Source organism: Solanum verrucosum, unplaced genomic scaffold (genome assembly GCF_900185275.1).
Source record: "Solanum verrucosum unplaced genomic scaffold, falcon-dt-bn FXZP01000214.1, whole genome shotgun sequence".
Taxonomy (NCBI): domain Eukaryota; kingdom Viridiplantae; phylum Streptophyta; class Magnoliopsida; order Solanales; family Solanaceae; genus Solanum; species Solanum verrucosum.
In genome coordinates, this window is record NW_026020059.1 from 3,695,643 (window position 1) to 3,767,731 (window position 72,089).

The 72,089-nt window shown below is 30.3% G+C and overlaps 2 protein-coding genes and 1 pseudogene across 2 annotated transcripts; all 3 read left to right on the top strand.

The window, feature by feature from the left end:
- The first annotated feature begins 14,074 nt into the window (after window positions 1-14,074).
- On the top strand, window positions 14,075-17,780 carry LOC125823338 (uncharacterized; annotated as a pseudogene).
- A 20,738-nt stretch (window positions 17,781-38,518) lies between these two features.
- LOC125823251 (organ-specific protein P4-like) lies at window positions 38,519-41,471 on the top strand. Its single transcript, XM_049502649.1, has 2 exons — window positions 38,519-38,671; window positions 40,721-41,471. The coding sequence occupies exons 1-2, from the start codon at window positions 38,603-38,605 to the stop codon at window positions 41,150-41,152; spliced, it is 501 nt and encodes a 166-aa protein (XP_049358606.1). The 5' UTR covers window positions 38,519-38,602; the 3' UTR covers window positions 41,153-41,471.
- Window positions 41,472-49,470: 7,999 nt separating this feature from the next.
- Window positions 49,471-58,657, top strand: LOC125823258 (proteasome subunit beta type-6-like). The gene is made up of 8 exons (XM_049502654.1): window positions 49,471-49,725; window positions 50,141-50,217; window positions 53,038-53,093; window positions 53,510-53,582; window positions 55,605-55,716; window positions 56,555-56,628; window positions 57,320-57,394; window positions 58,331-58,657. Exons 1-8 carry the CDS (start codon window positions 49,614-49,616, stop codon window positions 58,460-58,462), a joined length of 711 nt encoding a protein of 236 aa, XP_049358611.1. The 5' UTR covers window positions 49,471-49,613; the 3' UTR covers window positions 58,463-58,657.
- Window positions 58,658-72,089: the final 13,432 nt, after the last annotated feature.

Genomic DNA, 72,089 nt, shown 5'->3' on the forward strand with positions numbered 1-72,089 from the left:
TTTTTATATAAAATGCGTAACTGAGTTGTGTGTTTTTGTATTTATAATTTATATTGGTACTGTAGATATAAGTTTGTTTTACTAACTATAGTTATAAATTTTGTTATATTATATATTACTTAATTTTAGTGGGACACGTCAATAAAAAGATTATAATGAAGATCTTTTTATTTCTTAAAAATTTAGCTTAAAATGAAATTTTCAAGTCAACAAAAATTAATGAAAAAATTCTTTAAATTGGTTGGGTGACGTTTTATGTAGAATACCAATAGTTGATCGACTTTCTAAGATAATTATTCATAGTTGAGTGACTTTCTAAGATAACTACACATAGTTGAGTGACTTTTGTGTTATAAAACAAAGTTGAGCGACTTTCTGAGAAAACTACTCATAGTTGAGTGAATTTTTGAGAAAGTTATTCATAATTGAGCGACCATTTGAGATATTATCTCCTAATCCTACTTCCTCTTTTTGTTTAGTTACTTCCTTCAATCATTCCTATGTTGAATTATTTATTTTATTGAATTATTTTCTTGTTTCTCTAGTTCTCGTTGCTAGTTAAATATTGTGCTCTATTTTTAAATAATCAAAAAGAAAATTTGCTTCTTTCTTACTTTAATATTTTCATCACCTATTCGAAACTAACGTTTTTTTTATCTTTCCTTGTCTTCTATAATAACTGTCTTCTCCTAATTAATTGACAAATTATTTAGTCAAAGTTAGACTTTTAAATTAAAATGATATGCACTAACAAATTAAAGAGATTTAAGTACAATAAGTGGTACTTAACAATGAGTAATTGGAAAAAAATGAGTAACGCATATTGAGGAGAAATATTTTAATTAGTGACCTTTGATTATTATTTTTTGATTTTAATAACAAAAACAGATTAAGAAAATAGGAGAATGGTTAAAAAAAATAAAAAAATATGGTTGTTGATTATAGAGTTGTAACATCACCTTGTTTATGTCCAACTTTATATAAATATATATAGATATAGATTTTAAATTACAAGCTCCCATATATTTTGATAAATTAAAAAATTGTGATGATAATTCAACTTAAGTTTTTGATTTGTTAAACTATTTATAATAACTTACATTCAAATTACTCATGTAAAATACAAATTCAACACTTACTAAAATGAGATTATTCTAATTTGAAAAACACAATTCACTCTTTTTTTTTAGTTGGAACTAAATTTTGAAACTTTAAATATGTCAAAATTAAGTTTGATTTCATTTCTCAACCAATAAAGTTTGTCCAGAAGAAAATATAATTTTATTGGCATTATTTTTTAAAACTAAGATTAAGCATGCCTTCTGTTATTTAAATGGTTAGAAATATATCAATGAAAGCAATAATCAACTAAAGTGTATATGGCGAGAAAATTTCCTTTCAGCATTCATAATTTCTTATTCATGAACAATTTATCATTTTCGTAACCACCTACGAAAACACACAAAGAAAAAAAAATATTTTACATAAAATAATGAACAAAAAAGAAAATAAATCAATAAATTTAAAAAAAAAACAAAACATATACATGATGTTTATTAAGTAAAATTGAACCTTCTAGATATTTAAATATAATAATATTTACAATCATAATCAAAAAGATATATTTGAGATACTCATAATAAATAGTTTGATATACCAAATCTCATTCATGCAGTGATAAACCTTGGTTTAATATCTCTTTTATACTTTGAATAGTTGTTGTAGTCAGTTGACACACGTTTCTTTTCACTTTCTGTAATTGATTGAACAAACCTGCGTATAGAAAAAAATGATTATAAATAATTAAAGAAAAGATATATAATTATTATGATAAAATGATATAAAACAAAGATAAAAAATTAGATATTGTCAGTGCAACAATAGAAATCATAATAATAAACATGCATAAGCAAAACTTGAGAAGAGATCATAAGATCACCTAAAACCATGTATAACCAAGAATAAGTAAATCATGTTTCTTCGATTTATATAAGAAAATTTGTCATTACAATTATCCAATAAAAATAATAATTAATATTACCTAATGAAATATAGCATCATGAGTTTTTCATCTAGCATAGTGGGGAAGCTTTGGAGCTTTGTTCCTAAATTATTTATATCATTTTATTGAGTGTCAGAATTTGAAAAGGTGCCATATTTAACACCTATAATAAATATTATTTATTGGGTAGGAGAAGGAGATTATTGCAATGAATTTTCTGGGCAAAAAACGTGCAACACTAATGCTTACTATTGTAACATTAATATTAATACCTATTAATAAATGTTAATTATGGGGAAGGAGAAGAGATCAATTTTTCTGCAAAAAACGTGCAACGCCAATGCATAGTGATACTAATACGGCACTAATGCAATACTACAGCTTTTATGTTTGTGTTTTAATAATGAAAGAATTAAATACTATGCTTTAATTAATATTCAATAAAAACTTAAAATAAAAAAAAATCAGAAATAATTTTAAAAAAAAGGAGAAAATAGATAATTGCAAATGTTGGCCATTGGAGGGTGCCACATAAGCAGTTTTAGATTCAGATTTATATATATATATAGATTAGATATAATTAAGTATGTGTTTGCCTTTATGGCATGTCAAAGGACATTTTTCAATAAAATGTTTTCATAAGAAAGTTATTTTTTTACATTTGGTTACCAAAAATATTTTCTATTGTAATTATTATAACTTTTTATTAATTATCAATTGCTTCAATCAGTAGGCATATTTATCAATCTTTAATATCAAAATGTTTATCAAATCATTACTTAATTTGCTAATTTTATTATTAATTTTAATATATTTTTTCAAAAAATACTTTACACTTACCAAACAATTTCTACTATATACTAGATACCCAATACATATGTTACTCTTTCAGTTTCAATTTATGTGATATCGTTGAAATTTGGAAATACATCCCAAGAATTTATAATTATAAAATATTAAAAGTTGTTAATTATTGTGATTTATAAAAAAAAAATTTACATAATTTTCAAATAATATATATTAAGCTCTATATCCCAATTCATGTGGCACATATAGAATTTCAAGTATCAGCCAAATTTTTATATGTTTTTCAAATATTCCAAGTTGCTAATTATTGTGATTTATATTTTATAGTGTTATTTTACATCATTTTAAAATAATACATGTTATTTCTATTATCCTAATTTATGTGACACCGACAAAATTTTGAGAATCAATCAATTTTTTAAATTTAAATATTTTAAACCGTTAATTATCATAATTTATAGTATTTTTTTAAATGTAATTTTCAAATATTAAAAATATTATATAAATTAAAATGAAAAAAATTTAAATATTATATAAATGCCTTCGGCTAGAAGCGGGCACATCGACCTATATATATATAAAATAGTTTTAATGAAAAATATTTTTATTGTAGAACATCTTTCATCACATGAAACACGAATTATGTTGTTTTTTTTTTTAAAAAAAATTATTATTATTATTATTATTAAATTGTTTTATTCATGTCCAACTTGTCTATATAAAGTGTAGGATTTTATTATCGTTGCACCAAGCAAATATCAATAGCAAAAGCATATGAATTGTACCGCTCTCACAGACATGAAATCACTTTTTGCTCTCATCCTCCTCGTTTCACTTGCCTTGGTAAGTTAAATTCTATATAATGCACAAAAATATTTAGCAATTCTATTTAATGTTGGTTATCAAAGAAATTCCAGCACTATTAGAAATAGAGGCTTTTTTTCATCGCAGATCAATGAGAATTCTGTTTTTGTGTTATAATATATGATTTCTTTATCTATTTTTCACCAAATCAGTTTATTGAAAAAACACATGATGAGAAACAAATTTACACTGAAAGAATGGGAAATTTCCAAATTTTTACATGTGAAAACACTATCATTATTTTTCTCACCGATTCAATCAAAATATAAGTGGGAGTAGCCACAAAACAAATTCAATGAAAAAATAGTGATTTTTTAGCAATCTATAACAACAATAACGTATCCAGTATAATCCAACAATTACTGGGGTCTAGAGAAGATAGTATGTGAGCAGGTCTTATCCTTACTTTGAGAGGTAAAGATGTTTTTCGATACTCTCTTGATTCAGGAAAATACGGCTCAAGAAACTAACAGAAGTGAACAAATCAAGACAAAATTACCGAATATCTAAAAAAAATAGCATATTAACAATGCATAAAACATAAACTCATCTATTTAATATAATTAATTGATAACTTAAAATAAATGGCCAGTAATCTTCTCTAACAAATTATATTAAATTAATAGCGTAAGAATTCATTATACTAATTGTGTGCATGATTTAAATCCTAAAATTGCATGTTGCATTATGATCATTTTGATTTGTACTGAGTATATTAGTTAACTTTAAATAAATCTAACATATATAAATCTTGTTGGATTTAGCAAGGTGTGAATGGGAAATAAAAAAAAGAAAATGGAAAAAGGAAGAACCAATGAAAGTAGGGGAACCAATTTTGGAGGGAAAATGAAAAGTCATTCCAAAGTGCAAATGAAAAGTCATTTTTACCATATTGGTAAAAAGAAAGGAAATTGTTGTCCTTATATTAGAAAACACTTCTTTTAGTTCTTAAAGGGTTAAGAAGAAGGTGCCCCCTCGCGCCGTCGTCGTCGCTCGCTTGGCCTCGGCTTGGGCAAATGATGTGATTGATAATATTTTTGGACAAAATTTATTTAATCAATCTTATTAATTCATTTCTTTTCTCTTATAAATTAATTCAGAATGTTAGTTAAATAACATAATTAATTTGGCGCAAAGGAATTTATTTGAAATTCATATGCAACGGTAATAACGTTCTGAAGGGACATGTTCCATTCGAAAAGTCGTTATTTTTCCCAAAAGACACAACGTTCTAGAAAAAATGGGTCTGAACAGAATTGTTTGAACAGACGCATTCCTTGCTGTAAATGGCTATAAATAGAGATGTTTTTTTTCCGATTTTTAACACTGAAATTTTTTCACTCTGCATACATTTTCTTACATAAACAAAACTGTCGATCGAATGAGTCTGTGTGTACTCTTGTTGTTGTTCTTGCGTTCGCTGAAGTTATTGAAGTTTGAGGTACTGCTACTTCTTTAACAGGTTAATCTGTTTTATCTTGGGAGAAATTAATCTGCAACCTCGGGTACAGTGAGGGGATTAAATTTATTAAGGAAACACAGTAGTTTCTGTAGACTCGGATTAAAATTATTCTGTCTATTTCATCTATTTTCTGTATTTTTGGACTAACATGAATACAGGAGATAACAATCTTAAGAAATTTAATAGTTTCTGTATTTGTGGTTTCTGGAGATTAAACCTTTATGGTTTTCTACTATGTTTGAATTTTTAAAATTCATTCAATTAACGATTAAAAGAACATAAAAACTTTATCGTTAAATCAGAAACAGTCTGTGTAAGGATTTATTCTTTACTGGTAGTATTTCACAGACTAAATTGTCTGCCATTTGCGACAGAAAAATGACTAATTCAAGTCAAGTAAATGTTGGAACAGTAAGTGCTGCAACAACATCGGTTGCACACAATCGTTCAACTACTACCCTAGCATCGGCTGAGAAACCTGCAAAGTTTTCTGGAGTCGACTTCAAGAGATGGCAGCAAAAGATGTTCTTCTATCTGACTACGTTGAGTCTGCAGAGGTTCATTAATGAGAACGTTCTTGTTATGTCGGATGAAACTCCGCCTGAAGAACGATTCTTGGTAACAGAAGCATGGACACATTCTGATTTTTTGTGTAAAAATTATATTCTGAGTGGCCTGCAGGATGATCTGTACAATGTGTACAGTAATGTCAAAACCTCAAAAGAACTCTGGGATGCTTTAGAAAAGAAGTACAAAACAGAAGATGCCGGAATGAAGAAGTTTATTGTGGCAAAGTTTCTGGACTATAAGATGATAGACAATAAGACCGTCGTCACCCAAGTTCAAGAATTACAGGTCATAATCCATGATCTCCTAGCTGAAGGTATAAATTTATTTAATACCTATGTTGGAAATATTAAGTTTATTCTTAATACTCACATAATCTTTAATGTAGGATTGATTGTGAATGATGTTTTTCAAGTGGCTGCAATTATTGAGAAGTTACCTCCATTGTGGAAGGACTTCAAAAACTACTTGAAACATAAACGTAAGGAGATGACTGTTGAAGATCTCATGGTAAGGCTGAGAATCGAAGAGGACAACAAGGCCGCAGAAAAGAGGTCACGTGGTAATTCAGCAATATCTGGAATAAATATTGTTGAAGAAGATCTCACAAAATCAAATCAAAGAAAAGAAAGAAAGCATTTGGTCCAAAGAGCAATCCTCCTAAGATGAAATTCAATGGAAGGTGCTTCAACTGTGGCAAACGTGGTCATAAGGCATCCTTATAAATCTGTTGAAAGGAATTCATATCCCTTAGAATTGATTCACACTGACATTTGTGAAATAAAGTCAACACCAACACGTGGTGGAAAAAAATATTTCATAACTTTTATTGACGATTGCACTAGATATTGTTATGTCTATTTGCTAAATGGTAAGGATGAAGCAATAGATGCATTTAAACAATATAAAACTGAAGTTGAAAATCAGTTGGATAGAAAGATCAAAATGATCAGAAGTGATAGTGGTGGAGAATATGAATCTCCATTTGCAGAAATATGTTTGGAAAATGGAATAATCCATCAAACTGTTGCTCATTACTATCCACAATCTAATGGAATTGCGGAAAGGAAAAACCGAACTTTAAAGGAAATGATGAATGTCTTACTTATAAGTTCAGGTTTACCACAAAACTTGTGGGGGGAGGCTATCCTTAGAGCAAATCGAATACTCAATAGAGTGCCTCATACGAAGACACATGTTATTCCATATGAGAAATGGAAAGGTAGAAAACCCAACTTGAAATATTTCAAAGTGTGGGGGTGTCTTGCCAAGGTCCAGGTTCCTATACCTAAGAGGGTGAAAATAGGGCCTAAGACTGTGGATTGTGTATTTATTGGATATGCCACAAATAGTAAGGCATGTCGATTTTTGGTTCATAAGTCTGAACATCCGAATATTCATGATAATACGGTAATGGAATCAGATAATGCTGAATTTTTTGAACATATCTATCCATATAGAACTAGACTTGAGTCATCTAGTGGGGGTCTAAACAACCTCGATAAGAACCAAAAGAGAATTAAACCAATAAAGAGAGTCCAAGGCGCAATAAACGTCAAAGGATAGCTACTTCATTTGGATCTAATTTTGTAACATTCCTTCTTGAAAGTGAGCCTCAAACATTCAAGGAAGCAATGTTGTCTAGCGACTCAACCTCTTGGAAGGAGGCTGTCAATAGTGAGATTAAATCAATCTTAAGCAATCATACCTGGGAGTTGGTTAATCTTCCTCCAGGGAACAAACCCTTGGGTTCAAAATGGATCTTCAAAAAGAAGATGAAAGATGATGGAACTAATGACAAATATAAAGCAAGACTTGTTGTCAAAGGCTTTAGACAGAAAGAAGGTCTTGATTATTTTGACACATACTCACCAGTGACTACGATTACATTCATTCGGATGTTAATTGCCCTAGTTGCAGTATACGGTCTTTAAATCAATCAAATGGATGTGAAAACCACCTTCTTAAATGGAGAGCTAAATGAAGAGATCTACATGGAACAGCCTGAGGGATTCCTAGTTCCTGGCAAAGAAAAGAAAGTATGCAAACTTGTTAAGTCACCTTATGAACTAAAACAAGCACCGAAACAATGGCATGCAAAGTTTGATCAAACTATGTTGTCAAATGGATTTAAGATCAATGAGTGTGATAAATGTGTTTACATTAAAGACACTACGGATCAGGAAGTCATTGTATGCCTATATGTGGATGACATGCTGATAATGAGCAAAGACATTTCCAATATAAAAGTTACTAAGCGTATGCTTGCTAGTAAGTTTGATATGAAAGATCTAGGAGTAGCCGATTCGATATTGGGAATAAAGATTCATAAAACTTCTAACGGTCTAGCATTGTCTCAATCTCATTATATTCAAAAGGTACTTGAAATGTTCAAGTACTTGTGTCGCGCCCCGTTTTTCTCAAAATGGGTTTTGGTGCACAACCTAACAACTCTTTTGGGCTTTGGAGGATTAAAGAGTTGTCACCTAACGAATTAAGGCGCGTTAGGGCACACATCTAACCTAACTAATTATAGCTAAAATCTACGAATCAGAGATCAGGGTAAGGGTTCAAATTACCTCTAGGGGAAGGTGTTAGGCATCCCTCGCGGTCCACAAATGTGGGTCCCAGACGTATCTCATACAATTTATATGGGGGTTACAAGCAGCAAATAAGGCCACTTCATTATTTGGTTATTTATTAAACATGATTACTAGGTGATAACTAATATTAAACAATTAAGAGCACTTTAGTTATTTTAATTAATTAATTAAGCATGCAAGACTATATGATATAACAAACAATAAATAAACATTTAAATAATTAATAAAGAGAGGAATAAGGAGACAGAAATTACACAATCAAATAGGATAATCAAATTTTATTTTTTATTAAACTATCCCAAATAAATATAATTATTATTAACATATAAATGGAGAAGGAAAGAGAGACTCTGAAGGACTTTATGGATCAACACTCGACTTTTCTTTATTTCGGTCAGTTACTCGTAGGGACAGACAAAATCAAGGTTTGTCATTAAGACCGAGTCGATGTCATCATCTCCGTGGGACCTAAACTACCCCTACCCCACCACCGCATGCTTTTCGTCTCTGAAAGGTATCTAGTATCCCCACGTAAGGTCCAAGAGGCATTGAACTACTATTAGGAAGGGATTTAGACTGAAATAAACTCATAATAGGCCCACCTAGACACCAAGTCAAACAATTTGGACGAGCATTTAGCACATAGGGTCTCATATTAGCCTCTAGATTTTATTAACATGCTTGCAAACACATATAATTGTGAAAAGGATCGCATGCAAAGTGTGTGCATATGGACATATAAACAAGCTTCATAACAATGTGATAAATAATTTAACAAGGACAGAGTATTATGACACAATGCAGAATTTTATTTTTTATTTATAAAGCATGGAGAAATTATTTATTAGTTGATTAAAAGTGGCAAGACAATTATTCATAATGCAAAAACTAAAATTATTTCAAGCAGAATTTCAGTAGGATAGCAAAATTAAAGTGACAGATTATGCAGAAAATAGCATGTTAATGCAGTAGCAGATTAGACTATTATGCGAAATTTATTTTAAGTAGTAGCCGGTGTGCAAATGCAAAAAAATAATTAGTAGTTGATTTTAGGTGACAAAACAATTAATTACGATATAAAAAATTAATTATTTCATGCGGATGAAAAACTTGAGCATTAGAAGATGCAAAGCTACTCATGCATGCAATTTATTGTAAATAAAAAAATGCTCACAGATAATATTTAAAATGACCAATTATTTAATTCCAATAGGTATGATTTCTAGTTAATTAGCACGTTGGGGATTATTATTAATCATAAGCCTCAACATATGAGAATTGACTAATTAAATTAACACACACCAACATTAGTATACAACCCATAGACATGACTTAATTTTTAGATAACATACTAGAGTATTTATTAAAACCTAGATGCTTATTTCTATACTCCGATGTATGCTCTTAAATGAACTACCAAAATTAATTATTACATCCTAAACATGATCTCTAAACACTAGCACGCTGACAGCTTAACAAGAGAACAATTGATCACGGCTCTATATCAGATTTCATGCAAATATTAAATCCTACAGGCCTGGAATCTAACTTTGTTTATAAACATAAATTACTTCACAAATTGTCATATAAAAAGAAACTGATGATTAAGACATACAAGGCGAACATATAAAAAGGTATTATTTTACTATTATTATTATTATTATATACAAGTACAAGATCATTTTATTTTATTTTATTTAGGTAGATTTGCAGTGAGGAATGAACAACAATTAAATCACACTCCTATAGGTATGCTTTCTAAGTGAATTGATATGGAAATTAATTAAGCTCTCACAATAATAGAAAGTGATCAAGACAGACACTGTTCAAATTCCTTTATTTCAAATTTATTAGCATGCTAAAATATTAACAATCAAGGTTGGTTTTATTAAAATCTAACTCATTAAAGGCTAAAATTATTCTAATATGATTTATCATGCGTAAATTACTATAGATTAATTAATTCATGCTTAAAAGTACTAAAATGGTTAGTTTAGCATGCAGTGAATATTAATTTGTAGGCACAATACTCTGCATATAAACATTTTTTTTAGCGGGAATTAAATTACTTATTACATGCACACTGATTACTGATTTCAAATTTAACAAAATAAAGACGAACATACAATTGAGCATGTTTACAAGACTTTGTATGACCAAGCAATAGACAACATTTTATGACAACCACACGTAAAATGAAATAACTAAAAAAAACAGTTAGCACATAATTTACCTCCCCCCTTTAGACGATCCCCAAGTTATTTCATATAATATTATAGAGTTAGAGTTACTACAAGATTATTACAGAACGAGATAACAAAAAAGAACAAGGAATACATAAATAAGCAAACTAAAGTCCATCGACATCTTCTCCAAGGCGACTCTTCAAAAAAAAAACCCTCAACTCTAAGATCAAGATCCCTGCTAAAGCAAGAAAATACAGCCGAATGCAAGTAAAAACAAATATGCGCAGTAAAATTATTGTTTCACATACATGTAGACTCACAATCATTTAAGCAAAACACACAAATATATCACATAGAAGAGATAGGTGAAAAGAACTAACCCGAATGTCTCCCCTTTATTTTATCCATACACAACATTCAAAATAACATATGTAAAACAAAAATAAACTAGTCGAATAGAACTAACCGATTATGCAGAATATAATTATCAGCAATGAAGACCTATACTTAGTCCAATACCCGACACGAACACAACAAGATAGCGAGCAAAGGAACTTTTAAGTGTTTACAAAAAAAAACTTAATTCCTGTTCAGAGTAGACAGTACTATATTTTAGTATTTTGTATAGAACGTAAGCCAATGTCAGATGATCTAAACAATAAAAGAGAGCATTGCTTATATACTAAGTGAGGGGGCACAATTATAAGGACAAAATTAATTTTGGGTTCCATAAATAATATTTCCTTATAAAAAAAAAGGGAGAGTCAAATCAGCAATATTAATTTATATTTTTACCAACTATGAAAACATGCCAGAGATCCGCTTACCATAATTAAAAAGTTAATAGCGAACTATAAAGAAGTGTTATACATAATCAGACACAATGAAATAATTATTCTAAAGAAAAGGAAATCAATTAAGGGCAACCAATTAAATTCATCAAATGAGCAAAAATCAGTCAGTAATATTCCCGAACCAAATTATAGCAACTTACTATAACACGAAACATGCCAGCATCTATCCAAATTTTAAGAAGAGGTCAATAAAAATATTTTCCAAATAAGAGTACAACTATCAAGCAATTTCCTACCTAAATTGAATATAGTCTTACCAAATAAAAAAACACGTAAGGATCAGTCAATTTATTTATGGGAAAAAGTTTAATTAGCTATAACTACTAAATCAAGGGAAGGAAAGAAATATTCATGCAATACAATTGCTTAGATAGATACAAGTGACAGGTAAAAGAGTCAATTCTGCAACCATTAACTCCATCAATACTTGCTCAAAATGAACTTAATAAAGCCAAGTCTACCATACTAACAAAATCAATTATCAATAAACCTTACCATATTATGGTATGAAAGTTAAACAAATATTACACCATCAATTAGGGGCATCAAATCAATATTACCAAAGAAATTAAATCAAGTTAACCAAAGATAAGTAGCAAGAAACTCTTTGGTGAAGGTTAATAAATATTTTGGGCAAGTGACGAATCACATATCATATTAGCAGAAGTCAAAACCTCATCAATAATAAAACTCCAAGCATATTGACATCCAATCATAACTACAAATATGAGTAAATTTTAGAAGGGCAATGAAGTTATAACAAGATATTCAAATCGATTCCAACCAAGATATGAACTAAAATATGAACAAATGAAGAAGACTAACATACTTTAAGCAAGATGCATATCGATTTTCACATAAACATATATGAAACTTCAATAAAATCAAAACCAAGCTGCAAGTGAAAATAAAAAAATAAAAAATACTAAAAGAGGGATAATAATTTAAAATGGATGTACCCGGACGGATCTGTTGAGATCCTTCATCTTCTGATAAAAACACGGCCATCACCGGAATTCCCTGGCCGGAGCTGCTGCTGTTGGAGCTCGATTGTGGTTGGTTGTTCGTTATTTTTCGTCGGAGAAACAACAGAGTTATTTGCTGCTACCCGGTGGTTTCACCAGTCGAAGTTGTTGCTGCTCGTCGTGGTCTTGCCTAGTGGCTGGTTGGAACTGTTGTTATTGTCGTCCGTTGCTGTTGTTTTTCTCGCCTAACTGATGTTGTTGTTGCTGTCACGGAGTTGCTGCTTCGTTGGAGTTGATGTAGACCGGAGCTGTTGTTGGTTGCTGGTTGTTCGCCGGCTACTTGTTGTTGCTGGTCCTGCGAAGTGAGAAAAAAAACGAAAGGGAGAAAGAAGGAGAAGCGGAGAGAGAAGGCGGAAGGGAAGGGAGAGGAAGAGAAGGCAATGAGGAGAGGAGGGACGGAGGTTTCGCCGGAAAGGGCGATGGTGTCTCTCTGTCTCGCCGGCGTCGATGGAGAAGAGAGATGGAGGAGGCGGCTGGTTTTGGGAGAGGAGGGGGAAGAGAATGAAAATTGTTTAGGGTTTTGGTAGATTAAAAGGGAAGAATAGGTTGGATGAATCCGAACCGTAGGATTAGCTTAGATGAGTGGCTAGGATTTAACTTAAAAGATGAACGGATGAGATGGGAGTTGTAATGGATTTAGAATGGCCAAAATTGTAATAACATTAGGCTAGAATTGCACTGAAAGGATGGCTTTTATTGAAATACAATTTGGATTGAATAGTCTAGAATTTGAGTGAATTAGAAGAAAAATAGGCTACAATTTAAACAATTTTGAGGAAAATTAAAGGAATGCTATTTAATTAAAATACTACAAATATTATAATATTTTTTATATAAATAAAGTCACTTAAATTTTAAAACATTTGAAATAAAATAATTGTATTGAGTTTTACTAATAATTTCAAAATATTTTAATGATATTTACGATAATTTTATAAAGCGTGCATACTAAAATATAAAAAATTTTACACAAAATCGATTAAAATTTTAAACTCGACATATTTTAAGAAATACGTATTTTATCGAATAGCATTCCCAAAATTTCTGAAGGTCGGTCAAAATTGGGTGTCAACAGCTGCCCTTGGTTGATTGGCAATGAAGGATGAATTGTCGGGCAACCAACGTTGACTTAGTAGCCGATTTTGTTCAACCGACGAGAAATGTCAGTGGGATCAATTGAAATGATATAAAGCTGAAAAAGGGTACGACCGAGACATATTTTAAAAAATACGTATTTAATCGAATAGCATTCCTAAAATTTCTGAAGGTCGGTCAAAATTGAGTGTCAACAACTTGAATTTCTAAAAGGCAAAGACCCCAATTAATGTGAACCTTAATCTTTCTAAGAATAAAGGTGAAAGTCAGTCTCAATTGGATTACGCCAGAGTATTGGGAAGTTTGATGTATGTCATGAATTGTACACGACCAGACATAGCCTGCGCTATAAGTAAACTGAGTCGATACACAAGTAATCCCAATCAAAATCATTGGTTGGCAATGAAGAGAGTTTTGAGGTACTTAGAAGACACTCAAAACTATGTTTTGCATTACAACAAATATTCAGCAGTTCTTGAAGGATATAGTGATGCAAATTATTTTACTGGGTCAACTGAAACGAAATCCACGAGTGGATATGTTTTCACTATTGGTGGAGGAGCAATATCTTAGAAATCATCCAAACAAACATGTATAGCTCGCTCTACAATGGAGTCAGAATTCATCGCCTTAGACAAAGCAGGTGAAGAAGCTGAATGGCTCCGAAATTTCTTAGAAGATATTCTGTTTTGCCCCAAACCAATGGCCCCTATATGCATACACTGCGATAGTCAAGCTGCAATAGGAAGGGCTGGAAGCGTTATGTATAACGGGAAGTCTCATCACATAAGACGAAGACATAACTCTGTTAGACAGCTACTCTCTAGTGAAATTATGACAATTGACTATGTAAAGTCAAAGGATAATGTGTCGGATCCACTTACAAAAGGCCTAACTAGAGAGGGAGTTGAGAGATCATCGACGGGAATGGGACTATGGCCGAGAACAAGTCATCGTGGCGGTAACTCTACCTAGAAGACTGGAGATTTCAAGATCTAGGTTCAAGGAGATCAAACAAAGTCATAGATGACGGTTCAACATTGTCAAAACATATTTTATGGTCCATTCTCATGATGAGACAATGTTCAGTAACCAGGATAAAGACATAAGGACTTTTTAATGGTTTCTAAGTTTGATACAGGGTATATCAAATGGTGTATCTACAGGATAACACAGTTTGAAACCACCTATGTAAGTGTGAAGTGTAAGCCGCTTCAAGGAGAATCCGGTAAGGCCAGTTCTCTAAGCACTTATTAACCGAGATGTGTTCATGGCTAAAACGAACAAAATAATGAGAACCAAAAACAGTTCAAGGGTTGATTGTGTGACTTATGTTGTCTAGGTATACACCAAAGCTTGACGGTTCAAAGATATCAAATCTACCGATTGACCGAGTATATCCGATATATGTTCACTATGGAAAGTTTAAAGGGAAACCTACTTATCCAGATGTGATTAACTCTTACTTACAAGACACACAAGTTTTTCATGCATATGTTTTAACTATAGCCATTCCCCATTCATGTGGGGGATTGTTGGGTTTAGCAAGGTGTGAATGGGAAATAAAAAAGAGAAAATGGAAAGAGGAAGAACCAATGAAAGTGTGGGAACCAATTTTGGAGTGCAAATGAAAAGTCATTTTTACCATATTGGTAGAAGAAAGGAAATTGTTGTCCTTATATTAGGAAACACTTCCTTTAGTTCTTAAAGGGTTAAGAAGAAGGTGCCCCCTCGCGCCGTCGTCGTCGCTCGCTCGGCTTCGGCTTCGGATTTGGATTTGGCAAATGATTGATTGATAATATTTTTGGACAAAATTTATTTAATCAATCTTGTTAATTCATTTCTTTTCTCTTATAAATTAATTCAGAATGTTAGTTAAATAACATAATTAATTTGGCGCAACAGAATTTATTTGAAAGTCATATGCAACGGTAATAACGTTCTGAAGGGACATGTGCCTTTCGAAAAGTCGTTATTTTTCCCAAAAGACACAACGTTCTGGAAAAAACGGGTCTGAACAGACGCATTCCTTGCTGTAAATGGCTATAAATAGAGATGTTTTTTTTCCGATTTTTTCCTCTCTGCATACATTTTCTTACATAAACAAAATTGTCGATCGACTGAGTCTGTGTGTGCTCTTGTTGCTGTTCTTGCGTTCGCTAAAGTTATTGAAGTTTGAGGTACCGCTACTTCTTTAACAAGTTAATCCGTTTTATCTTGGGAGGAATTAATCTGCAACCTCGGGTACAGTGAGGGATTAAATTTCTTAAGGAAACACAGTGGTTTCTGTGGACTCAGATTAAAATCATTTTGTCTATTTCATCTACTTTTTGTTTCTGTATTTTTGGACTAACTTGAATACATGAGATAACAAATCTAACATTTTGATTTGTACTGAGTATGACATCATGAGTATATATTTTACAACCAAATATTCTTCCTAAAACTATCTGTGTATATTCATATCAACCATTTTAAATATTTTAAGTTGTTAATTATTACAAATCATAGTATTTTTACGTAATTTTCAACTCATATATAATATTTCCTGTATCCCAATTTATGTTCCACAAGAGAAATTTTGTGAGTTGATCAATGTTTTAATATTTATATATAAAAAATGTAAAATATTATGATTTATAGTACTACTTTTTCGTAATTTTTAAATGCATCACATATACAAAAGAAAACAAAACATAAATTAAAACGAAGTTAAAATAGAAAGGCAAATTGGTCAAATGACCAAACTACTTCCCAAGAGGTCTACTCCTATGTCCAACAATAGTTGTCCACTATTGACTTGACACATCCATTAAGAAACAATAAATAATAGGGGTAATATTACTATGTTATTCTTTGACTTTATTAAATTTAATGTGTTGAGAAATGTGTTAGATGATAAATAGTATTTAGGGCCCCTAGTATTTAATAGCAAAGCAAAATAGATAAGACAAATTATCTCTTGATTTTCTAAATTAGACAAATATTGTTGAACAACCATTTTAGTATAGTGGACAACTATTATTGAATCAGGAGTATATATTAGTAATAAAAAATGAATGCACATGTAACCATGTAACATAGAATTCAACAAACATTTTATTCTGTCATTTTTGTGTGCAGTATGCAAGCAGCGCAGATGCAAGAAGAGACCCCGGAGAATATTGGAGAATTGTGATGAAAAATGAGCCCATGCCTATAGCAATCCAGCATCTTATGCCTCGGTAAGACGCTCCTTTCGAGCCATGGCCAACTATAACTGCTTATCATCATGATGACACTGCTCTCAAACAAGAAAAGTCTTTTGAATCAAGGCCAACTGCGACTTCTTATCGTGATAATAAAGTCAGTCTTAAAGGAGAAAAGTCTTTTGAACCAAGGCTGAGTGCAACTGGTTACCATCATGATGATGTTAGTCTCAAACAAGAAAAATCATCCTTTACTAAAGATTTCGAACCAAGGTCAACTGCAACTTCTTACCGTGATGTTGAAGTCATGAGTCTTAAAGAAGAAAAGTCTTTTGAACCAAGGCCGACTATAACTGCTTACTATCATGGTGATGTTGGCCTCGAACAAGAAAAATCATCCTTTACTAAAGATTTCGAACCAAGGCCAATTGCAACTTCTTACCGTGATGATGAAGTCCTTCTTAAAGAAGAAAAGTCTTTTGAACCAAGGCCGACTATAACCGCTTACTATCATGGTGATGTTGGCCTCGAACAAGAAAAATCATCCTTTACAAAAGATTTCGAACCAATGCCAACTGCAACTTCTTACTGTGATGATGAAGTCAGTCTTAAAGAAGAAAAATCCTTTGAACCTAGTCCGACTATAACTGCTTACTATCATGGTGATGTTGGCCTCGAAGAAGAAAAATCATCTTTTACTAAGATTTTGAACCAAGACCAACTGCAACTTCTTACCGTGACAATGAAGTCAGTCTTAAAGAAGAAAAGTCCTTTGAACCAAGGCCGACTATAACTGCTAACTATCATGGTGATGTTGGCCTCGAACAAGAAAAATCATCCTTTACTAAAGATTTTGAATCAAGGCCAACTGCAACTTCTTACCGTGATGATGAAGTCAGTCTTAAAGAAGAAAAGTCCTTTGAACCAAGGCCGACTATAACTGCTTACTATCATGGTGATGTTGGCCTCAAACAAGAAAAATCATTTTTTACTAAAGATTTTGAACCAAGGCCAACTGCAACTTCCTACCGTGACAATGAAATCAGTCTTAAAGGAGAAAAGTCTTTTGAACCAAGGCCAAATGCTAGCATGTACAATGATTGATATGGCAAAGTCATTGTGTGTCATTTAATTCCTTCTGCGAACGCCCTTTCGTTGTTATGTGGTTTATGGAATAAGGATGGATAAACATTTGTACTATAGTATTTCTTGTGTTTAATGTAATGGTTGTTTCATTATGTGCAAATTGTCTCTATTCTTAGAGTGCTTAGTATCCTCATACCTATATAATTGTGTAAACTATGGGAATATAAAGTAAGAACAGAAAATAAACTTTCTTTAAAAGTTGGTTTGTACTTGTATGTGTAATTTGATATGGTATTAGCTAGAAGCTCCTGCCATCTACCTCTTCCAACTCTCTAAGAAAATGTGAACCTCTTTCTTTAATTTTTTTTGGTTTATCATAATTTAAGTAAGATTTATATACAGTAAAATATTTATTTTAATTGTTAAGACTTTTAATATAGTTCAAATTAAAAAAAAAATGGTCAATTCTAATTTCTAAAGTACTAAATAATAAGAGTTGTTATCTATTACAAATAAGTAAAAATTTAATAGTTATAACTTCAAATTAATTTTTAAAATCAAAATATTAGAATAATAATAAAATAATATTTTTTTGAAAAAATAATAAATGGAGTAATGATTTTGTTTATCATAAATCTTGTATATGTTTCTAAAGTAATATATAGATATATTCTTTAGTAGTTGTCGTGTACTATAGCTTGCCTTTTATTGTAGAAAAGGACTTGTCATGTAATGTAGCTTGGCTTTTGTTGACTATTTTGGTAAATAGTCGAATTGGGTCATCTTTTGTTGAATCTTCTTCCAGCCCCATTAAACAAATCTTAATATACAATATGTATTCATCCTCTCAGTCAAATGTATTATATATCAATTGCATCAATCAAATATAAGTAAAAAAATTATATTTTATATCAATTATATTCAGACAACTATATTTATATTTTGTATAACCTGTGTTTGTATTATGTATCAATTGTAAAAGAAAATATTTTTTTTATAAATTCAAAAGTTCTATATGTTTATGTATATTTCTGTGTATTCCTATATTTTCTGTACTATGTATTGAAAATAACTAGTGACATCCCTATTTATAAAAGTAAAAATCAAATTAAACTATGACTAGGAACTACTCTAACTAACAAATCCCAATTAAATATAAATAAGTAAATATCATAAATAACTAGTGTTGGAGCACTTTCTTTCCAACTCACGATATTTTTTCTCTTGGTTGTGTTGGAACACTTCTCTCCAACTTCATGCCCTTCCACCAACGCCTTTTTTTTGTGTTGGAGCAATGTCTCTCCAACTCTCGTTGATGTCCTTCCCACCAACTCCTTTTCTTTTTGTTTTTTTTTTTTTTTTTTTTTTTTTGGTTTTTGGTGTTGGAGCACTCTCACTCCAACTCTCGTTGATGCCCTTCCCATCAACTCCTTTTTTTTTTACTTTCTCTAACTTTTAATTTAGAGAAAAGTTTTTTCCTCTTGTGCTTGGTTGCACTTCTTTAAATCTGTCATATTTTTGCAAGTCTTTCCTCCTAGCATATTTTTCATGCATGTATCATTCGTTTAGCCTTTGCCAACTTGATCATTGGCCAGACGGTGCGACATATATGAGTCATAACCGCCCGCCAGCAGCGGATACTCTTAGATCTTCTACCAGGATCGTAGATTCTCTAATACCAATTTGAATGAAAATATTTTATTAATAAACTCAAAAGTTCTATATGTTTCTGTATATTTCGGTGTATTGTTCTGTGTATTCCTACATTTTTTGTATATTTCTATGTATTGAAAATAACTAGTAACATCCCTATTTATAAAAGTAAAAACCAAATTAAACTAAGCCTACGAACTACTCTAACTAACAAATCCTAATGAAACATAAATAAGTCAATATCATAAATAACAAATCCTAATCAACTTAAGATTCCTATTCCAACTTTGAATTATTATTTCCAACATTGTTTGTAATACAACAAATACGACATGTATCCATCCTCTCTCCTCCCCCTCTCTCGATCTCGCTCACCTTTCTCCTCTTAATATGTAGTTATTAGTTAAATACAATAGTTTTTGATACAATTGTATTCATTTGATACAAATCAGATGTATCAGTTGTAATCATGATATAACTCAACACAATGAATACAAATATTCAACTTCTCTCGCCTCTTCCCCCCCCCCCCCCCCTCTCCCCGAGATCTCAGTTGCCTCTCTCCTCCTTCTTCTAGTCTCGCTCGCCTCTTTCCTCCCTCAAACATGTAACTATAATTCGTAATTAAGCAAATTATAACTATAAATCTCTAATTAAGCTCATATACTATAGTCATTTTTGAAAGTTCCCATTTAATTATATTTTGGGCCCCTTAACTTTTCCTAACAAAAAACTAATTTTTAGGGGGACGTAGCTAGGGTTGTTCATGGTTATGGTTATAAAACCAAATCGAACCATAATTCGAACCAAACCAATTAAAAAAATCGATATTTGATTTGATTTGGTTAGGTTTGGTTTTAAATTTTGAAAAACCGATACTATTTGGTTTGGTTTTGGTTTTACTAAAAATTAACCGCAAAAATAACCAAACCGAACCGAGAAGTTATATATATAAATTTTAGATTATTTGAAAATAAAATATAAGTATTTTGCTAAATTTTAATTAACTTAAGTCCAACACTTAAATTTTAGTTCAACTATTAAAACCTTAAGTCTAAATCCCTATTCATTCTTACTTCAAAGATCACACTTTCTCTGTTCTTTATTAAATTTTCTAACACAGCATTGAATAATTTAAAGCTCAAGCCAAAGAAGCTGATAATTGATTAGTTTTAACTATGAAATATTGGTTGTTTTTTGAGGTAATTTCTCAATATTTTAAGGTGTAATTTTATTGAAAACTCTATTAATAAGATGTTGAGATCTCCAGAATATTGAACCAACTTACTTGGTACATTGGATGAATCACATCGTTTGTGTAATAGCTTTTTTGTGAATTATTCATGTAGTAGGTGTGTGTGCCTATCGAGATGCGTATGTCCTCAACAAACTTATTACTTTCAAACTGAAAAAACCGAACCAAACCGAAGGTAATTTTTTTGATTTGGTTTGGTTTGGTTTTTGAAATTTAAAAACCGATTTAAATTGATTTGGTTTTGATTTTAACTAATAACCGATTCAAACCGAACCATGAACACCCCTAGACGTAGCATGTGCCCAAGTTGGTTAAGAGAATACAAAACTGAGATTAATTATTCAAAAATTATTAATATGTAAAAATAACTTCTCTGAGGGGAATGTTTTTACAATTATTTTAGCTTTATATAACATGTTCCTCATTCCGTTATATGTTTACACTATAACAATTTTGACCTTAATAAAGAAAGAGGAATAGTAATAATCATATTTTAATTGTCGGATTACGCTGACTATCTTGTTATTGTAATAAGGTAATAAGTTTTTAGTTTAAACAAGAACAAGCTCACTACCAAACTCATGTCTCATATAAATCAACACTTCGAAATAGAAGACTAACAAATTAACTAGAATAATGTAGAACCAAGGCAATTAACATTAGAGGACATTGTGACGGAGTCAAAGAATAATTGGAAGGATCTACCAATAGGGAGGTCGTCAAAATGAGTTCAAATCTATAACTAGAAAGCCATGCCGCGCTTCGCGCGATACTAAATTTTTCAAACAACATTTCATAACATGCAAATAATAAAATATTTTAGTCTCTAATTTATATATTAATTTCGAGTTTTAATCTAATTTATAAATAACATTTACTTTCCTCTAATTTTCATCACTTTTAAAGCGTTACAAAAATTTAAAGAAAAATTGATCTCTTTACGTCCATATGAGTAGCAAATTTGAAGCATAATTTTCCTTTGTATATTTAAAAATAAATATTTAATCTTATTTCCTTTAAATTCAAATTCATTGAAAATGTAATGTTTAATACTTTCATATATATATACTAGTTTTGACGCACGTGCGTTGCACGTGAATATCAAATCACGTATCACACTATTTTTTAAAATAACGTGAATGTTATTAAAATAAAAAATTTGTCACTCTTAAAATCTCTTAGTTTCACCTCTTAAATATACTCCTCCTTTCTCTATAGTGCATTACTTTGTTATTATTGTATTGTTGGTGTTCTTACTTTTAATATAATATAATATAAATAAATATGTTATAAAATATGGAAGATATACTAAATTTGATGTTTTTAGTTGGAATATTAGATTAATTTAACATTCATGTTAGGCAGTGTCCTAATTTCACTAGCCTTTGAGATTGTCAACGTCTATAGATCAATCTTTGAGGTTTTAAGAAAAGAAGAACAAAAAACATTAAAAAAAAACGTAGTTTAAAAATGTGAGGAAACCTCTCCATTTATAGTTAAAATGTGTAGTATTAGTATGTGCATATTGTTCCTTATCATAAAAATATAGAAGATATACTAAATAGGATGTTTTAAGAAGAAGAAGAAGAAGAATGAATTTTTTTTTTTAAAATGTAGTTTAAAAATTTGAGGAAGCCCCTCTTTTAATAGCCAACAAAGGGTAATGTATGAAAAACTACTTATTGTGCCTTATCAAAAAGATGTCACAACCCTTTAGAAAACTCACAACCCTTCAGAAAGATCACAACTCATCGGAAAAGTCATAACTCTTCGGAAATGTCACAACTCTTCCGAAAAGTCGCAACCCTATAGAAAAGTCACAACCCTTCAAAAAGGTCACAACTCATCGAAAAAGTTATAACTCTTCGAAAAATGTCATAACCCTTCAATGTGAAAATGTTTTTGTCTTTAATATAATATAGTATAATACACATAAATAAATATAATACAATATAAAATATAGAAGATATATTACATTTGGTGTTTTAAGTTAGGTAGTATAGATAGATAAAAAAAGATAGATATAGATTGGTCTAATTTTAATTTGATATGGAAATTTAAAAAGTAAAGAAGACTTTTAATTTAAGGATCATATGTTGAATATATAAAAATATCTTTTCACTTTGTGGTCTTAAAGATGCGCCCCACCCCAAGAAAATAGAACATTCTATATTAAACTGAATAAAAGTAAAAGTACGCTCAATAAATTGAAAACGAAAGACTACTTATTAAATGTAGTTTGGACTCTTCAAACAAGTTTTTGATCAAATACTTTTTCTCCAACAGCTTGAGACTTTTCAGATTCTAAACACCAAGTTGTAGTTTGTGCAACGGAAAATCATTGATCTTCTTGTCAAGTAGAAGTTTCTACAAAAGTATATTTTATGGCTATGAAAATGAGTAAATATTAATTATCAAGATACTCTTCTCATTTGAAATTGAGTTATTTCATTCTCCTTGTTGAATAAGTTTTTGTTGATCTATCTAATTTACCCACAAAAAATATTGTAATTTTATGATTGAACAACTCTCACAATCTTCCTTGTTTTAAGAAGAAGAATAGAAAACTTACAAAATTTGTAGTTTAAAAGTGTGAGAAACCCCCTCTATTTAAAGACATGAAAGGATAGTATGAAAAAGTTTTTATCGTGTCTTTTCACATAAGTCACAACCCTTCAGAAAAATCACAACTTTTCGGAAATGTCATAACTCATCGAAAAAGTCACAACTCTATAAAAAAATCACAACCTTTCGGAAGAGTCATTGCCCATCAATGTGAAAAGGTGTATGATTTTAATATAATATAGCATAAATAAATATAATATTAAATATATAACATATATACTAAATTTAGTGTTTTAAGTTAGGGGTATTATAGTAATTTCACATTCAAGTTAGAGAGTTCATGCTATTAAGATAGTATAGAATAAATAGATATATATATTAAAATTTTTAAATTTAAAAAGAATGACTACTATATAAATAATCATCTCAACTTGTATTATAGTCACGGATATATGCTATCGTGTTTTCTCTCACCTCATGTTATCACATAGTAGAGAATAAAAAAAATATTTACTTCCTTTTCATGACTTATTTCCTAGTCATCACTTTTCTTCAATTTTTGCCTTTTCATTTACCTTTCTTTTATAAAATATAATAAATCAAATCTATCTTCTTTTGTTCTGGCCTTTTCACTTCAAATTCATCTTCGCTAGTCTCCTATTAATTTTATCTAATCGTCAACTCTTTTTTTCTCTTATGATAATATTTATTATTATGTCTTGTAAAGTATATAAGGATATCGAAATAACTCTTATTTTAATTTTTTAAGTATTCTTCATCCTTTTCCTTTTTTATCTTTAATCACACGTAACTTCGATGCTACTATCAATTAGTTTAGAGCGGCATCAATCGAAACGATATTATTTTTGAAAGGTGTTGAAGTAATATTGTATTTTTTTCATCGGATTCTCGCTGGTGTATTCGAATGCGTTAGAAATCATACAAAATTTGTGAATATAAAAATTAATCACGTATAGTGATATTGATATTTTAAACACAAGTTTTTTTTTATGTCTTTTGATAATCGAGAAATAAAATAAAAATCCCTTATATTAATTGAATTGAGCAAAATCATGCGCACATATTTTTCTCTTGTGCTAATATTGATTGCAAGTCTTAAAAAGATATCTTGACATTTATTAAGGTAAATAAAAGTATCAATTAAAAAGAATTAAAACGTAAAATAAAGAAAGAATTGAGGGGATGTTACGAGGAAGAACAAGTAATTAGCGCAAAATAATAGGTAACAATAATGATCAATAAATGACCCATATATTTTCCGGCAAATTTAAGGTAACAAATAATTTCTTTTACGTTTTCGAATAAATCATATAAATAGAAAACATTAAGAAAAATGTCAAAAAATGGAGAATATATATATATAACACATTTAGTTTGTACAATAATAATAATTAATAAATAATTGTCATAAAAATTAGAAAAGATAAATAGGATCCTAGGCCAAAAAGAGGTATCACATTACTTTTCTTTTATATAACTTTTAATTATTTATAGATTTATATTAAATGTAGATATGAATGGTCATTTTTCTTTACGTCTTATCATTGCCTTCATAATTTTCATTGCTTTTTTTTTTATTACAATAATAGATTAAACAAAAAAAATGGTCATAAAAAGTATAATATCACTTTGTCTATACCTAACCTTATATTATTACTAGATAATGTTGCCCGTGCTATGCACGGGCCCAATAATATAAATGGTATATTTTGGGGCTAATAACCGAATTTTTGAAGCGATTGTTTGCGTGAATAAAGGAATAAGTTTTTTATCACAAATCTGTATTTTCTTTGACGCTATTTAAGGCATAATAAGACTACCCACATACAACATTTTTGAAATATTTTATGTTGTCAATTATCATAATTTATAGTATTTTTACGATAGATTCACTTCAAGAATCAGTGAAATTTTTTTGTATTTTTTTTCAAAACATATTTTATGTTGTCAATTATAATGATTTATAGTATTTTTACGCAATTTTTAAAATATATATAAAAAAGACAAATAAATTAAAATGGACCCAATATATGTTTTTTTTGTTGTCTCAATTTATGTGACATAAATGAAATTTGGAGAGTCATCCAAATTTTCATTTTTTTTTAAAAATGTTTGAAGTTATTAATTATTGTGATTTATAATATTTTTATGTAACTTTGAAATAATGTACATTACTGGTCACTTTGTCCTAATTTATGTGATATGGATAAAATTACAAAATCAACCCTTTAAAAATGTCTTTCAGATATTTTAAGTTGTTAATTATTATTATTTATAATACTTTTTTTGGTAATATTAAAATGATATGTGTTATTTTTTTCTGTCCCAATATATGTGAGCCTGATAGAATTCTGAGAGTCAACCTATTTTATTATATAGCTTTTAAATATTTTAAAGTTTTTTAAGTCATTTGTAAATGATATATGTTGCTTCCTTGATTGGGACTTTTCCATTTGTGAGATATATATATATATATATATATATATATATATATATATATATATATATATATATATTATTTTAAAAGGGAATTTATGCCCAAATTCTACTATATAATAAATATAATATATAATATTCAAGAAAGTCTCAATCTTGAATATTATATATTATACTTGGATATAAACTTCCTTTTAAAAGTCCCATAAGTATAATATATAATATTCAAGATTGGGAAAAGTCCCAATCTTAAATATTATATATTATATTTGGATCTAAACTCTCTTTTATAAAATAGTAGAATATATACATTTAGAGAAGAGAGATAATCATATTCATATAAATTAACGACTTCAAGAAAATTACACCTAAAAAAAAGAAAAATTGATCATAAAAAAGTATCACATCACTTTGTCTATACATAACCTTAATATTATATATAAATTTAGAGAAGAGAGGAGATAAACATATTCATATAAATTAACGACTTTAAGAAAATTATACTTAAATTACAAAAAATAAAATAAAATCTTACAAAAACTTAAATAACAATGACTTTGATAAGAGAAAGAAATTCTGACTTTTGATCTTCATATCAAAAAAGCTCTATATTAATAAGCATGTTATAAACTGATGATAACATATAGACATTAAAATCAAAAGATCAAGAATAAAATAATAAAAATTTAAAAAGAAGAAAATAAATATAAATAACAGAAAAGAGAAAACACTTACCTGAGACCTCAAAAGCAAATGTATAAGGAGTATACTATACATACGAAAATAAAGTATGCATAAGTAAAGGAATGATGTCAATTGATTATTGGTGATTAATAGCATCAAAAGTAACCGAAGCTACGTGGGACCGTAATTTAATTGTCCATTTGTTTTTTGTTTTGTTATTTTATTTATTTTGTTGCTTTGTCTTTGTTGGGCTAGTGGCAAGTTGTACAGATTTTTTGTTTTATTAAAGGAGGCCTTTGAGCCTCACACCTTTAAATTTTTTTTAAAAAAAACGTTGCATAAATTCACTTGGAAAGAAAAGCTAAATGTAGTAAATGTTAATAATGAGGAAAGAGGTTAATTATTAAAAGAATTTTGAACAGAAGATTAAAAAAAATCAAAATTCTGAAAAAATAGATAAATCATAGTAGGAAAAACTTCAGAATATGGCAAACATCCATATATATTCAAGAAAAATAGCTATGTTTTATTTTTTTCATGTTATATGGATTTAATTAGACTATAAATAGCAAAGTGAATTATATACAAATGAATAAATAAAATTATATTTTTAATATAATAAATAAACATTAAATAGGAAAGTAATTATTGAATGCCTAATTAATTATGGCAGGCACATTTATGATCTTTTCCCATGTTTACCATCATCAAATTTTTCTCTTTCATCAATATTCATACATCACATATTTTCTGATTTTTTTCCTCCGAATTCATTCAAATTCAAGATCCTTTACATCACTGCAGGAGCAATTTTTGTGATTTTATATCCATCAGGTATCTTCTAATTGCATATTTATCTCATTTTTATGAGCATTATATATCAACACATCTACACTTTCTACTATTTTCATAGGGTTTTCATTCAAGAATTTGTTTATCCATTTCAATGGTTGAAATTGATACTCCGAGGAGGGTTACTAGAGGTATACATTTATTTGACAAATTGTTGGATGAACTACCTGCTTTTGATTTGTGTACTACTCAACAACAAGCCAAAAATTCAGGCTCTATTGCTGCAATGGAGAAAGAAAGAAGAACAAAAAAGGTTAATGACCATATACCCTTAAATCTGCTTGAAGAAATCGAGCATGCAAAATTAGTAAAGAGGAAAAAAGATTCAAAAATGAAAACTAATCTTGAAAAAAGGAGAAAAGTCAACAATATTGATTCAAGTGGGTGCTGAAAAAGAGCAGTCGAGCAGAACAATAGGAAAATGAAATTGAGATTTGTATGCTTTATTTTTTTTAGTTTAATGTCATTTACTTATCTATCTCATCTCAACACATGTATTGTGTGCCATTGTCCGCTTGTATTGAAATTGTCAGAAAAATTGATTACGTATGTATATAGTTGTTAAAAAATGAGTACAAGAAGAACATGAACAAAAAAGAAATTGAGGGTTCTTTGATTGTCAATTTTGTATATAGTATAATACTTATATACATAGACATTTGTATTATTATATAACCACAAGTTCAATTGTTGATCTGTGAATACAATTATATTTGAATACATAAGTACTCTGTCAAATTTAAAAAGTTGATTAAGGAATTCAAGTATAGTTGGATACATCAATACTATATTGTTGGCCTTTTCAAATTTTTATTTACAAGAATACTTATACAGTTTGATACCCACAAATTGTATCTTTTTTGCTCGTTTGTCTAATGTATCCATTCTTATACAGTTTGATACCCACAAATTGTTATCTTTTTTGCTCGTTTGTCTAATGTATCCATATTTTTGCTTAACAACAATGTTGAAATGTATCCATATTTATATACATAGATACTTGTATTGTTATATAAGCACAAGTTGAAATGTTGATTTGTGAATACAGTTATATCTAGATAGATAAGTACTATATCCAAGATAAAAAAAATTGATTAGGGAATACAAGTATAGTTGTATCCAAGGTATTCATTTTTGTGTTTAACAACAATGTATTCATTGTATTCTATATTGGTGTATTCATTTTTTGTTTAACAACTGGTGTATCTATTGCCATGTAGTTCACCTATTCAAAATCGAAATACTTAACCTTCATTCACAAATTCAATAATTTGCTTACATACAATAACTTGAATTAACAAAAAAAAAATTATTAATACCTTTACAACGCCAGAATAAGAAATATGGAGACAACAAGAAAATTGAGTATGATGTATCACAATTTTTGTTAAACTGATAAAGAATATGACCTGATATATCTTTAAATAAGTAATTTTTAGTTATAAAGTTAATTATGGGAAGTTGCTCATTGTAGGACGTAATGTAAGGATAGTGGGTTATATTTAGAGTCAATTCCTTATTTAGTTTGTTGTACTTAAAGATGTATTAATGTATAAATAAAATAATAAAAAATGATACAAAAATACAGCAAAAAAGTGATATAAATTGTAGTCATTTATTGTAAATAACATACTTATAGCTATTGGTATTCATTAACCCTATAAATATAGTTATTTTTGTAAGTTGCTCAATATAGTAATGCTGGCCAATGAAACATGTCACATCAGCGTGTTTATTTTCAACTTTATAGATATATAATATAGATTTGTTCAAGTCGTCTAGAAATTAATGGATTGGAATCAAGATAATTTAAATTGGGTCAATTTCAACTCATTCAAGCATTATCCCTTTGAAAAAAGATCTTCAATTTAGCCTAGTCTAATCTCTTATTCAACCCATTTTAAAACTCTTTATTTGCATTGATGCAACTGTGAATTACTATCATTTTTTTCATCTTGTATTATTCAAATAAAAAATGAGTACATCGATAATGAGTACATCGAACCAGACAACAAAACAGATGCTCTAGCAAGACAATGAGCAACCTGATTCGGGGTCTTGTACGCCATGTTACATCTAGGGGTACCCTTGGGTTGTGACATGTGGATTCTCATGTTTACCCATTTTGTCCATAGTTGTATGAACTTAAATAGGTTGAAGTCCATATTTACTCATTTAAGAAAATATGAATAATCCATTTAATTTAATATAAAAAAATAAATTTATTTTACTTATATGGACTGAAATTGACACCCCCTACATAAATCATGTAACCCCATATGTCACTTGATGTCTGTATAAGAGCTTGTCTTCTTGACTATCCATCATCCCTTAGCCTTATCCAATTATTAGAAGTAAATGATTGGGATATACATCATCCATTAATATAATTGATTTTAAATTATATTAATTGAATAACAGTTGTGTCCCCTCAATGAAATGTAGCGTTCTCAGTTTTCATGGCAATTACATATTTTTTGGATTTTCTAGATAAACACTCCTACCTTTACACCATCTCTTAATCTTTCCCAAAAGCTGAACAATGTATCTCAGTATATAATTTTTCAAATCTATATAAGTTATTTAGATAAGGATGACTAATTGTGTCAAGTAACTTTAACTTATTCCTAAGAGAATTTATTAACTAGGGTAATCTCTTGAGATCTTGCAAACTATTTCCACTAAATGCCAATCCATTTTCCAATAAAAAATTATCGCATAGGTTAATATTCGCAACCACCAATCAATCAAATAAATAAAAAATAGTTTGATACCCTTATTAGCCAAAAATCATGCAAAATACGAAAACCTTACTCTAATTTTCTTAAAAGTATATTAGTAGAACATAAGAAATAGCCAACATATGAATTTGAACATAAGTTAACCTGTCAATGTGTATAATTTCAACTATATAAATCATTGCTTTAAATCACAATTGGTACCTGAGTTTATTCAAAATATTACTTAATATCTCAATTTATGTTATATATTGTTTTCAATTAAATTAATGTTTTCCGAATATATATATATATATATATTAAAAAAATAAAAGACTAAAATATTGAAGTGGTTGAAGAAGCACAATCAAACGTATATCACGCCCATAATGATATTAATTGATATTACCCAAATTGCTAGAGCCTAGAGGTATTAAAATCATCAAGTGAAAGCGCGCTAACAGCTATACTAAAATCTAGCAAGATTTTATGCTTGTTAATTAATCTAAATAAAAGATATGTCAAGTATCATTACATAGATAAAGTTAGCTACTTGAAATATATCATCTTCGTTATTTATATATAATAGTCTCGATAAGATGTATAATTTCAAGTATGTTTCAATTGATGTTAATGTGTATAATTAAAGGAGATAACATATTTTATGTATTTAACTAAACTACCTAATAAACGTTTGAGAATACGTGCAAAATGAATTTCAAAATTTGAATCGAAAGTATTTGAGAAAAATATTTTATTATGTTTTTAGGTGCTCAATTGAAACAAATTGTAGATGTATATTGTCTTGTTTAAAAGGATCGATCTATGAAAATTTAAAATTCGTGAGATATCATTATTCCGCTGTCACTAATGCAAAAGAGACATCTAGTGGCAACAAATTTTCTTTTATCCATATTATACTATTGTCGCTAAATATAATATAATAATAATTGTATCATTGCTACATAATTGTCGCAAAATCCTTTATTTATCACTGCTACATATAAATTTAAGAAATTTATAGCCAGCCAATCAGTTGGTGAGAAATCTGACGATCAAATCTTAGACAAAATAGATGACTAGAGAAAGATATTATTACTTATTATAAGAGATTAAATATAATTAAGTATACTTTGCCGTTTTGGTATGTCAAAGGACATTTTTCAAAAAAAATGTTTTCGTAAGGAAGTTATTTTTTGTATTTGGTTACCAAAAATATTTTCTATTGTAATTATTATAACTTTTAATTTAATTATCAATTGCTTCAACTAGTAGGCATTTTTATCAATCTTTAATACTCAAAATGTTTATCAAATCATTACTTAATTTGCTAATTTTATTATTAATTTTAATATATTTTTTTCAAAAAATACTTTGCACTTACCAAACAATCTCTACTATATACTAGATATGAGACCCCGTGCTAGTATGAGCCCAATATATGTTACTCTTTCAGTCTCAATTTATGTGATATCGTTGAAATTTGAAAAAAATCCCAAAAATTATAATTTAAAATATTTGTAGTTGTTAATTATTGGGATTTATAATAATTTTTTACATAATTTTCAAATAATATATATCACTCTCTATATCCCAATCTACGTGGCACATATAGAATTTCAAGAATCAACCAAATCTATATATATATATATATATATATATACATATATAAAGTTGAACGTAGGCAATTCTATGTGGCACCTCTCTATGGCCAGTATTTTTATTTATTTATTTTTCTCATTAAAACTTTATTGAACAAGATAAAGAAACAAATATGTTAAATATATTAGTTGTAGTTATGTTGTTTTTAATACCCATAACTGTAGCACATAAATATTAGACATTGAAGAGAAATAAATAGTTGTTGATAACCTATATGAGAGAATGTCAAGAGTTTTCTCTAATATTTAAAATAGAGTAGATAATCACAAATCATTTTAAAAATAGGACAAATTACTTAACTACACTCCTTTACTTACCTTAATATCCATTTATCCCTACTTATTTCAAAATTTTCAAAAATCAATTATTTACCTATGTATCCCGCATGTATCCCGTGCACAACGCTATGTATTCCGCATGTATCCCGTGCACAATGCTATGTATCCCGCTATGTGAAATGTATCAAACCTAATGTATCACGTGCACAACGCTATGTATCCCGTGCACAACGCTATGTATCCCGCTATGTGGAATGTATCAAACCTAATGTATCCCGTGCACAACGCTATGTATCCCGCTATGTGGAATGTATCAAACCTTATGTATCCCGTGCACAACGCTATGTATCCCACAAACATCATTTTTAAGGGATTTTTGGTAAATAGAAAACTAGAAGGGATAGAATGTTATTTAGTACTTATAATATGTGGTTCCTATAATTTATACTTTAAAATATGATAAAAGTTATTCACCAACTAATATTGATGTGTTCATTATCAACGGAGTAGTGGAAAAATTCATGGTTTGATTAGCTCCTTTCTCAATTTTTCATTCCTTTTTATGATTGTGTTTCAAACATCTTCTTTGTTTTAATTGTTTTCCTTCCTTTCTTTACTTTTTAACTTCTCATGAACATCAAACAAGTTTCATTGAACATGCATGCATCAAGGAGAAAAAAAATTCTACAACGTACCAAATAAATTTTAAAAAAAGTCATGAAGGGAAGAAGGATAACAAGCAATGGAAAAGGAAAAACAGAAACAACAAAGCTCCTCGGAAGAAAATTTAGAGATGAAGAGAAGAGATCTCAGAATGGACAATTTTTCATCAGCTTTAGCATAAAATAATAGTCAAATCATTGACGGTAAGCGTTAGATATATGAAAATTGAAATTAATTTTATGCAAGAGTTAATCTAATATCCTATTTAGTATGATATTCTATATGATCGACTAACTACAAATTGCACCTTATTCTTTTTTTTAAAAAAATAATCAAATATATTACTACTAACTGAGCATATAATTATGTGTTTAAAGCTTCAGAATTAAAAAAAAAAAAAAATTAATAATCAAAACCAAAAAAATGCAAAAATAAAATTATTAAGAATATTTTAAAGTTGTTAGAATCTAAAATAGGTTAAGAATCTTACGTTTCAAAATCATTGTACAATTACAAATATATATACACATAAAAAGAAATTTTCAAAATTATTTATATTAAGCCTACAAAATTAAAAAAAATTAAGTATTAAAATCAATAAAAATGGACACCTTAACTTTGTCATTTCTTCTGATGATGATAGAATATGATTTCTTTATGAAAGGAGAAAGAGAGAGTATCTCATAATTCTTCAAGATATTGATATAAGAAGAAAAGTCATGTAACAAATGTTCTCTTAAAAAAAAATAAAAATTAAAAGGATGTTGCACTATAATGTTTTCTACAAGAAAAATTGTATTGAAAAAAATAAATTAAATCATACTGATTGAAAAACTTATAGAAAAACTGATGAGTGATAAGAAGAATTATTTTAAAAAAGAATCAATTTAATTATTAAATTAGGAAAAGTATAAAGAGAAATATATGCAGTCAATTATCATTTGAAAGGATCCTAAATTAGTTCTCACATTATTACTTTCCATTTTTATTCTTCTTCTGTTTTTTTTTTGAAAAAATTCTTTAATATTTTCGTTTCATTTTTCCTTATGTATTTTTAATTAATGTTTTTTTATTGTGATTTGAAAGGATCCTAAATTAGTGCTAACGTTATTTCTTTCAATTTTTTATTTCTCTAATTTCGTTTTTTTGTAAATTTTATTATTTATTTTTCCGTTTTTTTCCTTATTTACCACCTTTAATTAATGTTTGTTTTATTTTTTTATTTTTTCTTTAATTATACTTTATAATCTTAGAAATAAGGAATATATATATTATTCTTCCGTTCTTTTTTTTAAAAAAAAATCTTTAATTTTTTTGTTTCATTTCTCATTATGTATCTTTAATTAATGTTTGTTTTATTTTTTTTATTGTGATTTGAAAAGATCCTAAATTAGTGCTCACATTATTTCTTTCAATTTTTATTCTTCTAATTCCTTTTTTGTAAATTTTATTACTTAATTTTTTTCCGTTTTTTTTCTTATGTACCACATTTAATTAATGTTTGTTTTATTTTTTTATTTATCTTTAATTATACTTTATATTCTTAGAAATAATGAATATATATTTATACACTTACATAGGGGTGTTCACGGGTCGGTTTGAATCGGTTATTGGTCAAAACCAAAACCAAACCAACTTAATCGATTTTAAAATTATCAAAACCAAACCAAACCAAATATAATATACATTTATCGGTTTGCTGGTTATCGGTTTCGGTTTGGTTTGGTTTGGTTATTCGGTTATTAACCATACACAAAATAAAAGAAACAATTCATTCAAAATGTGAAAAGAGTGACAACAATCCATTCAATACAAAAAATAGTTAGAATGACTTAAATTACCGAATTTTCGATCATTGAATTTACTATCAATAAAGCTTTAAAATTCACTATATTGGCCTAGAAGGAAGAGACCATAACATTTTCAATCCCACAAAGATTGTCACAGACACTCATATACATGAAATCAATAAGATAAATGTTTTCACCTTGGGATTCTTGCTTTCAATAAGTAAAGTATAAAGAAATTTTAATGAAAACATATATAAGATCTTTAAAATTGTTTATAAAAATAATATATTAAGTATGTATATAATTCATCGGTTCGGTTCGGTTATTTCTTCATTTTTTTTTAATAAAACCATAACCAAACCAAATACTACCGGTTTTCAAAAATCTAAAACCAAACCAAACCAAACTCAAATAAAATCAGTTTTATTTTATTGATTTGGATCGGTTTTTATCCAAACCGTGAACACCCCTACACATACATATATTAATTTTGGTGACATTTTTTTAATTTTAAAGGCTAAAAGACAAAAATATCAAAGGTAACCATATTTAATTTTGTTCATCAACAATCATATTAATTTTCTTACTTCATTACCTTAATCTGATAATTAATGTCATTTATATCATTTCCTTAAATCACTTCTTTTTAAAATAAAAATCTACTTTTATTTATTTATTTAATATAAGAAATTAGTTATTATAATCTTTGTAACAAATATATTAATATTTATTAATGTAATTCAATTTTATATTTTATAAATAAATTAGATCATCTCTTATGCTAAAGATCTATACGATTATACTCATATCAAATAAAGTTAAAAATAGAAAATGATGACACTCTTCTTAATTCAAATATTTATTTAACTTTATAAAAAAAAATTAAGTTTTTTCTTTTAATTTTTTTTTTAAAAAATAACTGCTCAAAAATTTGTCTTGGAAGGTTATCTATTTTGCATTTTTCCAAATTTTAAATCATTTCATCATTAATGCTATTAATTTTTTCCTTAAATTACTTTTTTTCCTTGTTTGTTCTTTTTACTTTCTTTTCTTTATTTATTTTAAAATATTAGTTATTGGTATATAGGTTTTTGAGTATTTTGTTTGTACTTCTATAAAAAAAAATTGAATTATGCCTAATTTAAAGAAAATAATTAATTAGGTGAATTCTTTTATTGAAATGGAAAACAAGATCTATTTTTTTTTTCTCTTCTTAGATTACTTTAGGTTAACAATTTTAGTTTTTTTTTTTAAAATGAAATTTAAAATTTAAAATTATTAGAAGTAGAATTTTCAATAAATAATGTATTCACAATTTTCTTATGTGCGTGAAATTGATTAAAATTCGTGAATACTTATATACTGTCTATTTGGTTCTTCGATTAATTTTTAAGTAATAGTTAATTACTTCATGTATAAATGATATCATGTTTGAATTAAAGTTAATTGGAAATGGACATGATATTGTATTAAAATCTTAATTTGGTAATTCGATTTTTAAAAATGTTATAACATTATTATGTCAATTTTAAAAAAAAAAAATAATTGATCGTTTTCTCTGATGTCAACTTAATGTGAAGATGTTATTTCTTTTCTTAATTATTTTATTTAAGAGAAAACACAAATTTTGGCTCTAATCAAAATAGAATTTGCCTTTTTATTTCTACTTAATTTATTTTAAAAAATCATTTTAAATTACAGTTATACCGCGCGAAGCGCGGACAAGTTTCCTAGTTTTTATATGTTTTTCAAATATTTCAAGTTGCTAATTATTGTGATTTATAGTGTTCTTTTACATCATTTTAAAATAGTATATGTCATTTCTTTTGTTCCAATTTATGTGGTACTGATAAATTTTTTGAGAATCAATAAAAAAAATTAAATATTTTAAATTGTTAATTATCATAATTTTTATAGTATTTGTTAAATATAATTTTCAAATATTTAAAAGATAAAAAAAATTAAAAAATTCAAATGATAAAATACAAAAATTACATAAATATCCTTGACTAGAAGCAGACATTAGCCTTCTCTATATTTCTACAACTATGTAGGAAAAATAGCAAAAAAATTTTTTGGTAAAAACTGTAAATTACCATTAACCAACAAAGAACATTACACCATAAGGTCACGTATCATCTTAGCCACCTTCTAGGAAGAGTACTAAGATGCATAGGTTTCCAACTACCCAAAAATAACAAAAAAAAGTAAGCACTAAGTAACTTGGTTATCAACCTTTGACTGTTGCTAGCTTTCCTAGATTCTTTAAGTAAATCTAATCTCTCTATAACTTCTTTCTTAATTTGTACTAACACTATATTAGTATTCGCCGATGATCCTCTAAAACAATTCCAGTTCTTCATTGCTCCCCAAATAGTTGTGATCACTTCCTTTGGAATGCTTCTGGTTCTTCCTCTTTATGTCTTCCAACACTTTCTTAACTTCACCCTTATGTATGGTTAGTCCTACCCATTGTTGGATGTTATCTCTCAATGTCTTTATCCAAGTGCATTCTGTGAAGATGTGTAACTGAGTCTATATAAATTGACTTGCACAAAGACAACATGTAGTATCTTCCACTGAAATAGTGAGATGCTTTAATCTTTCTTTTGTAAGCAGTCTCCCTTGAACAGCCAATCATACAATAAATCGATGCTTTGGTTGTGAAAGTACAGTTCATATGAGTTCTGCAATATTTAGTCTGCTTTGCTGCCCAACATAACATTATAGCTCCTTGAAATAGCAATTTTAGTCCATATGAAATAGCAATTTTAGTCCATGTTATTGCCTAATTCTATTTTAGTCCTTGTGTTGACTATGCACATTAACCTTCAATTATTTTAAGTGTCAGGTTTTGATCCTTAAGTTGAAACAAGTTAACTATTAAACAAAATGATTATTTGAAAATATATAAAATAAAATAAAGGGTTGGTGATTCTAATTGCTTGAAGAATTATGTATATAAAATTAAAATTATATTTTATATATTTAAAAAAAATACAATTAGAGTGATTATTTTAATATTATATAAATTGATCGCATTTGCTTCTATGTTTGCTCTGTTTTTGATTCATTAGCAACTTGTGCTTCATTTTCTCTTCTTTTTTTCAATGGTTACTAATCAAGGTCAAATACGATTATATTTGAAAGAATTTAGTAGGTGGAGCCATAAGAGTAGAAATCTGTGAGTCACTCCCTATTTCTGCCCATTCCATGGGGCACAGGCCTTAGGAACTAAGAACTTGCGGCTATTGAAACTATCCTATTTTTTTTAATGGGAACTGAGTTGACTTGCTAGGGGTAGGGTTGAGCATCAATCATCCCAACCTAAATTAGAGGGGAGCTTCATTTCGAAGGATGAGCTACTAATACTAAAGAAGGCCCCTTTCCGTATCGAGAAGATTCTGAAATAATGTTTTGGAATTTATCGATATCGGAGTACAAATTTTACTTCTAACTGATAGAGCTTTTTTTGCGGCATATTGAAAGTCATATAGTCTCTTGCCAATCAATCCTTAAGGCTATCAATGATGTCCTAACAACTTTCAATCTTTAAAAAAATTAACATTTAATTTTTATTAAATTCAATTTTTTATCTATACATAATTCTTCAAGTATTTAGAATTACTTCAATTTATTTTATATCTTTTAAAATAATCATTTTGTTAAATAGTTAACTTTTGTTAACTTCAAGTATCAAAACCGCACGCTTTAAAATAATTGAAAGTAAATATACATAGTCAAATAACACATGGAGTAAAACTAAAATTATACAATAATACAAGGATTGAAATCGCTATTTCCCCTACTATATATATATATATATAAGGAAAAACATTTTTATTGTAGAATAATTTTCATCAATGAAACACGAATTATGGAGAAGCTAAGAGGGCCCTCTTGGTCATCCTATACTTCTTCTAATTATGTGTTTTGAGGAAAAACATTTTTATTGTAGAATAATTTTCATCACATTAAACATGAATTATGGAGAAGATAAGAGGGCCCTCTTGGTCATCCTATACTTTTTCTAATTATGTTTTTATATGATTGATTGATGATATCATAAGGATGAGCCAACTTGTTTTTTTATAATAGTAATAATTATAATAATAACAATTATTATTATAATCAATTGTTATAAATTATGATAATAATTATTATTGTTTTATAAAACATACTACTATTATTATTGTTATTATATTGTTTTGTATTTGCCAAACTTGTCTATATAAACTCTAGGATTTTATTATCCATGCACCAAGCATATATCAATAGCAAAAGCATATGAATTGTACCTCTCTTGAAGACATGAAATCACTTTTTGCTCTCATCCTCCTCATTTCACTTGCCTTGGTAAGTTAAATTCTATACAATGCACAAAAATATTTAAACAATTAGTTTCTATTATTGTAGGTAACTCTATTTAATGTTGGTTATCAAAGAAATTCTATGACTATTAGAAATAGAGACCTTTTTCATCACAAATCAATGAGAATTTTGTTTTTGTGTTATAAAATATGGTTTTGTTCATCTATTTTCCATCAAAACACATGGTGAGAAACAAATTCACATCGGAAGTGTTGGAAACTTTCTAATTTTTGCATGTGAAAACATTATTTCCTTATTATTATTATTATTATTATTATTATTATTATTTTCTCACTGATTCAATCGAAATATAAGTGGAAATGACCATCAAATATTTTTCATTGAAAAATTTTAATAGAAAAATAGTGATTTTTTAGCAACGTACCTAATACAATAATATATCCAGCAAAATCCAACAATTAGTGGGGTCTAGAGAAGATAGTATGTATGCAGATCTTATCTTTACTTTGAGAGGTTAAGATGTTTTTTCGGTACTCCGTCGACTCAAGAAAATAACAGAAGTAAACAAATCAAAGCAAAATTACCCAATATCTAAAAAAAATTAGTATATTAATGATGCATAAAACATAAACTCCTCTATTCAATATCATGAGAAAAGGGCTTGATATACCCTTAAATTTTGTCATTTAGAGCTAATATACCACTCGTTATGAAAATGGTTCATATATACACCCCTACTATTATACAAATGTTTCACATATATCATTTTTCTCTAACGGAAGTGAAAAAATTAATTTTAATAAATTTTTTTTAAAAATATAATCCTATATGGGTATATTTAATCCTCCTCACACATATTTTTTTTGACTTTTTTTTGGTTCTAATGACTAATTTAAATTTATTACTTTGATGGTCAAATTTATTTATGTTCACTAATTTTCTTGTAAAATTTATTATAGATGACCCAATTTTTTTTTCAAGGGAAAAATGACAAATATACCCCAAATTATTGTAAATGGTATGCAGATACCCTCCGTCACTCTTTTAGGACATTGGTGCCCCCGTCGTTCAAAAACAGACATACACGTGTCATAATCTTATCCACCGACCCGACATTTATTAAATATCGGATCAACGGATAAGATTGTGCCACGTGTCCCTATTTAGTCTTCCGTTAGAGTGAAGGGCATATATGCTCTAGTTTTTGGACGGCAGGGGCACCAATGTCCCAAAAGTATGATGGAGGGTATCTGCATACCATTTACAATAGTTCAGGAGTATATTTGTCTTTTTTCCCTTTTTCAAATACATAAACTAAAGCAACAATATAGTCGAAAAAAATAGTTTTAGAGTATAATATAGCCAAAAAAAATAGTTATTTTTCTTTACACTAAGGAATGAAAGAAAAAAAATAAAATAAGAATAAGAAACTCAAATAATGATAATCAAAGAAGTCAAAAAATGATTTACGTATGAAAAAATTAAAATATACCTTGAACTTTGCTAGAAAGATCATATATATCCCTACATGATTTTAAAAAAAATTAAAAGTCAAAAATATAAATTTTAAACTAAGTTTTTCAAAAATATAAATATTCTACCCAAAAAAAATTCTATGTATATCCGTACCAAATGTTTATGCATATTTGTATACTACATACAATACTATGTGCTTGCATAGGTTTAATATATATTATCTTATGTGTCTTACTTTACGTGGCACACATAAAATTAGGAAAGTCAACCTTTTATGTAATTTTCAACTAATATATGTTATTCTCTATATCTCAATTTATTTGCACAAGAAAAAAAATTGTGAGTTCATCAATAATTTAATATATTTTTAAAAATATTATTGTGATTTATAATACTATTTAATTTTTCGGAATTTTTAAATACATAACATATATAAAAGAAAGCAAAACAAATAAATTAAAATGAAGTTAAAATAGAATAGCAAATTGGTCAACTAACCAACTGACCTTCTATGTATTAGTAATAAAAAATGAATGAACATGTAACCATGTAACATAGAATTCAACAAACATTTTATTGTCTGTCATATTTGTGCAGTATGCTAGCAGCACAGATGCAAGAAGAGACCCTGGAGAATATTGGAATATTGTGATGAAAAATGAGCCCATGCCTATAGCAATCAAGCATCTTATGCCTCAGTATGACGTTCCTTCCGAGCCAAGGCCAACTGTAACTGTTTATTATCATGATGATGCTAGTCTCAAACAAGAAAAGTCTTTTGAACCAAGACCAACTACAACTTCTTACCGTGATGATGAAGTAGGTCTTAAAGGAGAAAAGTCTTTTGAATCAAGGCCGAGTGCAACTGCTTACCATCATGATGATGTTGGTCTCAAACAAGAAAAATCATCATTTACTAAAGATTTTGAACCAAGGCCAACTACAACTTCTTACCGTGATGATGAAGTCAGTCTTAAAGGAGAAAAGTATTTTGAACCAAGGCCAAATCTTAGCATCTACAATGATTGATATGGCAAAGTCATTGTGTGTCATTTAATTTTCTTGTTAACTCCCTCTATGAACGCCCTTTCGTTTTTATGTGGTTTATGGAATAAGGATGGATAAACATTTGTACTATAGTATTTCTTGAGTTTAATGTAATGGTTGTTTCTTTGTGTGCAAAGTTGTCTCTATTCTTAGAGTGCATAGTATTGGATCGCCTCTACTTGAAGGAATTACCTTATCCCAATTTCTCTTCACTAATTTTTTTTATTGTATCCTCATACCTATATAATTGTGTAAAATATGGGAATATAAAGTAAGAATAGAAAATAAACTTTCTTTAAAAGTTGGTGTGTACTTGTATGTGTAATTTGATATGGTATTAGCTAGAAGCCCCTGCCATCTACCTCTTCCACCTCTCTATTTCTTCTTCAATCTCAAACCATCACAATTTTCCTTACTCTCCGCCCTCTCTAAATCATGCTCAACATAGCCACTCTAGGTGGTGAAATCTCTAGAAAAGAGCTTCATTTTGAACCCAAGTTATGGCTTAGCTACCTTTGTTCATATGAATTATTGTTGCTTATGTTTTGACCTTAACAATCAAGACTTCATATTTCAGATGTTGTACTGTATGACTTCTTGGGCCCACAGTTTAGTTAGCTAGTATGTTTTCGTAGATAACTTGATCGAATACGGTCTCAAATGTCAATTGCGCCCCCTCTAGTTTGGGGTGTAACAGAAAACAAACAAGGCTTTAGCTTTGTTTCATCGCAACTTCAGATTGTTATCTTTTGATTTATAATAATCCTTTATGTTATTATTAATTTGTTATGAATAGTTGTTTTATATTATTATGTTCATATATAATGTAGTTCATTTTTTCTTTATTTTATTATTTAATGACTTTCGATATCAATGACAAAATTTTGTTCATACATTTAATTTCTCCTTAATTTACATTATTATTAGTTTTTTACAAATGTACCTACAATAATTTATTCTTTATATATAATTAATGTCAGGCTTTGCATTTTATTTATTCTTTTTAAAATTTTAAATTAAATAATGGGAAAAGGGCTTAATATACCCATCAATTTTGTTATTTAGAGTTGATATGCCTCTCGTTATGAAAGTGGCTCATATATACTCCTTTTATTATACAAATGGCTCACATATACCCAATTTTTGATAACTAACTTTTCCATTAATCAACAATGTAAGACATTACAAGACCATAGCAATACTAACTCAGATTGTTATCTCAAGAGATTAAACTCAGATGAAGCAGCTAAAGAATCCAAACTATAAACTAGAACGTGAGATGTAGTTTTGCTTTGATCCTTAACGTGACTCTCACATTACAAATGTAGGCTATCTCCTTTGCAAGTTCATCACTCTGTATCTTTGTGTAACACCCTGACTTTTCGAAACGTCTAAATTAACTCGTACCTTCGTGAAAAGACAAAGAGGGTGAGTAATAAATTAATAATGATGTGGAATGTCATATTTTAAGTGTTCAAGGGTTGTATCTCAAGTTTTGAAGTTAGGTAAGTCGCAAAATAAAAGTTGGCGAAAGTTATCGTAAGTTCTTTTTTAAAGATTTCTCTGAAATTTGGGTCAAATGTCTCGGAGGTTTTCTCCCAATATATAAAGATTTATGGGACCACGACCCATAAAATCGAAGGTCTACGAGTCTAGTTTCCAACGCATCAAACCGTTTGTCCATACGACTTCAGAATAGAGAGATATTCGTGTTTTCGCGAGACTGCGCAAGCAGGCACGTGAGGTGGGTCCCCTAGGTCAGTGGAGCCTTATAAGATAGCATCTTCTTCATTTTTCTTCATGCCAGCTTGTATGAAACCCACAAAAATCAGAGAATTACTCCTCAAATCATCCTTGTGTGTTCATGATCTCTTCTTGGCTCTTTATCGAAAATTATCCTACGTCTCGAGCTCGTTGTTTTGGTATAGTTTTCATGGTGAATTGAGCGGTGTAGCTCCGTGGAGGTTGTGGCAGCAGGGTTTTATGCAGGGGTTTGATTTTATTCAAGTGTTCTGGGTGTGTAAAGAAAGGTAGGAACCATCATTTATTAGTTTATGGATACATTAGGTCTTGGATAGTAATTTACGATAGGAATCCGTATTGATTGTCGAATTGTCGTAGTAATTCTTGTCCTTAATTACTGATTGATTTTACTTTTTTTAGTGTTTCATTGGTGCGGACAGAGGTATTTTCAGCATAAATTATAAAGGAAAAGGTATGTTAAGGTTGTTCCCTTCGTTCGACATGTTTCCTTAAAGCTTGGGAGTGATATAATAGGGCAGTTAATGTTGGTGATCTTGTAGATGTAATTGTGAGTGGTTGGCTGATTGAGTGGTTATATACCCTCATTTTAGGGACACATAATCTGTTAAGAACAACTTAGAGACTATTTATATATATTGTTTATAGCTAAATTGCTCGCCTTTAGCCTGTTCAGTTGTTTGTTGTTGTCCTTGGGGCTATTGTGGTTAGTTGTTGAGCTATGAACTGCTTATGGGGGTTATGATGTTGTCTAATAGGACTATGTTATTGCCCAAGAGGGCTATGTGTTGCCCACGGGGCTATATTGATGCCAAAGAGTGTTATGTGTTGCCTATGGAGCTATTTTGACGCCAAAGAGGGCTATGTTGATGCAAAAGAGGGCTATGTGCAACCCACAGAGCTATGATGTTGCCTAAGAGGGCTATGTGCTGCCTACGGGGCTATATCGTTGCCAAAAAGGTCTATGTGACTTCTTACAAAGACAAGGGGCTACCGATAGAGGTATGTAGATTGATTTGGCACCTTCTGGGCTTATGGGGGCCTAGGTAGGTGGTATGTTGTTTGTACCTGCCGAACTTATGGGGGCTTGGTTAGGTTGTTGTTTGATCATTTTTGTATTTTTAGATTCAGTAGTGGGTTAACATGCTTATCTAAACCTGATTGCTTTTGGTATATTATGATACTTGCTCATTTAGTCTATAGCCTTTCATACTTTGTACATTATTTCGTACTGACGCCCCATTGCCTGGAGGGCGCTGCATTCATGCATGCAGGTCCCTTAATCTGTCGTCTCATTTCAACTTTCAACCGTATTTCCACCATGATTTTTCTCCAAATAAGAAGCTTTGGCTAGTCGTTCACTCACTCTCGATGGTCTTACATTTAGTTCGTTCGTTGTAGCATAGCAAATAATGTGTCGATGGAAGGTAGCTACATGTAGCATAAAAGAAAAGAGATTGACATCCGACAGCTCCTTGTGTTTTTCGTCCCGACAGGCGACCCAATAGACCTCATCAGCAGCAGGATTGACTTCTATCCGGTTGGCTAGCCCCTTTCCTCCGGAGCTACCAGAGTTGGGAGGTTTGTTAGCTTTTGTTGTATATATTTTTATGGGTAGGCAAGGGCCCTGTCCCGCTAATCTTTACTATTCTTAGAGGTTTGCAGACTAGTGTGTGTGGTGTATAGGTAAGTTATGGCAATGCTGACCTAGTTTGTTAGTTTGTTGAAGCTTATGAGCTGTTTGATGTATTGTCTTAACATATACCTGCTTTCAGTTTTGGTATAGAGGTCATGGTGGCCTTGATGGTCCAATATGGACTTATGTGCTAGTTGACTATTTCTTTATATGAACTCTTGGGAGTAACTGTTTTATTTATAGATCTATTGACAGGGGCATGCTGTCCAAGAGCTTATTTTTAAGCCGAGATATATTTGTTTGTTTTCTTGATTGCGTGTGGCTGCCATGCGCTAGTAACAAATGGTTCAGCAGGGTCAGCTCGGGCCTAAGTTTTGGCATTAGGAGCCAGTTGCACCTCTTGAGTTTGGGGTGTGACACTTTGTCTTCAAAAATCCTCTTATTCCTTTCGATCCATATCACGTACACTAATTTTATGGATTTTGGGGTACATATTCTTTCCCAAGCAATTAAGGATTTTTTGATAATGGTATTAGTACCTGACCGTAGAAAGCTCCCGCTATAAGAGTCAATGAGATTAAACACCTTTGTTGGAATGAGGAAGAGTTGAGACTAATAAGATCAAATGCCAAATAAAACAGTTTGGATTAATTGCAATCTTCTAGCATGAGATAAATATCTAGCAGTCTATGTAAAGATCCTTGCCACAATTTTCTCTACTAAAGGAGTCCATTGAATTATTAAGATCTTCTTTGTAGAGAAGGGGATGACTAGGTATTTGAAGGGTAGTTGTTCAGCAAAAAAATCAGTATGGTGAATGATCCTATCACCTTCAGTGCTTGAGACTCCTCCAAAATAAATAGAGCATTTCCCCATATTTGCTTCCGATCTAGAGGCTTCTGAGAAAGACTGAAAGCATTCCGTCAAAGTTGTAATAGATTTAAGGTCACATCTAGCAGAAACCCTTAGTTTAACACATCTAGGATGGTAGGAAAAATGTTTGTTGCCTTTGAGTGTATTATTGAGTGACCTGCTAAGATATATACTCCATGGTAATAGCAAATAAGAATGGAGGTATAGGGTCTCTCTACCTAAGGCCTTTGGCATCATTAAAATGAGTAGTAGGTTCTCCATTTATCATCACAGTATAGTTCACAGTCTGGACACATTGTATAATCCATTAGATAAAATTTGTTGGGAAGCACAATTCAATTATAATCTACCTCAAAAAGATTCATTCTATTGAGTCATACGTTTTTTGCAAATTTATTTTTACCATACACCTTGAGGAGATATGTTTTCTCTAATAAGCTTTCACTAGCTCAGTTATTAGGATGATATTGTCCATAATTTTTCTATCAGGGATGAATCCTGATTGTGCTTCACTTATCACTCATGATATTACCTCTTGTAGCCTATCTGTTGGAACCTTTGCTATGATTTTGTAAAGGATTGTGCAACATGCAATTTGGCCTTTACTTTTTCACAAAAGTAGGATTGACATTCTTAGGAACTAGAGTAATTGTACAATTAATAGCTTTATGCATGATATTTATGGTAAAGAATTTTCTAACAGCCTGTAGGACATCTGCTTTAATCATAGACCATGTTTTTTTTTTTGTAGAAGTATGCATTGAACCCATCCACCCCATGGCCTTGTCATCTTCAATGAACATCAGACTAGAGTATATTTTCTCATCAGTTACTGGCTTACACAACTGTATTCCTTGTTGGTAACTTAGAACAGGGCTCCTCTCATAGTGACTCTATTGACTACAGGTAGGGCATAAGTTGTTGAACTCATTAAGGACTTACAAAAGCTAGGATCTCATTCTTAATTTCTTTTTGTCCTAGTGAGTGAAGTGAGTTCAAGAATTTGTTTCCTATGAACTCTCTCCCTTATGACTGCTGAAAAGAATTGATTATTACTATCCCAAGTTGTATCCATTTAACTCTAGATTTTTGGTCTGAGAGCATCTTCCTCAATATTGGACCACTTCTCTAAGTCTTGTAAGGACTTCTTCTCCAGCAATAACAATTGTCTGAGTAGTGTCTTGTTAGTTGATCTTGTATTTGGATAAGGTCCATTCTTGCTTTAGGGATTTTCATTTCTATCCCCTTGAACTCCTCTTGAATCAAAACTTTTAAAGGTGATTTCAGTGTCTTCAATTTCCTCCATAAATTTTCTATTGGATAAGTTGCTAATTGTGTAGCCTAAATATCTTTTACAATAATTCTAAATTTGGGATAATCAACCCAAATATAAAAGAATCTGAAAGGAGTTTTTATAGTCCAGTGAGCTATTTTCATTGTGAAGAGCATGGGACATGATCTGATAGTTGAGGTAGCTTATAGATAGTCTGCACATGTCCCACTTCATCATGCAATCATGGTTGTCAAAAACTCTGTCAATCCTACTACATATTCTGGCTGCTCCTATTTATTTGTTTGTCCATGTATAGTAATTACCTTTTCATGCATTTGCAACAACTCTGTTCTTAGTAAATAGACTGGTCCACTATGGATCTTAAATGAATTCAACATTATCTTCAGATCTAGGCTCTGTAGTACTGTTCCATTGGTTACCGTAGCATTAACTGTATGCATTGATACTAATGTGTTAATTGTGAGATCTGGTTGTGCTAACACAGAACTGATCAAATCTAGTCTCTTTGAACCTCTACTTTGCCCAAGTGAGGTATCCATAGATCCTGAATCCATAGTCCTAGACGTATGATCTGGCATGACTTGTTCAGATGAGGTTTGAGTGTTCCTCTATGTTTGTGCACCTGCCGAGCTTCCAAATGAAACAAGTGGTATTTTCTTTAGCCTTCCCATCATCTTCCACGCCCCTTCACCATGGTTGTAGCTCCATCGGCGTATGTAGGATAGGAATAATTTTTTACAAAAGTAAGTCATTATTAAAATCAATTCACCAAAATAATACATTTTTTTTAAATTTTACAAAACTAGTATAAACGTAGTTCTCGGTAACGTTTTAGGTTACATTTTATTCAAAAAAATTCAATAACAAAAAGACAAAAATCTAACATAGTAAACAGACATAAAACGTTATTATCAGTAACGTTTTATAATTCGTTACTCTGAGGCATGTTTTACAGCCAAAATGTAACTCACGATAACGTTTCTATGGAATATATAATTTTCTCTTTTCTTCTCTTTTCATTCATAGATACTAATACTTTTGGAAGAAAAGGAAGAGTGAGGAGGACTTTTCCATAATATTAATTAGTTTCTTTTTTTAATAGTTATTTTGCTTACTTATTATATTTTTTTCCTCAAAATCCACCTCAATGGTGGGGGGTTAGGCAGACCCCTACCTGTTCATTCCATCAGCAAAAGAGAGTTACAAGGAATGGAAGATAGTCCTTCCTCTATTGGGGTTAATAAGGATGAAAATTTCATCCTTGTACAAAAAGTGTCATATGCATAGACTATAAGTTTGGAAGTAGCTTACTTATTACATCAATTTAATTTAATAGTTTCTTTATTGATAGTCTAATAATTAATAATCATAAGAAATCGAATGATCTAATATTTGGAAGGATGATATCTTAGGCTAAAAGAAGATCTCTCATATAATTTATTTACAAATTTTGAAATTGAAATGATACAAGACAAGCTTCAATTTATGCAAAGTCTTCCTCACTTTTTTTCCCTTTTGTTTAAAGCAATATTGTCTATGTAGAAAAGAGAAAGAAAAGAGAAAATCATATATATTTCAAGTGAAGGTATGTACAAAATATATCTATCTATTTAATAGTGGAAAATTGAATAATGAATGAGGCATGTACAAGACTGAATTTCAATTTTCAGCCATTCCAAAGAAACGTTATTGTGAGACACGTTTTAGCTATAAAACGTGCTTAACAGTAACGAATTATAAAACGTTACTGACAATAACGTTTTATGTTTAGAAAATCATATATATTTCAAGTGAGGGTATTTACAAAATATATCTATCTATTTAATAGTGGAAAATTGAATAATGAATGAGGCATGTACAAGACTGAATTTCAATTTTTAGCCATTCCAGAGAAACGTTACTGTGACTCACGTTTTACCTGTAAAACATGCTTAACAGTAACGAATTATAAAACGTTTCTGACAATAACGTTTTATGTTTGTTTACTCTGTCAGATTTTTATCTTTTTGTTATTAAATTTTTTTGAATAAAATATAACCTAAAATGTTACTGCGAACTACGTTTATATTAGTTTTGTAAAATTTTAAAAAAACGTATTATTTTGGTGAATTGATTTTAATAATGACTTACTTTGATAAAAAATTCCATATGTAGACTAACGTGCGCCGAGAGCCGAGAGCCAAGAGCCAAGAGAGAGAGCGATTCTCTTAATTACATCTACTTTTTCCTTAGTAAAAAAATTATTTTAATTTAATGTTTTAATTATTTTCTTGAAAAAAAATAGAATTCATATGGGATATATTTGATCTTCCTTACACATATTTTTTTTTGATTTTTTTGTTTTAAAGACTAATTTAAATTTATTATTTTGATGGTCAAATTTATTTATGTTTCACTAATTTTCTTGCAAAATTTATCATAGATGCACTAATTTTATTTTTTTACAAATACAAAAACTAAATTACAATATAGCCGCAAAAAAAGAACAAGAAACTCAAATAATAATAATCAAAAAGTAATTTATGTATACAAAAGATTATAATATACCTTAAACTTTGCTAGAAAGACATATATACTCTACATAATTTTAAAAAAAAATATTAAATCAAGAAAGTAAATTTAAAACTAATTTTTTCACTTCCGTTAGATGAAAAATATATGTCCTTCTATAATGATAAGAATATATATGAGTCAGATAAAAATATGTATGAACCAATTTCGTAACGTACTCATATTTCTTACTCTCCAAGACAGTTGCTAATACTAATATACTTGCAGTCGCCCTTTTTCTTCTTTTATTTCTTCCTTTATTCTCACTAGGGCTTTTCTCTTTCATTTTTCAATTTCTCTCCTCCTTCGATCTCTCAGCTTACCCTAAGATGGACAAATCGTCGCTCGATGTGGAGCAGCCACACTCCATGGGAACCACCATCATTGGCGTCACTTACAACGGTGGCGTTGTTCTCGGCGCCGACTCCCGTACCAGCACTGGTAATTCCTTTTTTATTTTATTCATAAGGGTTTGATTTATATTTTCAAATTTTTGTAATGTTGCTGTTGAAGAATTGATTAACTGAAAATAAAATATCTGATTGATTGATTTGTTTTTTCAATGTCATAATGTTGTTGTGAATACTGAAAATAGAGAGACTTTGATTTACTTTTCAATAGTATAGTCTTGATGAGAAGAGTTTACTTAACAATAAAGTCTTTTTTTTGTATATGTTTTTATTATGAGAATTTGTGAAAGTAAAGCCTTTTTATATAGATTACCTGATAAAGATGAATTTTATTTGTGAAAATTGTATTTTCTTCTGAATTTGTTTAAAAAAATGTAGTAGTAATTTTAGTTTGTGTAATCTAAGAACTGTATTTTTTTGGTGTTTTTTGCTTTTTGGAAATTTAGGAATGTATGTGGCAAATAGGGCTTCAGATAAGATCACTCAGCTCACTGACAATGTGTATGTTTGTCGCTCTGGATCGGTATGCTACTTTTGCTCTCTCTCTCTTTCTTTGGTAGCATATATATCGTATTTCTTCAAAAAGAGGAACTGTGGAACTGCTATCTGTGCTGTGGCATTATTTGTCCTTTTTTCCCTTTGTTTCTTGTTATTTGGTTCAAGTATTGGCATGTTGAGTACTGTAGATAAAAGCAATTCAAGAAGTTGAATTAAGGATTTATGGGTTTAGTATCTCCCTTCTTTTTCTTCGGTTTGATGTTTTTGGAAGGGGTTATAATGTGGCTGAAATTTGTCAGTAATGAATCCAAAACTAATTTAATTAAATAGTAGCATTTAAGTAGCATGTTATCTGCTCTGTAATGATTGACAAATAGAACATAGAATAACCGAAATTCTAAGTATGCGAGGAGATGTTAGAACTGAAATAGAAATGACATGGCTAAAAAATTCTTCGAGTTAAAGCTTGGTAATTTTCAATATTGAACTTTTTTTGTATTAGCAATGGCGAAACACTTTTCTTGCAATACCAATCCTTAAAAATCTTTCGGGGGCTTGCTCTTCCTCAAAAGAATTAAATCTCTTATGGGCTTAGTTAAATTTACAGGTCAATTGTGTATTGTCATTGTGTGTCCACTTAACATGGTATGTTGCAAGGATAGAGTGTTCTGAAGTTTAACAAACAACAAATGGAAATATTCATTTCTCTCTCTCTGTATCTTATCTATTTATGAGTCACTGAACATCTCTTTATTTTTTCTATTAAGGTATAGTAATTTACCTAATGAAGAGAGGGAAAAATGTCCAGTATACAAGCGGTTACCAAAAAGTAGAGAACCTGGAAATAATTGAACATCCTTTTGCCTGCTTATCTTTCTATGATTTTTGGAAATTATGCTCATATTATGAAAGCTAAGTCAGTATTAAAAGCTAGAGTATTTCATATGTTCAATCAACCAATCAACTGGGCTTTATCCAAAACTACTTGGAGTTTGCTATATGAATATTGATCCTCTGTTTCCATTCTGGTTTGTCTTACTAGAGAAAAATATACTGAACTTTACGAGACAACGGGACCTACTAACATGGTTTCATTAGCAGCTAGTAGCAGAAGTTATAACCTTTTCCGTTGTCTTGCATATTACTATTGCATCCACTCTCTTCTAGGCATGATAAGAAAACTCGGTTTAATAAAAAATTAGATGCCATTTGGCACTTTGTGATGAATTTTTATACCACTGGTACTACTTGGTACATAATTATAGGACAATTATAACATAGTTTTGCCAAACATGTCGAAAATAAGATGGATAAGGAGGACTCACAAACCCTCTATTGGATGATTCACAATTTGAAAATGTCATGTATGATGTTGCTGTAGTTTTCTTGTATACATACTTGATATCTGTGGATTCTGCATCCATGGATGAAAATAATTGGTTGAGGCTTTTTAATTGATTGTTCAATAGGGCTGAAAATGGGATTAGAAAATGTATTGGGATTTGTTTATTTAGTTACTGAGTTTGTCCCAAATGCTTTAGGTTTGCTTTAAAAATGTTAAGCTTTAAGTTGCCTGGGTAAACCATGTTTCTTTTGTGGTCAGACACGTGTTGAAGTACAATTTTCCTTTTTGCTCCTCCCCCTTCTCACATTGAGTGTGGGGCTACAGTGGTAAAAGAGCACTTGTCTTAGATGTAGTTTATTATCCAATTTAATTAAAAAAACATATGATGCAACCTCTGTATAGATTATTAGACACCTGTGCACACATTTCAATTTGCATGTAAAATTGTTTCTCTTTTTCATTTAGCACAATTTTTTACTTTCTAATATTGTAAGGAATTTGAGTTCCCAATGGGTTTTGATTACATAACTAAACGTGATGTGAGGTTCAAAGCCTATTCTAAGGTAAAAACATTCCACTACCTTTGTGTTGTATCTGCATAAACTGAATTTCTTGGAAGTTAAAGCAGGTTAACAAAAATTGAGAAAATGAAATATAGCATAATGGGATCATATAGTGGTAGATTAGATAAAAGAAAAAGATATTAATCCTTCTCTTTTATGACCAAGTAATCCCCAAGGACCAACTGCCGCACGGTTTTAAACTTGGTGGATAATGGGCCCAATATATATTTATCTTTTAGGAGAAGTTCATTGGAAATGTTTTCTAGGAGAAACTTTCTGTTAGTTTTAGAGGTTTTGTTCTGTCCCTTAGAAACAGCGGATCTGGGCAATGCTCGAATTCAGGTTATTGATGATTGTATTCTTACACCTCCACATATGTACTCTGTAGAGTCTGTCTTGTTCCAAAACATTATCTTCCATTGCTCTGTGGTTAAGATATGGTTGATATAAATCCTACAGCATATCCAATAGTTTTATTAGCTTATTAGACAAACAATAGAATGTGTTTTACTTTAAGTTGCTCAGACTCTCCAAAAATGTTGCAGCACCTATGTCGTATTCTCCAAAAATGCACTACTTCTGAAGGATCCGACACATACCTGATGACATTTTTTTTTTTGAGAAAGTTAACATTATACCTGATGACATTTTTGAAGAGTCCAAGCAACACATGACTTTTACCTACTTCCTGGTTTAGAAAATGACCTCGGAGCGTTATATGCTTTAAGAAGTTAAAAATGCCTTGATGCTTTGAAGTGAACTTCTGGTTTAGAAAATGACCTTGGAGCATTATATGCTCTAAGAAGTTAAACATGCCTTGATGCTTTGAAGTGAACTACCAACAGCTGAGTTGTTTCCATCTCATAATCTGATACTTGATCCTCTATAGCATTCTGAGAGTCCTATCTCACATATTATTTTAATGATTGTTTTGTAGGCTGCAGATTCACAAGTTGTTTCAGACTACGTGCGCTACTTTCTACACCAACACACGTAACCCATCAACCCATCTTGTATTTTTATTCAAATGCTTACTTCCTAGATGCAACTATTATGATTTATCTCAGTAACTTGCAAAAGAATCTCCCCTGATAAGAGGCTGTTAATTTCAGCTTCTTCATCGATTTCGTCTTTGTTGGGATTATGGAATTGACTAGTTAACCTATACATACTTTTGAAGTTTGAATGAGCGTGCCAAAATTTACCATCTCTTTTACTTGTTAATTTTTCTGGAAATTAGATTATGATGAAGTGGCAAGTTTGAATGAGCGTGCCAAAATTTACCATCTCTTTTACTTGTTAATTTTTCTGGAAATTAGATTATGATGAAGTGGCTTGTGCTTGCCACTTATTTAGTCAAGTTATTTTCAGGATGCACTTTCTAAGGTTGAAAGTTTTTGTGGATGCAGGATACAGCTTGGCCAGCCAGCGACTGTCAAGGTTGCGGCAAGTCTTGTTAGGCAAATATCCTATAACAATAAGGTTTGCTTCTATATAAGTAGTATACTATTTCTTATTGTGTTATGTAAAATAATTTTTATCATTTTAAATTCTAAGTTTCCTATTCTCTTTTTTCGCGTGTCGTTTAAAGATTTATACAGATAGCTTGACAATTGTGGAATCTCTGTTTTTTTTTTCTTCGCTACAATGCAAGTAGTTGTAGCTCATTGTGTAATAGAGTTGCTCTCACAATGCAACTGTCTAAAAGAGAATTCACCATTTAAGAATGGTCATCAAAGCTGGAATCAACATTTTCTTGCTTAGGAAGTTATGAAATCTCAGTGTATCTGTTAGGTGCAACTTTTGTGGTGTAATTTGAGGATTGGATCACCCATTTATCTAATCATTCAAATATTAATGAGTGGTCATGTCCTAAAGAAAGTTGGAATCTGTGAGTGTACTAACTTCAGCAGTGTCTTACTCAAAATAAATGTGGTAAACCTGTAACCTGTTCAGTGAAAAACAGTAAAAAGGAATTTTTCAATGCTGAGCTGATGCCATTTAATTTGTTGCTTTTGCACACCATCGGTATTAGGTTTTCATATTGTTTTTAGTTATGCAGCTTCCCTACATGATGTGGATGAATTAACTGTCTCTTTTTTTTTTTTTTTGAAGATCAAGTAGGGAATAATTTTATTAATTACAAGATGTGTATCAAAAGACAACCTAGAAAAGATTCTAGTTGTTAGAACTGACGTTATCTCTATTTTGTTCCTGGGTTATTTTTCTCAAGCATTGCAAATTCCTTCATCTTTTTGATGCTATTAATTATATTTTCACTCCATCAAAAACAAAAAAAAGACAACCTAGAAAAGGCACCTATTCCTCTGTACAAATAGGAAGAACCTAATGGGTGGACCCAAAAGAATAATCAATTACATGAGGCTATATGTGATCATGCTCTATTACTTCAAAAGCTCTCCTATTTCTCTCACCTTCCTTTTCTGTTGATGGTATGTTTTCCTCTCCATACTACCACATTTAGAGGAACAATGCTCCCTGCTCTGCATTGTTCTCTTCATCTTCTAAAGCCCAGCTGAATCAAGCAACTGTCACCAATCCCCGGCCATGTTCTGATACACAAATTATTTGCATTTCATTGTTAACAAGTATTTAGGGGTCGTTTGGTTGCTGACTAGAGTTATGTAGGTATTAGTAATACATGGATTCGTTATGAGGAAATTTATGTATTATTTTATGCAGGAATTAGTTATGCAGAGTTTAGTTATTCCATCTTCTATTCTGCATAAAATTTTAACTAGATTCCCTCATAACTTATTCATGTATTAGTTATGCATGTTTCTAAATTGCAAACCAAATACCATATTAATTTTATTTTTAGTCCTAACTACCAAACATGGTATTATTTATGCAGGATCTAATACTTGTATAATATTTCTCCTAACCAGCTACCAAACGATCCCTTAGTGTACACAATCATATGGCGATACAAGTCAGATTTTATCCTTCTGTTCCTTCCTAAGTTTTCTTAGTTCCATTTCGAGAGATTTTTCCTCCCGCTAAAGAACACTATTGACAATGGGGTTCGGGAGGGAATGCATATCATTTGAGAAACCTAAATGGATAAACATGTGGCCTAGCCAAAAATTTTTTTTGAAGATCTTTGTGTGATTCTTTTATTCTTCCCCTAGCTGATTATGTAGTTTTAAGCATATTGTATGACAAATCTTTTTCTCCATTTCGGTGGGATTAAGTTGGAAGAATTTGTACATATATTTATCCGTCCTGTATTTAAAGTTGTAGCCTAAACAATGTTTAAAAATAATCTTTTTAAAGTTTCATTTTCTACTTATTGCTGAACTTTTCAAGACACAGGAGGTATTTGATAGGAAATAAATCTGGAAGAGAATGTGTATAACTGGCTTTTGTTCCATGGCTTCTGCTCAGCTTCCTCTGTATTATTTTACCTGTATGGCTGTATGTGAGCTAGTTAAACGTCACCTTTGAGCTCTTTCTAACTGATTTATGATCTCAAAAACTCAGGCTATGCTTCAAACAGGAATGATTGTTGGTGGATGGGACAAATACGAAGGGGGTAAAATATATGGGGTTCCTCTTGGGGGTACACTCTTGGAGCAGCCTTTTGCTATTGGAGGTTTGTTGTCAATCTGTATTGTTGCTTTTCTCATGCATCTACTTCTCAGGAGCACTTTCCTGGTTAACTGTTTAGATATTTTTGGTTCTTAAAAACAACTGGAATAGGTTACTTGGTTGTGGTGCCTGTTTCTTGAATGGCATCAACCCAATGGGGTCTGCTGTGCTATAGAATTTAATGGGATAATATCATGGTTATTTTGATTTTGTACAATTGGTGCATTTGAATAGATTTAATTAAATACAAGAGCCATCATCATGTTAGGTCTGGTGGCTACAGTGATTTTAATTTCAACATAAAATAAGAGGGTGGTGATGGAGTTGGCTACTGACCAAACCCTAAGGTATGGTGATAGTGCACTGGATAGGGTTAAAGGAGATGAAGCCTTGAAAGGCACCTAAGGGTGTTCCCCGTGGGTGAAAACCTTGGAGACTAGGGTTTAAATCCAGCAGAGACTAGAACATCAAGTGATTTCTTTCCATCTACCTAAGCCTTGGTGGTAAAGTTACCCGGTATATTTGCTGGTGGGAGGTAGCTAGTACCCGATGGAATAGTTGAGATGTGTGCAAGCTGGCCTGGACACCATCCTTTAGAAAAAATGGAGAAGATGATGATACCTTGAAAGGAAAGACAGGACCTGAGGATTTAAAGCTTATTGCATATTTGCAGTGTTAATATTGAAGTATATCATAGCATTGCTTAACATACTCATTTGTAGTTTCTCGGTTTACTGTCCTGTATTGTGCTTTTGCTGTTGATAGAAATTAAATTCTCAGCCTGCCCTACAATGTCCTCCAACTGCTGAGTTCTGTTCTAATGTTTTAATTTCATATTACAGGGTCTGGGTCTAGTTATTTGTATGGTTTCTTTGATCAGGCATGGAGGGAAGGAATGTCTCATGAAGAAGCAGAGGTTTGCTGCATGCGGTCTTTAAAATTTCTCATTTGTATAATATGGGTGACCATTATGAACCGTTTTCTTAAGAAAACTCTTAATTGTTTCTGTCAAGTAGGCGTCATAGTCTAATTAGATCGGGAATCATTCGTATTAAGAATGAAGTCTTTTCTTTCATATTCAATTTCTTCATTCCAGATTTCTCCATTCCTTCCTATATACCTTTTAAGTACCCGTCTAAGTAATGTGCGCAGTACAAAGTACATGATGCAGAACTCATTTGGTTCATCCTATTCAAGAAGTTTGACCCCCCCTCTAATTTTTTGTTTTCTTTATTTAGTTTGCATTTTCTTTGGAGACTTAGATTCAAATATAGTGTGTCTCACAGCCGAGAAAACTTGGGGGATTTTGTTAGTTCTAGTATGCAGCAATTATTTTTGAACTTTCTGTTTCCAAAACAAAGCCTTCTATTTCTGATGGGAAGGAAAATGCGTTTTAGAGGTTATGTATGATTAGCAGGATGTATTTTTTGATCCGTGTTGCTTTCTAAGCTTTGTCGTTTCGTGAACTCGAAAGCTATTCAGCAAGACAATATAATTCTTTTGGCTTGTGGTAGATAGGTGCAGAGAGTCATGATTTGTATTTGTCATGCTTATCTAGTCTGTAGATATTTCCAATGATTGAAATTTCCTTTCATATACTTTTGCAGAAACTGGTTGTGACTGCGGTGTCTCTTGCCATTGCACGAGATGGTGCGAGTGGCGGTGTAGTACGCACTGTAACTGTGAGTGATTTTCTGCTTTATGCTCATTCACAAGCAATTATATGTGATTAGGAAAAGTTAATTTGCTAGACCAAAGCCATATGTCGCTATTAAATTGGAAACCACTGAATTCTCTGCACCTTCACATAGTGTGTTGCTCAACTTAATTTAGAGCCTTGACCTTTTTTTCCTTCGAAAAAGTTATGTCATGTATCAACTGTATATCTTGCATCAATTACAATAGAACCCTTCCTGCTTCATTTGACCAGTGGTTTTAACACCGTTCTCTTTTTATAAGTATATAGTGTTTTGCCACTTACCCTGAAATTTTTACTTGGATAAAACAATAGCTTAGCTTTGTGGCAGAATGCCTTGTATACTCAAAGATAGAGAACCTATAAAAAATATGGTTCTATATGGAAGTCATCTATTGTAACAGGAGCCTTATGGGTGCACCAAAAGACAACAAATTAATGACATGCCTTAATAAGTTGACTTACATTATACATACTACCTGTCCTATTTTAAAAAAACACACCACTTGTGCTTGTTGCCTTTAATAAATGCCTTTTCTAGGCTTAAGCCTTATTTTGAGATATAAGAAGCTAGTGTTTGCACTGTTAGAGCATAATATGATGGCCACTGTATGCTTCTGAAAACATATCCCCTTTATGTCCTGTTATGTGTGTTCCCTGTGCCCTGCTGCTCTCTTGCAAGCTTTGCATGATACTTCAGCTTCAAGAATTCATTTGTATCCAAAAATATCACCCTCTCGAGTACTGTTTTCCTGAGCACTTGGGGCCCTAGGGCAGTAGCTCTTCTTTGTATCTTGCATCACAGAAGTCTTGTGTTTGTTTGATGTGTAAAACCAGACAATGGAGAAAATGGAACTGTTGTGTGTACATTCCTGTGTTTACAGATGATTAAAAGTGTCTTTTGCCTATTTTTGACAACCAGATCAACAAAGATGGAGTAAAAAGGAAGTTCTATCCGGGTGATACTCTTCCACTTTGGCATGAAGAGATTGAGTCTGTGAACTCACTGCTGGATATTGTGCCGGCAGCAAGTCCAGACCCAATGGTCAGTTGAGAATAGAAAATTGACTGTCAACATGTTTTTCTATATATGGTAGTACTGGCCTCTTTTTGTGGATTATTGGTCCTTTCCCTCCTTTGACCTATATGCCCATTTAATGGTTGACAATTCCAATTCTGTAATGTCATATTTGCTTCAAAAAATTATTTATCGACTATGTTTCAGAACAGGAAAAGGAAGGGTAATTAAAATGAACTTGTCCTTGTGTTTTTTTGTTTGGGTTAAAAGAACTTTTGGAGAATACCTTCACTTGGCTAGTGTGCTGTTTAGGTATAGATAAATGGTGACATCGCGTCTCTACCATTCTCCACTTGGATACTAGGCTTTTGTTTGCCACCTGGTTTTGAACTTATGATATGCCCGCGCAAGAAGTGGGGCTCAACTCAGCTGGTAAATCATTGTGCTACAACCATCCTTCCATGCCTACTACTGAAATCACAAAATAGAAAAGTGCATGGTATTGTTACACATGTTGATTTTTGAGCAAAAATGGTTTGGTGAAAGATGATGGTATGTGTCGAGCAACTGTTGCCACTACTAGACTCTTTTTTTTGAGGGGCTGTGTTATGCAATTTGGCCCTCTAATCTCAGATGGGGTCTTCTCTTTTGCTACCAAACAAGAATACAATTATTGACTTGTACACATTAACTAACTTTACAAATCCCACTTTTGGACTACTCTCGGTGTCTTTCTTTGGTTGGTCAAATGCCCTAGACAAGGGGTGACAATTGGGCAGATTGAGTTAAATTTGGACAGGTCAAAATGGGTCAAGATCCAACCCAACCCAAATTGGGTTAGTAATGGGTCATAACCCAACCTGTCCAATTTTTACTGAGTTTTAATAGCTTTATTTGTTATTTTATAAGCTTTTAGTACCTAATTAAAAAAGATCTTTATTTTTGCCACCCCTAATTGAAATTAGGAAAAAACAAGGATAAATTAGCTAACTAGTCAAAATTCCTAACATAATTATTAAAAATATGTACACTTTAAAATAATTATCAAAAATGTCAAAATGTCAATATTTAACAAATAAAGTGTATCGTAATATAATTTATCTACCTTCCTTTTATTTCTCAAATTGGCACCACTTTTTAACTCAAATACGGGTGAATGAAAAAAATATAGGAAAAACTATAGGATATGGCAAACATCAATATACATTTAAGAAAAATAGCTATATTTTGTTTTTTCTCATGTTATATGGTTATACTTCCACAATAATTAGCAAAGTTGCTTATAGACAAATAAACAGTTTTATTTTATTGTATTTAATATAAATAAATATTAAATAGGAAAGTTATTATTACATGCCTAATTAATTATGTCATGCATGTTTTACGTGATCTTTTCCCATGTTTATCATCAATATTTTCTTTTCACCAATTATCTTTGTATCACATATTTTCTGATTTTCTTCCCCAAATTCATTCCAATTCAAGATCTTTTTGCATCATTCTAGGAGCGACTTTTGTGATTTGTATCCATCAAGTATCTTTTAATTACATTTTATCTCATTCTTATGAATATTATATTTCTATGCATCTATATTTTCATCTATTTTCATAGGGTTTTAATTGAAGAATTTGTTTTTCCATTATAATGGCTGAAATTTGTATTTCGAAGAGGGTTACGAGAGGTACACATTGGTTTGATAAATTGTTGGATGAACTACCTTCTTTTAATTTGTGTATTACTCAGAGACAAGCCAAAATTTCAGGCTCTATTGCTGCAATAATAGAGAACGAAAGAAGAACAAAGAAGGTTAATGACCCAATACTTTTGAATTTACTTGAAGAATTCGAACATGCAAAATCAGTAAAGATGAAAGAAGGATCAAAACCTTTAAAAGTGAAAACTAATCTTGAAAAAAGAAGAGAAGTCGACAATCTTGATTCAAGTGGGAATGAAAAAAGAGTAATCCAGCAGGAACATAAGGCAAATGAGATTAAGATTTGTTTGCTTTATTTTTTAGTTTAATATCATATATATACTTGTATATCTTGGTACTTGTATTGTGTGACATTGTCATTATGAGTTTTCCTCTTGTATTAAATAGTTAAACAAATTGAATTCGTATATATATAGTTGTAAAAAATGAGTACATGAAGTAAATGAGCAAAAAGAGATTGAGGGTTGTGTAATTGTCAATTGCGTATATAGTAGAATATTCATATACATAGATACTTGTAATGTAATATTGACAAAAGTTGAAGTGGTAGTTTGTGAATACAAGTATATATATATATATATATATATATATATATATATATAAGTAGTACACAAGGACTATGAGGGAAAAGAGATTGAGGTTTGTGTGATTATCAATTCTGTACATAGTAGAATATTTATATACATAAATACTTGTATTGTTATATAAACGCAAGTTGAAATGTTGATTTGTGAATACAATTTTATCTGGATACATAAGTACTCTATCCAATTTAAAAGATTAATTAGGGAATACAAGTAGAGTTGGATATATTAATACTGTATTTTTATAATAAAATACTTGAGTTAACACCAAATCTCAAGTATTACAGGAAAAAATTAACCAAAAAGAGATTGACATTTGTTTGTTTTTTCAATTTTTTATATAGCTGATTACTTATAGAGTTTGATATCCACACGTTGTATTAATTTTCATTTTTCTTGCTTTTGAGTTGTCCAATGTATCCATCTTTTGTTTAACAACAATGTATTCATAAGTATACTATATTGGTATATTCATTTTTATTTAACAATAGTGTATCCATTTTTTTTAAATTGTTGTGATCTTTTGTTAAATTTCTATACTTTACATTGTTTGATATATTAATACATTAAGTTTTAATAAATACTTGTACCTTGGATATATTAAAACTTTTAGTTTTATATGCTAATTGTACAAAATACATTCTTCATTTGTAGGAAATCAAATTCTATGTGTTAGATCGTCCGATTGAAGCCCCGCATATGCAGTTATATGAAAATCATAACATAGTTCATGGTAGGGGTGTACATGTCCGGGTTGGTTCGGGTTTTTCAAATATCAAACCAAACCATTTGTGTAAAAATTTTAAATTTATAAACCAAATCAAACTAATAAAATTCGGATTTTTTCGGGTTTTTCAACCTCGGGTTGGTTCGGGTTTTTCATATACCAAACCAAACCATTGTGTCGAATTTTTAAATTTATAAATCAAACCAAACTAATAAACCTCGAATTTTTTCAGATTTTTGGATTTTTTCGGTAAAGTTTGCATACTAACATATAATTAACTTGTGCTCCAAATATTTCTTTAGTCCAACCAAAATACAATTATCTAAGGTGTTTCTTAAAAAAATAACACAAAATATGAGATTAGTACTGATGACACAAAAATATTCAATAAAAAATAATAATGAAATCATCATATAAAATAAATATTGCAAAGTCATAATGAAAATGATCATAATTTAAAAGTACTAAATCATGCTAAAATAAGTTTAATAAGTATTTGTTACATTATTAAATATTTAAGGAAAGTTAAAATTAGATTATGTATTTTAATTGTCTAAATCAATGTAAAACTAAAGAACAAATATTCAATATTATTGACATTCTTAGTATTGAATTGATTTTCTTTTTGCATTAGTATTAATTTGATTTTGATTTAAGTTTTATTATAATTATCAATATCTATGAACTATAATCTTTATTGGACCATTCCGAATTCTAAGTTTTAAACTTGAAATAATATATTAAAAGATAAAAACTATGAAATAGTATAAGAAATATTTAAAAATTATATCAAAGTAAATATTTTTATGTATAAAATAAAATTTTAAAATTACATATATAATGTCGGGTTGGTTTGGTCTCGGGTTGGTTTTTTTTAGTTAAAACCAAACCAATCCAAATATAGTCGGGTTTTTTTCCCAATACCAAATCAAGTCAAATCAAACCACTAGTCTGGTTTTTTTTCCGGGTTGACTCGATTTGCGGTTTGGTTCGATTTTGTACACCCCTAGTTCATGGTTTGAAGGAGAAGCTTTTAGCTTTCACATGTGTAATTTAATAAATCTAAGAATACATGTTTTGGTGTGTATACTCGTATGCATGAGTGTTGTGTTCAAAATAAAATCTTTAGGTGCTTAATGATTTACTAGTTGGAGGATACTTCATCAGATACTTTGTTCATTCATATAAATTAGACCATATTTCGATTCGGTATTCAAGAGTTTGCCATCATATCTTACAAAAATGATATGAATACATCATTGATAGAGTTCACCTATTTAAAAATGGCGAAATGGTCTAATGGACCTCTATACTTGTCCGAGTTTGTATTATGGACCCTTCTACTTAATCATTTACCAATTGAGCCCTTAAACTCAATAAAACACAATATATCAAATCCCTCTGACCATTAACCAAGCTTATGTGGCATTAAGATAGCTGAGTTGGCGAGAGAGTGTGACTACACGCATCTGAAGGCAAGTGAACATCATATTTAAACTTAAAATATTAAAATAATAATAATAATAAAAATAAATTTAAACAGATCCCTCTTCTTCCCTCAACTCCACCCACTTTTTCGCTGCCATCCCCATCCCTGCCCCCAACTACTTTTTCTTTCTTCTCCACACCTATGGTCATCTTGATCTTTAATGAATATTTGGCATTGGTACCTCCTTGACGTCAAGTTTCAAGCTGTTATCAGTGGAGGGAGAGAGGGCATTGGTTGATTTTATGGCAATGCTCGCTGGAGTCCATTGATTTTGCCACTACTAAAAAAATAGTGAATACCGACCTAAAAATTTTCGACCTCAAATGGAGGTCGGTATTTACAAGTAGTCGGTTTTTATGCAAAATAAAGCGGAAAAACCAAATTCCGACCTCCGGAGGTCGGAATTTTTCCCGGAAAAAATGAATTACAATAAAAATACCGACCTCATGAGGTTGGTATTTTTTATATTTAATTGAGAAAATAATACCGACATCAAGAGGTCGGTTTTTATTGTAATTCATTAAAAATTCCGACCTCAGGAGGTCGGAATTTTTTCTCAATTAAAATTTTTATAATTCCGACTTCCGAATGTCGGTAGTATGTAATTAAAATACCGACCTCATGAGGTCGGTATTTTTATTTCATCTAATTGCTATTAATTAAAGCGACATTCGGAGGTCGGTATTTTTTTTTCATCTAATTACTTTTAAAAGCGACATCCGGAGGTCGGTTTGCGAAAAGAGGGAAAACCAAATTCCGACCTCTGGAGGTCGGAAATTTTCTCGGAAAAAATGAATTACAATAAAAACCAACCTCTTGATGTCGGTATTCAAAAAAAAAAAATAACAATATTTTATTTTTTCTCAATAGGTTTTGTGTAAAATAAAAAACAAAAAAAATTATAATACCGACTTCCGTATGTCGGTAAAATTAAATAGTAAAAAATAAATTAATATAAATTACCAACCTCATGAGGTCGGTATTTTTTATATTTAATTGAGAAAATAATAACGACATCAAGAGGTCGGTTTTTATTGTAATTCATTAAAAATTTCGACCTCCTGAGGTCGGAATTTTTTCTCAATTAAATATTTCATAATACCGACTTCCGAATGTCGGTAAAAATTAAATAGTATGTAATTAAAATACCGACCTCATGAGGTCGGTATTTTTATTTCGACTATTAATTAAAGCGACATCCGGAGGTCGGTATTTTTATTTCATCTAATTACTTTTAAAAGCGACATCCGGAGGTCGGTTTGCGATTTACGGGTAAACCAAATTCCGACCTCAAGAAGTCGGAATTTTTCCCAGAAAATGAATTACAATAAAAACCGACCTCTTGATGTCGGTATTATTTTCTATTTTGATTTAATTTTATTTAAATCGTTTTCCGGAGGACCATTTTGTGTTCTTAAAATTTAATGTGATACATATATATATATATATATATATATATATATATATATGTTTAATTAATTAAATCAACATCAGCAGGTGAGTTTATATTAAAATAATTATGTATATATATGTGTGTGTATATATAAAAAAATAAAAAAATAAAAAAAATAAATATATATATATATAATTTAACTACTCATCAACAGAGTTTTAATTTAATAAATTTATATATATATACATAGATGTATATATATGTATGTATACATATACATATATTATATGTTGATGTGTAGTTAAATTATATATGTTTAATTTAAGGGATTCACTAATTTGAATGAAACACTAGACTATGCCAGAGGAACACTTGGGCCTAACTATTTCATAAGCCCAGCTTTGAGACAAATTTCAAGACCATCTTTGCAATACAATATTCAGAAAGACACGGACAGAATTATTTTCTGCGATCATTGTTCCTCAATGACGGAAGGATTCAAAAGACTAAATCAGACGATCGAAAGACTAGAAACAGAAAAAGGAAAAATGACACAACATATCCACTCATTACAAGAGAGGATAAGATTTTTACTTGGAAATACCGATCAAGATAAGAGTTCTCCATCTCACTACAAAATGGATAAGACGGGTGTACATTCCCCAACGAATGTAGAAAAAGCTATTGTACCAGCTAAGGGTACAGCTAGTCCCGTTCAAACGGTAGCGGGTAAAGACTCATCAAATCCGTTAATGGTTGACACTTTACCAAAAAGTGTAAGAATTCTGCCGGCAAGTTTCAATACAATGGCAGAAACAAGTAAAAGGACAAAAGGATTCCCCCTCCAAAAAAGAAAAAAAATAATAATAAAAGGATAGAAAAAATATTAAAAAGTTCCCTTTACAAATTACTCACGGAAAAGACTAAAGAGGTACAAGAAAAAATTATACGAGAAAATCCAAAGCCAGATCCAACAATTTCCAACCATGAAGACATAGAGAGTAGCAGTGACGAAAATAATCTATCAGACCAATTTAATCAACATTACGACCCAAATGAAGACAATGATTCGGGAATGAGTTTTGATTCCGTAACACTACACAACCTGGATACATAAAAAATACATAAGCAATGACATCATCACAAGAAGACAAACAAATAAGTAAGCAGTGACATCACGAGCCATTATAATAAAGAAGACTCCATCCACTGCTCCACTACATATCCACTACTAATAAAGACAACTCCACTATCGCAAGAAGACAAAAGAAGGACACTCAATTTCAAAAAGGTTTCACAAAGCCATGTGACGATGGGGCCCAAAGAGCACCCGGCAGGTGAAGAAAGCTTTAAAGAATTGAAATCCGAATTTCAAATCCGGAGGGACTTCTACTATAAATAAGAGTCATTTTGCAAGAAGAAAGACAGAGCGAAGTGTAGAGCAAAGAGCAAAGGCTTAAATATTCCTAAGTAATAGTTTACATATTCCCCTTCCCTTTCAAAATAAAAAGTGAGTAAGTGTTTGTTGTGTTTGTACAAAGAGTGTGAGTGTTTATTTTCCTACAAGTACCTGCAAGGTCACTTCGGGGACTCCCGAAAGGGAAACCTCATTCCGACCATTATCATGTAAGTAGTTATCTGTTTTCTAGATCCTAGTAATCTTCTCCCTAAATGTATATACTATTATGTGTATGTTATTATGTGTGTATATATGATATGATGTTCATATTATTATGATATGCTATTATGATGTTCGTTAACATGTTCATATACTCTTTAATTTATTCTTAGTAAATGGTTAGTTCTCTACCCTCTTAGTAACCCCGATGGATTAACCTGTAAATACCTAGGGATGTTGAAAGTCCGCCATGGTCAGAAAACCAAAAGGACTGTGAATCCCAGGGTGTGGTTAAAGAAGCAGGTGCTGAGAAAATGGGTAAAGAAAAGAGATGAAAGGAGTAAGGTAAAGAGATGAACAGTAAAAAAAAAAAAAAAAAGTAATTTTGGGAGAAATTACATGGATTCAGCAACAAAAAACTACTAATACTAGATAACGGAACAGGAAGAGGGAGTACTGAGTAGGATTTTACAACAAATTTTACAACCGCAGTTTACATCATCTTGACAAAAGCTCCTATTTGTTTAAATCTAAATTCTTACTCTTATTTACTTACACCTTATATTACTCTTATTTACTTACACCTTATATTAATTTAAACGTATATTATATTGGTATCAGAGCGAAAAGATTTTTGGGAACACTATTTAGGATAATATATGAAATGACACCCTTTTGCTAACCAATTAAGATTATATTATTGGTATCTATATAGAGAATTATAGACTAAAGCTGAGTGGCTTAAGATTAAAGAGGCTTTAAGTTTATATCTAGAAATATTAGAAACTAAAGACCTAACAGACAGACTTTGTAACCACGGGGGTTTATATTCTTCGAACCGACCAACCCTAGTCAACCCAGAATTATTAAGTGCTTTAAAGTGGGAACTACATAGTATAGATAGTAATATCCAACACGCAAATAGACGTATAGAAGTTCAAAGAAATCATATTAGTAATTTAAATTTCTTCTTAGGATAAATAAACATACTAGTTAAGGTATATGTCATCTAGATTATATAAGAAAAAATTTAGGCCATACGAAAAACAGATTATAACTAACCAGGAATATCATTGTATCTATTAAAAATAAGACAGAACTATATAGATATATACGATTTTCTGTTAGAACAAAGACAGCTATATACAGAACAACTAAGGTTATTTTCAGATTTATTAACATCAAATCAAATATCCTCTATACATCAAGAAATAAGACAAATAGATTTACAAATACCCACTATAGGAGCAAGAGTTGATCACTACATAAAAGAAATTAGAATAGAAACACAAGATTGCAAAAATAGAACTCTATATTTAGCATAATAGGAAGTATTAAGAGGTTAGAATACTTAGATTTAGAAATAGTTTCAGAGAAGAAATATCGAAGACTAAAATTTGGATCATTACTTAAGTGTAATTTCGCAGAAGGAGACCATATTTTACATAGCGAGAATCAACACTTAAATACGGTTACAGATTTAATAATAAATTTAGCAGAACATAGTCAGTCCAAAGACGAAAGATTTCTAAAGATAATAGAAACCATAGAAACCCTGCAACATAAACAAAACAAATCATTAGAAAAAATAGAACAGAATTTTGACTTTCTTAAAAATCAGAAATTAGATATAATTTCTAAAGTACAAACCATAGTAGTAAATAAAATAACTGATAACAGTCCTCTAGAAATACTAAATAGCCAACTAGAAAACCTTTATAAAGAGACAAAAGAGATTAAGAAAGAACTCGGTAAGCTTAAAGACTTAACCCTTTCATGAACAATCTCTTTTACCAAGAAGTCCTTAGAAAAACAGCACAATTTCAAGCTAACCCTGAAGGTTTATCAGATTACATTCCACCAGGCAAAACAGATTCTATAAGTGTAAAGCAAAACAATTTGATAATATTTGCTTTATTAGAATTAAATAAAAACCTCGAAGACCAAATAACAAATATAAATAAAAAGTTAGACATTTTATTGGAAAACAAAACCCCTACTAAAAAAGGTAAGCAAGAAAACGATATACAAGACTTGATAGAACAGCTCAAGAGAGTTGAATTAACTCCTCAAGAGGATAGACCTAAAAGGAAAGATAAAACATGGACCTTTTTTCAAACAGGAATAGAAGTTCCCAAGAAAGACAAAGGACCAGTTTCTCTCAAGATCGACTAGGAAACAATATGTTAGCTCGAATAATGAATAACTCATCTAGACCTAGTAGTAGTCATCAGCTAGATGAATTAATAGATGTAGATAGAGACATAGAAATTTTTAAACAAAATAAATTAAAGTTGTTAAATCCACAAGTTCTTTACAATACAAGATTTTTCTCATCAACAACACATCTATACAGACATTATAGAGAAGAACAGTTAAGTGTATCAGAAAACGATAGTGAAAGTATAAATCTAATTAGCAAAGAATCTATGCAAGAAATACAGAAAAGACGAATGAATCTCATGCACATGAGATTGGTGGTAATAGGGCTTAAAGGATTAACTAGAAAAAATTTAGGTACTAAAGTACTAATTACTTTATATGATAACAGATGGTCAGAATCTAAAAGATCAATAATAGGTTTAACCGAAGTAGACATGAGTAACAATTGAGGAATATTTTACTGTAGTCCAGATTTTATGATAAATTCAAAAGAATTTGGTAAGTACATAAAAATAGGCATACAGACCAAAGGATATGAAGAAATGAACTATGGAAATAATCTTTTAGTTTGTGTTGGCTTTATAGGAAAATTAGCCACCAACAGCAGTTCAAGGTTTAAAATAAAAATAGACGATGCAGTAGGAATAATGGGAAATAAAGGAATCAAGTTAATGAACCCTTTAAAAATAAATTCAGAAGAATATGCTGGTAGAGAATGGAATTTAGAAAAATTCTGCAAAAAAGAAGTATTACGACCAAACGACCATCTCACATACACTAATACTAAAGGAGAGACATCAAATAGATTCACTGATTATAAATATACAGATCAAAAAGAAATAGAGGAAGGTTTAGAAGATAATGAATCAACCATTAATATGGAAGGTATGAATATTCAAAATATAAATGAAGAATACTACGAAGTAGACTTATCAATAGCTAAGGCTAAAGAATTACATCAAGAAAATAAAACAACTTTGTTTAAGTGTAAAGGTTGTAAAATGAGAAAGATAGATATCTCTATAGTAGAAACACATTTTAGAGAATGCAAATTTAGAAAAGATAATTATGGGTATAGACAAGAAGAAAACACCCAAGAAGAAAGCGATGATGAGACAACACGCAGTCTAAAAGAATTCATGGAAACCGGTTCTTCTAGTTCAAGTCCATTTCAAAAGACAACCCCCATAACGCCAGTAGAATATACTATAGGTAATTTACCACGTCATCGAGTATATAGGCAAGACCCAGCAACAGAACCAGAAATGGTTAGACCAATAGGGATAAGAATGCCAATAGAAGCCCCTATCAAGCTTCAAGATGGAGGAGATAGAGGTAAGATACTAAATATAGCAGCTCATGATCCTCAGTTGTGGAACTCAATTATAGATATATGGAAAGGAATAGTAGTAGCAGATTACATACATCATTATAGTGAGACAGATGCAGAAACTATGTATAGATACATGGAAACCTTTTTAGGAGAATCAATCAAAGGAATGTGGGAAGCATACAAAGTAACCTACCCTCAAGAATTCCAAGAACTAGTAAATATGGGACCAAATCCGTATAATTTCACTAATAAAATACACAGCCTAATAACAGGAGAAGACCCGAATAATGGATTAGTAGTATTACAAAAGAATGCATTAATAAAACTAGAACAACTTAGCATTACAAATTGGAGCCATATCAAAAACTTTTTAAAGGATTATTTTTATTTATGCGCTATAAGCGGCAATGCGTTTGATCAAAGCCTAGGAAAAAAGCTTTTTAATAAACTCCCTGGAGCATTAGGAAGAGAAATAGAAGAGAGATGGAGCAAAAGAGAAGGAGTTATGCAAAATCTAAATGTTAATTGGTCTATCGGACATAAAATACAGCATGTAATGGAAATATTACAAGAAAAGTGTACAAATATACAAATACAAAAACAATTAAAGCAAAATGAGACTGGTTTTTGTAAAAATATATATACAACACAAAGCTATGATCAAGGTACACCAAATAAGAAATATAGAAGAAAATATCAAAATAACCAAGACTACAGACCAAGGAAAAAATATTATCTACGAAAATCTACGGCAAAAAAGCCTTATCTAAATAAAGATAGACATGTAAGAAAACATAATAATAATAGAATCTATAAAAATAGACTATCTTGTTTTACATGCGGAAGTGAAGAACATCTTGCTAATACTTGTCCGGGAAGAAATAATAGTAGAACGAGAAACTCCTAACTCATAGAAGATTTCCAAGAAACCCTGATAAATGTAGATGAATACATGTCAGAAAACGAAAGTATATATTCAGTAATAAGTATAGATGCTTTAGAAGGAAGACAACACGACTCGTCTGATTCAGAAGAAGAAACTTTAATAAATGAGATAGGATTAGAAAAATTAGACATCAAGGATTTTACATTTGTCAATATACATTGCGATCACCAATTTTCAAAAGGAAAAGGTTTAGATAGCCAAAAATGTTTTAATTGTACAGGATATCCCAGTAAAGATAGAAGAGCTAAATGTACAAATTGCTATATAGAAGGATGCCTCATGTGCATCAATAAAATATTTAACATTAAGGTTATAGACCAGACCATAAACATAAAAGAAAAAACATTAATGTCCCTAGAAAAAAGGATTGATAGTTTAGATGATAGAATAAACAAATTAGAAAAAGGAAAAGAAAAAGTAGAAGAAAAGGAAGAAATTGAGCTCTTAAATGAAAAAGAGGAATACAAATCGTTTGAAGGATTAATTTGTAATGAAGACAAAAAGATCAATACTATCAAAATATTAACAAGAATAAGAATTCAAAACTATGAAATAGAAACTTTAGCTCTAGTAGACTCGGGATGTACAAAGAGTATAATAAATAGAAATATCCTGCCTATAGAAATAATAAAGGAATTTTCCGAACCACAAAGCGCCATGCAAATGGACGGATCTTCAAATATATACAAACATTATGTTAGTAATGCTCAAATAAGTTTTTTAAACACATGTGCAGACTTCTATAAACCTACTTATAAATTAGAAAAAATATGGGTTAGAGATTTAAATATTAGGATAGACTTTGTTTTAGGTTTAGATTTCTTATTACATAATAACGAAAGTTGTCTTCTCACTAGAGATGGAGTAATATTTTCTAAAAATATGACTCAAACCTCCATAACAACAGAACCAGTTCCTACAAAATCAAGGTATGTTAAGAATACTGATAATACGAATACATTAAAATGTAATAAAGGGAAAGAATGTAATTGTACTAAATTACATGTTAGCACAGAAGCGGAAGACATTAAAGAAATTGAATTATTAGAATTAAGTTTATCTGATATACAAATAGAGAAAAACTATAATTTAATAGAAATAAATACTGAACTTTATAATTTTAAGAAAGGATTACAACATATAGGAGTTATAAAAAACCAGAAGGACCTAGACGAAGTAATTTCTATCTTAGATAAACTAGAAATAATTGGAGAAAGACCCCTGAAGCACTGGGAAGCCAATCATATAACCTGCAGACTTGATATTATTAACCCAGAATATACGGTTAAAACTGCTTCAATAGAATCCACGAATGAAGACCTGAGGGAATTTGAAGATCAAATAAAAGAATTATTAAATCTAGGGGTAATAAGAAGGTCAACTTCAAAGCATAGGTCAGCCACATTTATGGTACGAAATCACAATGAAATACTAAGAGGAAAAGCTAGGATGGTAATAAACTATAAAAGACTTAATGACAACACTAGAATGGATGGATATAAATTGCCAGACAAATCAGAACTAATAAATCGAATACAAGGAAGAATTTTTTTTAGTAAGTTTGACTGTAAGTCCGGATATTGGCAAGTCAAAATGCATGAAGATAGCATAGAGTGGACAACTTTTACCTGCCCAGAAGGACATTTTGAATGGTTGGTAATGCCTTTCCGTTTAAAAACAGCCCCTCCAATCTTT

Coding starts and splice junctions, on each gene's coding strand:
- LOC125823251 (XM_049502649.1), top strand. CDS start 38,603: ATGAATTGTACCTCTCTTGAAGACATGAAATCACTTTTTGCTCTCATC. Junction 38,672..40,720: donor TCCTCATTTCACTTGCCTTG/GTAAGTTAAATT, acceptor ATATTTGTGCAG/TATGCTAGCAGCACAGATGC.
- LOC125823258 (XM_049502654.1), top strand. CDS start 49,614: ATGGACAAATCGTCGCTCGATGTGGAGCAGCCACACTCCATGGGAACC. Junction 49,726..50,140: donor CGACTCCCGTACCAGCACTG/GTAATTCCTTTT, acceptor TTGGAAATTTAG/GAATGTATGTGGCAAATAGG. Junction 53,583..55,604: donor AAATATCCTATAACAATAAG/GTTTGCTTCTAT, acceptor TCAAAAACTCAG/GCTATGCTTCAAACAGGAAT.